The 71026-nt window shown below is 48.6% G+C and overlaps 1 protein-coding gene across 2 annotated transcripts; it reads left to right on the top strand.

Moving 5' to 3' along the window:
• Positions 1 to 11751: 11751 nt before the first annotated feature.
• CDCP1 (CUB domain containing protein 1) lies at positions 11752 to 69797 on the top strand. Of its 2 annotated transcripts, XM_032412570.1 has the most exons (9): positions 11752 to 11960; positions 41341 to 41550; positions 45755 to 46117; positions 47042 to 47410; positions 58662 to 58883; positions 59881 to 60261; positions 62459 to 62824; positions 64356 to 64443; positions 66453 to 69797. In XM_032412570.1, the coding sequence occupies exons 1-9, from the start codon at positions 11879 to 11881 to the stop codon at positions 66868 to 66870; spliced, it is 2499 nt and encodes an 832-aa protein (XP_032268461.1). In that variant the 5' UTR covers positions 11752 to 11878; the 3' UTR covers positions 66871 to 69797. The 2 variants fall into 2 exon arrangements, with proteins under 2 accessions (XP_032268461.1, XP_032268462.1); XM_032412571.1 differs by lacking the exon at positions 64356 to 64443 and having other exon boundaries at positions 66453 to 66571.
• Positions 69798 to 71026: the final 1229 nt, after the last annotated feature.

Below are 71026 nucleotides of genomic sequence, written 5' to 3'. Positions count from 1 at the left end.
AAAAAAAAAATCACATCCTAGGGGTGCTCTGGATGGCTCCATCATTTAAGCGTCTGACTCTCTTGATCTCAGTTCAGGTCTCCATCTCAGGGTCGTGAGTTCAAGCCCCACATTGGGTTCCACACTGGGTGTGGAGCCTACTTAAAAAATAAAATAAAATAAAGTAAAATAAAATAAAATAACATCCAAAAAATCACCCCTTGATTCAGTACGGAAACAAAAAGTTGGTTATAAGCACAGAAAGGCATGGAAACAAGGCAGTGGGCCACAAGTTAAACAGCAGAGTAGCAAATATTTGTCTTTACAGGAATGACCACAATTCCTAATTTTCTTGTGGTGCTATTTTCTAAGTGCTATGAGTCTTAAGAAACAGACCTAGAAGAAACAGAATGAGATTAGGCTGTTTTGTCACCAAAAAGTGTGCAAACGGAGAGCAGAACACACACCAACAAGGCAAGGGTGGGCAGAGGGATGACTGACTCTGCTGGGTTGGTGAAGGAACCATCAACTGAACACAACGAAGGCGGGAGCGAGTGATGCCCCTGCAGCTCAGGTCACGTCAGATGATAAGCACAGCAGACGTCCAGCTGTCGGAGGCCACCCGCTGACTTCGACCGAACTCCCAGCAAATGCAAGCTCAACTGAGCACAGAGGAAATCTCTGGGTCCGTAAAAATGAAAATGCTAACTTGACCTTGGTATTCTTCCGCTTGCCTCAAAATTACACTGACGATGGAGAAGTTCCGAGTGGTAAGAAGCACAGTGCCGTAGATTACTTCGCAGTGGTTTTGTCTTAGTTGTGCGTAAGATAGTGGTGTTTCCGGCCATGGATGGTGCCTTTGATTTGCTGAGATCTGCGATGTGTGATGGGGCGGAAAACAAGCTGTCTTCATTTAGGAAATACCTTGATAGGGTAAGTCCTGAGAATCTAAAGGCGTTGGCGCAAGGTAACACAGTGAGCACTGACAGCAGATAACGCCACAAAAAGGAGACAACTGGTGGCTCCTGACAGAAGTCCTATCCCCACCTGTGAGTCCCCATCCCCACCCCATCCTGCTGAGAAAACCAGCGGTGAATCAGGTCAGGCCCCTAGATCCAAATACCCATTTACAGCAGCTATCCGAAGCACAGGAACATGCTAAGACCCTGAGAAATGTTACTGGAGAAAGACCTGGTTTCTTCAAAAATAAATTTTGAGGAAAAAAAAAAACAAGAAAGATGAGGGAATCGATTGACTAAAATGGATTTGTTTTTTGTTTTGTTTTGTTTTGTTTTTAAGATTTTATTTATGGGGCGCCTGGGTGGCTCAGTCATTAAGCGTCTGCCTTCGGCTTGGGTCGTGATCCCAGGGTCCTGGGATGGAGCCTTGCATCAGGCTCCCTGCTCAGCGGGAAGTGGGCTTCTCCCTCTCCCACTCCCCCTGCTGACAAAGAGAGACACAGCAAGAGAGGGAACACAAGCAGGGGGAGTGGGAGAGGGAGAAGCAGGCCTCCCGCTGAGCAGAGAGAGGGATGCGATGCAAGGCTCCATCCCGGGACCCTGGGATCACGACCTGAGCTGAAGGCAGGTGCTTAACGACAGAGCCACCCAGGCGCCCCCAAAATGGATTTAAAAGACACATCATGGACTTAGTGATTTGCTTTCAAGGAACAGAGCAGGGAAAGGGGAAGATAGTAACTTTTTGGTGGAGGAGTCTAGAGATGCCGTGTAGCCAAGCGATGAAGGGAAGCACCACCGGTGATGTCGTGTGGATGCCACCACCACCCCCCCATAGGGAATGATGAGAAGGGGGTTCCACCTCTGTGGTGTTCTTACCAAACATCCACATCCCCTGTCTAATCCTGAGACAGTCGTCAATCTCAGATTGGGGGACATTCTGCAAGATGCCTGGCCAGCACTCAAGGTTGCCAAGGCATGAAGAATGAGCAAAGACTCAAAACCACTCACAGATCAGAGGAGACTAAGGAGATGTGAGGACTAAATGCAATGTGGGATCCAAGATGGAATCTTGGGACAGAAAAAGGATATTAGTGGAAAACCTGGTTGAAATCCAAATAAAGTCAAGAGTTTAGCTAATTGTAAAGTACTGGTGTTAATTTCTCAGTTTTGACGAAAGTATCATGGTTTGCAAGATGTTCACATGAGAAGAATCTGGGTGAAGAGTACATGGCATTTCTCTGTGCGATTTTGGCAACTTTTCTGTAAATATAAAATTATTCCAAAATAAACAGTTTATTTAAAAAAACATACCAACCAACTGCAATACCAAAAAAGTGGGTTGTTGGGTGAAAACTGGGCAGAACTGGGCAGGAGTTGGAGACTTGAAGTTGGATGATGAGTACATGGGGGTTCATAGTCCTGTTTTCCCTATTTTTGCATATTTTTAAAGTTCTACATAAGACAAAAAATTATAGTGACAAAGACAATGAGGCCAGTCTCAGTTTCCCCACTGGCAGATCAAAGAGGGACAGAGCCCATGTGTGCATGAGATGGAGTAGAAGAGTCTTCCCAGGGGAGTGCATATGGATTGGATTCTTAGCCCATTCAGTGGCTGGGGGGGCGCGGAGGGGATTGCAGGCCAGGACGTTGACTAATGGCTTCTGTGTTGTTTGGTTAACCCTGTCCTAGCCTGTTCTAGCCCAATTAGCCCAGTCTTAGCCCCTCGCAGCTCCTGAACTAGTCCTGGACGGGGCAGCAGGAACCTCAGAGCCTCAGCCACAACCCTTCCCCACCCCCTCCTCCTTCTGAAGCCATCTTCCTATCCCCAGACCCGGCAGGACCAGGGGGAGGGGCTTGGGCCATTCTGGGGAGGAAAGTTTCCGAAGAGCAGTAGGGGATGGAAGCCAAGCTGAGAGGGGCTGAGTGTCAGGGGCAGGGGGCACCACGGTGAGCGCAGGCAGAGAGCAGAGGGACGCTGGCCAGCCCCAAGTGCTGGCAGAGCTGGACCAGGATTATTTAGGAAGAACTCACGGGCTCCTGGATGGACATCTGGCTTCTCTGCTGGGAAGGTCACTTGCCGGGTGACTTGTGGCATACCCCTCTCTGAGACTCCAGCCAGCAGGAGGTGAGAACCAGATGAGCTCCAAGGCCTCCAGCTCAGGGATTACATGACTCAGTCCCCTCTCCAAGGGTTTCAGAAAATCCCGGAAAGCATTTAGAAGGGCCCTTCCCCTCTGAAACTCCAAGCAGAAACGTAGAAAAGAAAGAAGCAAACCTGGCAAGCACAGGCTTGACGGGGGTATGGGTCATATCCGAGGGTGGTGCTGTCCAATGAAGGGCAGGGTGCCTTCTTGGCCCTGCAGGCAAGTGACTTATAAGGAACCACTTGCACAAGCTTGAAGAAGGGAGTAGAGGGGAGCACAGGCTCCAGGTCCACACTCCTCTCTTTCTGCCACCTGACATTCATCTTGACCTCCTAGGTGCTACAATGGGGGGAGGTGATAGAATTATGTATCCCCGGGCTTCAGGTACCTCCAGGGTGAGTGCAACAGTGCTCCTCGCTGCCTGCTTGTGAGTCCCTGAGTCACGGCCCCCTGGTCCACAGCCCCGTGACTACCTGCTCCTGCTCGAGGATTTTTCCTTCTTTGTCTGACTCATCCCAGGACTGAAATTGTACCACGTGGTTACCCTCAGGCAAATTACTTGGCTGGCTAAGTCATCTCCCCACCCCCCACCCACCCTGCCCACGAAACACCCATCTCATCCCAAGACCACAGCAGACTCCTCTGTTTCAAGACTCACAAAGGGGCTTCTGCCCAAACTGTGCCTGGACGGTTTTCTCCCTGAAACAGTAGTCGGTGTTGCAATGATAGTTAAGGGCCGTTTGTGCCCCGGAAGAATCTCCACTTTGTTAACTGGCTTCATCGCCTGGAAAGCAAAGTCTCAGAGAAACTGCGTGATTCAGACAGATGTTCCTCCCACCCTCTGTTCACACCAGATGAAGTCCTGGCACACCAGACCCTGGCCAATCCCACAAGGCCAGACACCTGGCGTGAGCCACAATGGCCTCATTCTGGAAGCCAGGGGCCCTGCCCCTTTTCCCCATGAACGGTGCATTCATCCTTTCAGGGTCCCAGTTTCCAGGAGCTCCCCAGGCTCAGCTGGCTGGGTTCCCGGGGCAATCCATGCATTCATTGGCTTGACGAATCCATTCATTCCTCAGCTATTTGTTGAGCACTGATTAGGTACCAAGCGCTGTTTTGGGGGGGGCACCGGGAACATCCAGATGAGTAAAGCAGAGACACCTTCCTGCCTTGGGGAGCTGACACTTTCATGCTTGAATAAGACCGTGAAGATGTTTGTCTCCAGACCTCTCTTTCCAGAACTCTCTCTTCCACCCCCATAGCTTCCACTACCACCAAGCAGAAACTCACTTTCCTGCCAAACCCCAAAGCAAAGGCAATCTCAGCCAGCTTCTTTATGCATTTACCACGTGCCAAAGACTGTGCTGGACGCATATTACATGCACTGTCTCACAAATCCTTACAACACCCTAGGAAGGACGCCCCCTCATAGCCCCAGTGTACGGATAAGGAAACTGAGGCACACAGAGCGTGGCACATGCCGGTGAGGAGCAGAGCCTGTATTTGAACCCAGGACACCTGACTGCAGAATCCACACTGGTAGTCGCTGAGTCATTGAACTTCACCGGCTTAGGTCAGGCTCTTTTTTGGAGTGAATCACTTGGGTCTGCTCTCCCTTAAACATGCCACAGCACCAGAAAAATCTGCTATGCTTGCCTTAGGATGAAGTTCAGTTACAAGAGACTGGAAGCCCAAACTCATAGAAACTTTAAAAAGAAAAGTTGATTCCTCTCTTGTGTAAAAACCCTGCTCAGTGTCCAGGGCTGGTGGGTCACTCCGTGGTACTGACTCCTTGTCTCTTGTTGCTCAGTTGTCTGTGGATCGGATGCCCCTGGAAAGCACAGGTACGCCGAGATGTGAGGTGCACGCGTCTCGGCCAAACACCATTAGTATTTGAGGATCTCATCCATTAAAGTAATGCTCCATTTGACTCCATTCTGTCCATCTGTTCCCTTGGGAGGGACCCCCACTATCCTTGGCCATGCATTTTACAACCTGACTCAGTCTGGACTCAACTCTGGGCTCTCTAAGCCTGGGTCACATCACCCTATGGATTTCTTGCCTCTCCTTCCCGCTGGATCTTGTGCTTCCTGTGTCCACAGGCAAATAGACCACAAAGCGAAGACAGCTCAAAGGTCACTGCGCAGCCCCTTCCAAGGGCCTGTGAATCTGGTCAGAGATTTCTTGTACAATTTGCAAAGGCACAGATCTCAACCGCAAAAAAAGTTCTCCCCCACCTCCCCTTCATCACACTTCCCCTGATGCAATGCAGCACTGAGTAGCTGTGGACATTTGGGGATCTGGCTAAGGAGAAGTTGAATCAGAAATACATTTAATTGGGGCTTGGTGAGATATAATGTAACTGATTCAAAGTTACTTCCCTGTACAGTAAAATCATTACTTACCCTCATGTAGCAGTGACTTCCAGGAATACTCCCACCTACTTGGCTGACTCAACAGGTGAGGTGACCAAAAGGAGTAAGGTCGGAGGTGGTGTCCCACGATGAACCTGGCCTACAGTGCCCAACAGGAAGTATGTGGATGGGGAGGAGGAGTCAAGTTTGACAAGTACAGAGCTGGAAGCCTGTCTGTGGAAAATTCTTCCAATTATCAAAACCAAAATTTTAAGCAGAATATTCAATTCTCATTATGCCTTATCAAAAAATTAAAAAGGGGGGGCACCTGAGTGGCTCAGTCGTTAAGCGTCTGCCTTCAGCTCAGGTCATGGTCCCAGGGTCCTGGGATTGAGCCCCACATCGGGCTCCCTGCTCCTTGGGAAGTCTGCTTCTCCCTCTCCCACTCCCCCTGCTTGTGTTCCCTCTCTCGCTGTGTCTCTCTCTGTCAAATAAATAAAATCTTTAAAAAAAATGAAAAGGTTTTTTTTTTTTCTGTCAAGAAAAAATGGTTTCTGCAGCAGGTAAACTTATAAATGCACCATACTACTTTGTTCTTTATATTTAATAGGAATCACACAAATAGAATTTGTAAGAATTCCTGTATTTGTAGGGCACCACAGTGTAGAGTTTCTATGAACAGCGAGCGTTTCTGTGTGAATTCAACACAATACATCAAGATGGTATCTTAGCTTAGCTGATGCATCTTGTCGTGATGAGGTCTGGCAGTTCCGGAAGAAAGAGCACAAGTATCACATCGAGGAAGCAAAAGGACTTGAAGAAACGAATGATATCAGGCTGTACCTGTGAGTTCATTGTAAAGACACCAGGTTATTTTGCTTGATTTTGTGATGTTGGTGGTATTTTTCCATTTTTTTTTTCAAGTTTGTAATTTGTGGTGATTTCTTCCCTCGTTCTAAATAAATAGTCATTTTTCACCCCTGATTTGCTGGTAACTCTGTATTCTCTTTCTTAAGGTGATTAAGCTCAGCCCACAAACCTAGATCTACTCATCTATTTTATGCATTTCTTTTCTTTAAAAAAAAAAGATTTTATTTATTTATTTGAGAGAGAGTGAGCAAGAGAGAGCACAAGCAGGGGCAGAGGGAGAGGGAGGGAGAAGCAGACTCCCCTGCTGAGCAGGGCGACCAACAAAGGGCTCAACCCCAGGACCCTGGGATCATGACCTGAGCCAAAGGTAGACGCTTAACCAACTGAGCCACCCAGGGGCACCTGTGTTTCTTCTTTTAATGGAACACAGCCTCCAGTATTCTCCTGACAAAAGGTGTGTGGGAGGGGTACCTGGCTGGCTCAGTCAGGGGAGCATGTGACTCTTGATCTTGGGGTTGTGAATTCGAGCCCCACATTGGTTGTAGAGATTACTTAAGAATAATAGAATCTTTTTTTTTTTTTTAAAGGTATGTGGGAGTTTGATGTTTGGGGTTGTTTGTTTATTTTGTTTGTCTTAGATCTTGGATATCTAAAAGTGTCCTTTTTCTACCTTATGCTTAATTGGGAACATAGCTGGGTATAGAATTATTGACTGGAATTTATTAAACCTTCAGCATTTGGAAGGTATTGCTTCATTATCTTCTAGCTTCCAGGGCTGCTGTTAAGAAATCCAAACCCATTTTGATTTCTGTTCCTTTGCATGAGACCCATATCTTGCCTCTGGAAGCTATAGAATCTTCTCTTTGTTCATAGGTTTCTGTGCCTTGATGTGAGCCTATTTTATCCATTGTGCTGGATACTCCATAATCTTTAAATCTAGAAACTCAAGTCATGCAGGCTTGGGGGATTTCTTGAATTATATCACTGATGATGTCTTCTCTGTTTCATTTGCTCTCTCTTCTTAGAGCATTATCATTATCGGAGAAATTACTCAGATGTTGGGTCTCCTAAGCTGGATCTCTAATTTCTTAATCTTTCTCTTCTATTTTTTTCTTTTTGTCCTTTTGTTTTACTTTCTGGGAAATCTTCCAACCCTTCTATTTATTTGTTAATATCAAATATCATTTTGGGGGGTAATTTCCAAGAACTCTTTTGTGAATCCCTGAATCTTCATGTTTCATAACATCCTGTTACAGCTTCATAGATATAATGTTGTCTGCTATCTCTCTAAGGAAGTTAGTAATTGTTTTTGTTTTGCTTTGTTTTGTTTTCTTCTCCTTATATAGTTGCTTTCCTCTAAGTTGCTTCTTTTGTGTTTGGCTAGTTGGTTGACTTTGACTCTATCATATTAGAAGCTTTCCTCAGATGTCTGGAAATCCTAATTGGTCATATTTGAAAGAGAGTTTAAAAAGCTGAGTTGGTGGGGGTTATCAACTGGGAGCCTCATACCTGTGCTCTGGTTATCCTGCTGATGGGGACAAATGTCCCCATATTTAGCTCTCTCCTCTTGGGCTGGTCAGTCTCCAGGAGAAGACTCCATCTCCAGTATGGATGATAAAGCCCTCTATGCTGCATTCTGGGAGGCAAGTTGGGGCCACGCAGCTGGGGAGTTCAGCATTCAGAATGCATATGCTCCTTTTATCTACCTGTTTTTCAGAACGATTCCTAGGCCTTCAGCTATGCCTGGCACTCTTGACCCAGATCCCTTGGTTTTTAACCTCTCCAGAAAACAGCACTTCAGACTTCTGCTGGTACAGAGGGCCAGTGGCCCAGCCAGGAGGAATGGAGGGAAGGTTCCAATGGTCGAACTATAGCACTTCTCAGATAGTTTTCTCCCAGTTTTCCTTGCTTTAGCCCTTCCTTTATAGTCCCATTCCATACCTTGTGCTACCAGTTCCTAAGTTGTTGTTTTTTTTAATGGGTTTTTGTGGGTTTTTTAGGTGTTTTGCTTTGTTTTATTTTTTAGTTTTGAGAATTCCATGGTATAAATCATGCTTTCTCACTCCCCATCCCCCCAGCCCCCTGGGTTAGTGTTCTCCTGCCTCTAGGCTCCTAAGGCAGTTAGTGCTTGTCTCGCCTTCCAGCTTCCGAGAGGATCTTGCTGTTGTCTTCTCTCTGTTCTCCCTATCTTTGTGCACTTATGTCTTTTTTAAAAGCTCTATATCGTAGCTTTTGTAGGGTTTCCAGAGGGTCAAAATTAGATGGAATAGTTTGTTTTAAAATTCACCCTTCCATCTGTCATTTGTCTCCGGCAACAGACTGTGACTGCCTGCATTTCTTTCCAGCTCAGAAATAACCTTTTAAAACTGACTCCTTCCATTCAGCCACGTTCATAAGACAAAACATATCCATACCTTGACACTGCTTTGCTCACATTCCACTCCAAGAACCAAGACATCACCTCAAGGCATCTTGACTTCAACTATGTAGTTGGGTTGTCACACAGAGGATGGAGGAATGCCTCCCTGCTTTGCTCACCTCTTTCCCTTTGCTGCCACTGCTGCTGCTATCTGGGACCACTGCCAGCTCTTCACATCTGAAAATTACTGACTTGTACATCATTTACAGAAAGTTGGTGTCACTATCCCAGGGAAGGCAGGTAAGCAAACTTCAGAGAAATAAGACCGTAATGAAATAACTTGTTCCTTAGGCTTAAACTTGTCAAGCAGTAATTCTGATATTTTGAATTCAACACACTGCCATTCTATTATTATTATTATTATCATTATCATTATTATTACTATTATATGTGGGAAACAATGGTGCTATGGATGCTAGGAAAAGATGCTGGGGTATATATCCTCACTTAGAATTAGAAAAACAGACGAAATCTGCTTTTACTCTCTGGGTCAGCATAAACATTTTTTTTTAAGATTTTATTCATTTATTTGACAGAAAGAGAGACACAGCGAGAGAGGGAACACAAGCAGGGGGAGTGGGAGAGGGAGAAGCAGGCTTCCCGCAGAGCAGGGAGCCCGATGTGGAGCTGGATCCCAGGACCCTGGGATCATGACACGAGCCAAAGGCAGACGCCCAATGACTGAGCCACCCAGGCACCCCCAACATAAACATTTTAAAAGGGTGTTGGGGCACCTGGGTGGCTCAGTCAGTTGAGTGTCAGACTCTTGGTTACAGCTCAGGTTATGATCTCACGGTTGTGATATCAAGCCCTCTGTGCGGCTCCACACTCAATACAGAGTCCCCTTCAGATTCTCCCCCCCCACCCCTCCCTGTTTGTGCCCACACATGCATGCATGCACTCTCTCTCTCTCTCAAATAAATAAAATCTTTAAAAAACAAACTAGGGGCACCTGGGTGGCTCAGTTGGTTAAGTGGCTGCCTTCGGCTCAGGTCATGGTCCCAGGATCCTGGGATCGAGCCCTGCATTGGGCTTTCTGCTCAGCGGGAAGCCTGCTTCTCCCTCTCCCACTCCCTCTGCTTGTGTTCCCTCTATCGCTGTCTCTCTCTCTCAAATAAATAATCTTTTTTAATAAAATAAAATAAAAAACAAACTAAAGTTACGCCTGGGTGGCTCAGTCAGTTAAGCATCTGCCTTCGGCTCAGGTCATGATCCCAGGGTCCTGGGATCGAGCCCCGCATCAGGCTCCTTGCTCAGCAGGGAGCCTGCTTCTCCCTCTCCCTCTGCTGCTCCCCCTGCTTGTGCTCTCTCTCTCTCACACACACACAAATAAATAAAATCTTTTAAAAAATAAATAAAAAATAAAAAAACTAAAAGGATGTTTAGATTTTTCTCAAGATTTCTTTCTCTTGATGAGCTTGGCCTCAGTTCAGTGGGGAGAACCAAGAGGCTCCCTAATTTTCTCATCTTCCTCCTTCTCTCTAGGCCTCAGTTTCCCCATCTATCTGCCTGATGAGGAAAGTGGAGCAGAAGATGAGCTCACAGTTCAGGTCTTTCTAAGGCCTTCTAGGGAAAGGGTGGGTCCTGCCCTCAGTCTGGACATCTCTGCCTCCCTCGTGGACCGTGGTCTCCCAAGGGCAGAGTTTGCTTTATTCTCATCAGGGAAGACACAAAGAAGGAAGGGCAGGAAGCTCCTAAGAGATGACTTCTCACCCAGTGCACAAGGAGCACAGGGGCTGCTGGGAGATGTTCTATGCCCCCCAAGAATTAGACAGAAGTTGGGGCTGGACAGTAGGCTGATGTTTGTGCATGTGCTCCGGTTCCTGTCCCAGCCCTCCTAGGCAGCTCTGGGTGACCCTGGCCTAGCCTCTGGCTGCCCACAGGCACAGGTAGACCCAGGGGGCCCCATGGAATCATTCTGGCAGACCCCTAGTCTGCCAGCTGAATCCCTGAGCCATCTACTGCCTTTCCCTGTGGCCCTGTGGCCCTAGGCTTGGTGTGTGGCCTATAGGGTGGAAGGAGAACCCACAGGAGCCCCTAAGCCAGACACACAAAGCACACAGGCAGCTGGGAGGAGGCAAAGAGCCCAGGCCGTGGATTTTTACAGCCCCAGACTGGCTTGGATGCTACATGCCCAGACCACACATACTACTCCACACATAAGGAAGGCGCCCTTGTGGACACGTTTGGATTTCCAAGCTCTTGGTTCATTCACTCATTCATGCAGTCTTCAAAGCAACTCTGCTGGAGGAAAACCCTTCCTGCGCTGTGAAACCCTGCCTCTGTAAATTCCTAACTGGCCTTGGGCAGTGTGTCTCCTCTGTAATGTGGAAGGGATGCCGTGAGCATTAGAAATGCTGCAGGTAGGGGCGCCTGGGTGGCTCAGTCGTTAAGGGTCTGCCTTCGGTTCAGGTCATGATCCCAGGGTCCTGGGATGGAGCCCCGCATCGAGCCCCGCATCGTGCCGGGCATCCAGCCCCATACCGAGCCCCATACCGAGCCCCGCATCCAGCTCTCCGCTCGGCAGAAAGCCTGCTTCTCCCTCTCCCACTCCCCCTGCTTGTGTTCCCTCTCTCACTGTGTCTCTCTCTGTCAAATAAATAAATATTTTTTTAAAAAAAAAGAAAGAAAGAAATGCGGCAGGTAAAGTGCCTGAGGCTGCAGACACACAGTCCCCGCGGCCAAATCAGGTAGGAGACGAGCGAGCCCACGAGAAATCAGGGCTTGGGTGATCCACAAATATGATTCCCTTGCAAAATAGGGCTCACAAGGGCTTTCTTGTCGCCCGGACAGTGAAGTGAAAGCTGATCGGCTTCCCCAAGGGCGACCGTCGCGCCTGTAGGCAAAAAGGTTTGATCACTGTCCGGCTGGAGAGGGAAGACTAGCCCGGGAGAGTGGCGACAAGTCCCAGCACCCTGGGAGGGAGGGGCGGGCGCTGCGGCAGGAAGGGAGGTGGAGACAAAGGAGGGGTCAGGCCGGGCCAGCTCGGGCTCCCGGGCGCAGGGCGGAGTCCGGGCCGGCCCGCACGCACGCAGGTGAGCTGGCCGGGGCGGAGCGCAGCGCAGCCGGTGCCAGGCTCGGGCGCCCGCGGCCGCCGCTCGGAGCCACCGGCCACAGCCGATTTCCCCAGCGAGGCCGAGGCGCCCCGGAGCCATGGCCGGCCAGAACTGCGGGGTCACAATCGCGCTGCTCGGGGTCCTGCTGCTCGGTGCCGTGCGCCTGCTGCGCGGAGCGGGTGAGTGCGGTGCGGCGGTAGCGGGTGGCGCGGAGTGGTGTTGGTGGCCCGCGATCAGGGTCCCGGCGAAGGGTGCGGAGGAGCCGAGGGACACCGGTGCGGTGAATGCTGAGTCGGGATGCACCAACGGCGCGGGGTCCCCGGGACCGCCCGGCTCCAGGGCGCGCGGCGTTGGGCGAGGTGGCCGTGCCCTCCTGGGTTCCGAGCGACCTCGTCCTGGGCGCAGGCCGCGGCACCTAGGAGTGTCCCCGGAGCGGGGGTGCCCGGCAGTCGGGGGATGAGCCCCGCGCCGACGGCGCAGGAGGAAATAAGAGCGCGCCCCGACCAATTCCCGGGGACCTGCGGCGCCCTGGGGGCCTCCCGCGGGTGCTTGGGGGCGCCGGGGCTGGGCGTGGGGAAGGAGCTATGCCCTCCTGGCCCACCCTCTACCTCCTCGCCTGGGCCAGGGAGAAGGCGCAAGAGTACAGTGGCTTGGCGCCCGACAGCTCACCGGATCACCCTTGTCCCGGTCCGCACGCTGCATTCTAGCTGTCCCGAAGTTCGGGAACATTAATTTGAAAATGAAAGCGCCGGGCTGGAGAAGGCCGCCAGGCATCCGCGGCGCCGCCAGGCATCCGCGCCGCGGAGGCGCTGCAGTCCCGCTCCTCGCGCCTCTGGGTAGAGTCTGCACTGGGGCCGCCGAAGGGGGTCGGCGAGGGGGCGTTCCAGAGAGGTGTGTGAATTTCCAGTAGTTCCGGTTGTGGGGAGGGACCGCCACCTCCCCGCTGCCTCTGCGCTGCGGGTGCCTGCGGGGAGGTGCCCTGCGGGTCCTGCAACTAGCAAAACACAGAAATAAGCAGGTGTACGAACTTGACTGGAGGCCTTTCCCGAAACTAGCACAGGTTTTGTGATTTTTTAAAGAGCTATCCAGGAAGCAATTTGGGTCTTTGATTATTCTTTGCTGCAGCTGGAGGGCGGGGGTTGTATTTGGCAGGTAGGTAGAATGTGTGAATTAAGTTAAGGAATAAAGCCAAGCGGGTGCGTTGAACTTTGGCGTTGTGGCAAACGCCACCATTACAAACCCACAGGAAAGCTTCCTTGTTCCTTCCTCCAGCGGTATCCGGTAATGTTGCTGCAGGGTTCATAGAACATTTTAAGACTTCATTTAAAACCTTGTCCACGTATGCATATTTACTGTAGAACTCATTCACTGTCAGACTGAATTTTCCAGATTTCCTTTGGGGAAGAAAAAAGTTTAAGAATAGAGTGATTTCGTGAGTGAAAATGTGTGTAAATGTGTGTGAGAAAAATGCGTGTCCAATCACACTTGGGAGCTGTATGGAAATTGGAATTGAGATGTTTTGCATTGTCTGTGATACCCAGAACTCCTCCAGTAAGAATACAGCGTAAATCAAGGCATTAGTCATGACAAGGATGACAGGCTGGCCCGAACTGGCCTCTGGTAATGCATCTGATTTCACCCGGTGGCTGCCATTTTGGTTCCCGGTAGCTCCAGCAGAGTCCCTTCCTTCCCGGAAGTGCCTGACTCTCGGAGCCGTGTCTCATGGTTCAGGTATAAGTATGGGGAAGCCTAGCAACTTCCCATCTCACTTTCTTAAATCCTTCCTGTGGTCCTCAGAACTGGCTCTGTCCGGCCACATCTCTGGCCTGAACTGAGGACTGTGTCTCGGAGGTTAGAGCTGTTGCAGAATACAGCTGCTTTGCCTGAAGTCTTGGGGGTGGCCTAATGGGTATGGGCCTTTGAAGAGTTACTGGAGTCTGTCCAGAAAAGATGGAGACACAGTGAACTTGTTTTTTAAATCTCTGAACTCGGGGGCTGGGACGCCCGGGTGGCTCAGTCGTTAAGCGTCTGCTTTCGGCTCAGGTCATGATCCCAGGGTTGTGAGATCGAGCCCCACATCGGGCTCCCTGCTCAGTGGGGAGCCAGCTTCTCCCTCTCCCTCTGCCCCTCCCCCTGCTCATGCTCACTCTCTCTCTGTCAAATAAATAAAATCTTTTAAAAAATAAATCTCTGAACTCTGTTAACAAAGACTCGGTAGAGTGAAGGTGAGGTTGGCATCTCTGCAGAACTGAACTGTAAAGGGAAGTTTGTGTCTCAGTGTGGTGTGTTGGGTGGGTTTGATGTAACCACCCGCCCTCCCACTTCCAAGAGTGAGGGACTAGTTAAGTTGGAATCATAACTTTGTTAAAACCTCAACTTGGTGACTTTTTAAGAACTGCTGAGATACCAGAGTCTGGGTCAGTGACCCCATTCTTGCCGCCATTGTTTTTTGCCAGAACTGTGAGCAGTCATCAAACAATGTGTTCACTCACCCTCGATGAGTATGTGTGTTAATCATTCTTCAGATTCAAATGAGGAGCTGGCGGCTGTTGTCTGGAATGTGTAACTGGCAGGACTGAGGATTCTTCCTCACCCCCACAGATCTTCATGACTTAGGGTCAGAGAGGGGTGCTCTGCTGACTGTAGGGAGGTGCTCTGGTGCCGGCCCGTCAGCCTCAGCGTTCACCTCAGATGCTGCCATTTTGTCTGTGAAGTCTGTACCTGCCTACACACACGCTCTTCTGGGGGTTCTCCCAGGCTCTCAAGGGAGGGGAAGGAAGTGGAAAACATCAATTAAAGTGTTTCAAGTAATATATAGTTATTGTAGAAAAATTGGTAATAAATATAACCAACATAAAAAAATTAATCTGTGAGCAAAGCACCTTGGTCATTTTGGTGCAGTCTTATCTTTGTGTGTGTGTGTGTGTGTGTGTGTGTGTGTGTGTGTAAAACCAAATATGGGACCATCCATTGTATGGCTTTCACCAGTCCCATTGGACATTTAAGTTGCTTTCCACTTTTCCTGCTAAAAAACAGAACATGTCTGACAATAGGGGACTGCTTATATCAATTCTGATAGGTCCGTTCAGTGAAAAGACATTAAAAATTACATAGCGCAGGGACACCTGGGTGGCTCAGTCGGTTAAGCATCTGCCTTCGGCTCGGGTAGTGATCCCAGGGTCCTGGGATCAAGTCCCGAGTCGGGCTCTCTGCTTAGCGGCAAGTCGCTTCTCCCTCTCACTCTCCCTCTGTACTCTCCCTCCCTCTCTCTTTCTCCCTTTCTCTCTCTCAAATAAATAAATAAAATCTTTTTAAAAAAATCTTTAAAAATATTACATAGCACAGATTCTATACTGACATACAATGATGTTATCTTTGTGTTGTCGAGGTTATAAAATAGTATAAGCTGGATTAGCTCATTTGGATATATCTGAGAATGTGTTCTTGTTCACTGTATTGTTCTGCACTTTCTTGACGATTCTGTCTGACTAAAACTCTGGAAATAGAATTGCTGGCATGAAGAATAGAGAAAATGTTCGGGCGGTGGATCCGTCCTCCCCGTGGCCCTGTGGAGGGCTCGTCCTGTGGTCCTGGTGTACATTCCAACCAGCATGTGCAAGCAGCTGGTTCCCACACTCGCAGGCTGTCCTCACTGTTTCAGTAACATCTAGGGAAGAAGTTTTTTCCTCCCTCTAGTTCAGCAAGTAGGGTCTGAACAGTGTTCTAAGAATCTTAGGAGCACCCCAGCTAGATGGTACTAATAGTCCAACAATGATTTTTTTCTTTTTTTTTTTTGGCCAAAAACCAACCAACCAAAAAAAAAAAAAACAACAACCCGGGGGGCGCCTGGGTGGCTCAGTCAGTTAAGCATCCTCCTTCGGCTCAGGTCATGATCTCAGGGTCTGGAATCTAACCCCGCAGTAGCGGGCTCCCTGCTCAGTGGGGGTCTGCTTCTCCCTCTCCCTCTGCCCCTCGCCCCAACTTGTGCATGCTCTCTCTCTCTAATAAATAAATAAAATCTTAAAAAAAAACAAAAACAAAAACCCAGAACTGAATCCCTTTGCTTATAACACAAGCCTCACCTGGGATTCTGCACAGCAGTGCTGACTTGGGTTTGGATAGGGGAGGGGGTGGAGTTTGCTGGTTGGAGGGCTTCATGATTGAGCTCAAGGTGGGTGGGGCAGTGGGGGATGACAAAACCCCTGCTATAGGAGACCCATGGCTAAGGCTCTCCACCTGACTGATTAAGAAAAGTTCATACCCTTTAATTATGATTCTAAATTATAAAAATTATCCCACAATCAAATTATTTCAAACCACTTCCGACAGCCTTGTAATTAGCCCTTCACCTTCTCCCAGGCAGCTGGCAACGTTCTTGACAACCAGGCCAGGAGAGCCAAGTTTCCTACCTCACCCGCTTGTAGCCTTGAATTTGTATTCAGTACATCATTTTTTAAAAACACTAACTACTTCTTGTCATAGCTAACACATATGGAGCATCTGCTCTGGACCAGCCACTCTTCTGAGTATTTTATATGTAAGCATGTCTCACCATCAGTAATTCATTCTTTAAATTTTTTTTAAGATTTTATTTATTTATTCATGAGAGACAGAAAGAGAGAAAGGGAGGCAGAGACAGAGGGAAAAGCAGGCTCCCTGTGGAGCAGGGAGCCTGACGCAGGGCTCGATCCCAGGACTCTGGGATCATGACCTGAGCCAAAGGCAGATGCCTAACGACTGAGCCACCCAGGTGCCCCTAATTCATTCTTTAAAACCAGACATTCTGCATGAAACAAAAACTGATGCGGTACGTCTCATTATTTCATATGGGAAAAACTGTAACAACCCAAAGCCCCAACTGTTTCCAAAAGCATAAACACAGAAAGACACTCATCTGTAATTAACCGATTCTATTCAGTGTAAAATACATAAGACGTCACTTCCAGATTGCCAAACCGTTTATGTGGTTCTTGGCGGACAGCTGCTTTGTGTGTAGTAACTTGCTGAACCCCCACTTGTTGACACTCGGGGCATCTCCATCAGATCCTGACACTCCACCTATTTGTATTTGCAATGTAAGTCGAGACCTTCTGAGTATTATTTTGTTTAAAATGTTGTGTTATGTTTGGAGCTGTAAATATTCCTGTTTCCTCCCTTTCCTCCGGAAAGAACTATGATAGATGAAACAAGGTTTGAGTCATAAAAACTAAGCTAGGGGCGCCTGGGTGGCTCAGTAGGTTGGGCAGCTGCCTTCGGCTCAAGTCATGATCCCAGGGTCCTGGGATTGAGCCCCACATCGGGCTCCCTGCTCAGCGGAGAGCCTGCTTCTCCCTCTCCCTCTGCTGCACCTCCTGCTTGTGCTCTCTCTCTCTCTGTCAAATAATAAAATCCTTTTAAAAATAAAATAAAATAAATAAAAACTAAGCTGCTTTCTCCTAAGAAAATGTAAATTGAGGAGGTGTCCTTGCGGAAACCTGCTAGCCTTTTACCTGTCCATCCTTAAGCAAGTACCCCCGAAGACCCCTGTGTTGAGGGGCACAGAGAGGTGAAGTCACTTGCCCAGGGTTACCCAGCTGGTAGGGAGTGATGCTAAGATGGCGGCCCAGGTAGCCTGACCACAGAGCCCAGCTCCTGTCACCAGTGCCCAGTAATAACCCCTGTGCACAGTGGGACTCCTGAAGACTGCGTTTGCTAGTCCTCTCAGAGACAATGTCTGTGCTCCAAACATGTCCTTTCATTTAAAACAAAACAAGCAACGCTTACTGAGTGCTGTGCTCATATTTGTTCTGGGGATGTGTATGTGCTTTTTTTTTTTTTTTTTTAAAGATTTTATTTATTTATTTGACAGAGAGAGACACAGTGAGAGAGGGAACACAAGCAGCGGGAGTGGTAGAGGGAGAAGCAGGCTTCCCGCCGAGCAGGGAGCCCGATGCGGGACTCGATCCCAGGACCCTGGGATCATGACCTGAGCCGAAGGCAGACGCTTAACGACTGAGCCACCCAGGTGCCCCGTGTATGTGCTTTTAATAGTCAAAGTATTTCAAGACTGTGCTTCGAAAACACCTGGACGCGGTAACAAAAATTCAAAGAGTAGGAAAGGGTGTGTGGGAGGAAGCATGCCCCCATCCACCTCTGACCCTAGGTTTTCTCCCAGAGGCAGCCATGGTTTCTTGTGCATTGTTCCTGAGCTGTTCTACACATGTACAAGTTTATAAATGTATGTACCTTCCTTCTTTACACAGCAGGAGCATAACCATAGTATACAGGATAGGATGTTTCTCACACGTGTCTTGATTTTGTTCACTTTTTGTGATTTTGTCCATCTTGTGCTCATTCCAGATTGGAACATATGGGGGCTGTCATTCTTTTTGACAGCTGCATAATATTCCTTGCTGTGGGCACAACATGTTACATTTCACCAGCCCCTTACCAGACTGGATTGTTTCCAGTCTTTTGTCTTTATTTATTTTATTTTATTTTTATAAGATTTTACTGATTTATTTGAGAGTGAGAGAGAGAGCATGAGCAGGAGGAGGGGCAGAGGGAGAGGGAGAAGCAAGCTCCCCTCTGAGCAAGGAGCCTAATGCAGGGCTCGATTCCAGGACCCTGAGATCGTGACCTGAGCCAAAGTCAGACCCTTAACCCACTGAGCCAGCCAGGCACCCTGGTCTTTTATTTTTATAAACAGAGCCTCAGTGACCATATTTGCAGTTGACTTCATTAGGCATATAGGCAAGTTTACCTGTGGGTGAAAATTCCTGGAGGAGGGAATTACTGGGTCAAAGGATTTGTACAGAAAGTAACAAAGAACAAATGGAGCAAAGTGAGTGACAGAAGTGAGACAACTTGCCCAAGGTCACAGCTAATGAGTGGTGGCGCTTATCTGTGAATCCGGGCAGACCCGTTTCAGAGTGCAGGCTCTGCACCTCCCCACACTGCGGTTTACTCCTTCCTTTCATCTTTCCAGTTGAAACTAACCATACATTTTAGGCGAGAGAAACGTTTCGAATTTCCTTTTAAATATTTACTTTTGGCTAAGTGCTCAGTGTGCCCAGAGTCCTGGGGGTCAGGAAGACTGAGGCCAGGCATGGTTCTGGTAGCACCTCACGTTGACATTGAGGAGTCATTTGTTCTTACTGACTTTTTACATAGGTGAGTCTCATGGTTAAGGTGTAACACACTCTAAGCTGCTATAACACACAGACTCAAATGTGGGTCATGGCTCAAACACAACAGATGCATATTTCATGCTTATATAAGCTCCCAAACAGGGGATCCCCTCCAAGCAGTGATGAGGACCCAGGCTCCTTCCGCCTTCTTGCTCTGCCATCTTCAATGTGTGGTCACCCACATCAAACTGACAGAAGACAGAAGAACACAAAGGGGCTCACATGGGAGGTTTTTATGGCCCGAGCATAGGAGTCATTTCAAATCATTTGTGCTGCCATTCTCTTGGCTAAAACTCAGTGGCATGGCCCCATCCCACTGAAAGGGAGACTGAAATGTAGTCTAGATGTAACCCTGGAAGAAGTTAGTATTGTCCAGTTGGCAAGGCACTGGGCGTAGTGGGCAGAGCACCAGACTTAACAGTCAAGACACGTGGTGGTAACCTCAAGTCTTGTCAACCATGAGCTTTAGGACGTGGGAAAGTTGCCTTGCCTCTCTGGGCCTCGGTTTTTCCAATCTTTAATGTAGGGGCTTGGACCATGCAGAGGAAGCACCAGCCCTCATGTTTTATGAGCTGATTTTAAACCAAAGCTGATCTGTGGGCCTCCTGGAGACCCCTGAGCTAGGGGAACAGCTCAGGCAGATTCATATCCAATGCCCGTGAGCTTAGTGGCTGGTGTGCATGTTCAAGTGTGCAGCGCGACTCTTGTCATCTTGCTCTCTTTCTGTCTGTATCTCACATGAGCTCAGGAAAAGAGGCTAGAAGGAAGGAAGTCCCACCGCAAGCACGTGGCCTTGCAGGGTGGCTCAGCAGAGCCCCCTGTGTGGAGGACAGTTTCTTGGTGGCAGGAATGATCATGACAAGGACTCTGTATTGTCCTGCGTGATCTCCCCCACTTGAGCCACATTGCCCCGCAGCATCCTGACCGGGTTGGCATGGTTTGGTTTGGTTTTCTCTAAATAGTGATGCTGAATCTGTGAGAGAACACGATAGAAAATCAGATTTTGCCTTACAGACATTCGCTTTACAACTTGTATGAAATGAAAAGTTCTTTCTTCAACTACTGGACTTAAAAAAATAATCGGCGCTTCTCAAGTCTCTCCTGAGCAGAGGAGCCCAAGACCAGGGCACCAGTGAGAGCCTGGCTGGTCTGACTTTGCTGGGGAGGGGCTGTCCTCTCGGACCAGCTGTCCATGCTGCCCGATGCCAACACAACTCAGCAATATGACTCCAACACCAGTAAACGCCTCACTTCAGAGTGGGAGCATCTTTAAGTAATGAGTTGGGAAATATCTCGAAAGAACAAATTAAAACTGTTCCATAAGCACAGACAATGTAGCTTTCTTTAAGTTTTAAGTGAAATGCCGATACTTCTGACCCTCCATGACAGAAGACCAGAAGATTCTGGGTAAAATGTACCATTTCTGCAAAAACATGAAGTACCGATCTGCTGCCTCTGGGATGATAAAAGTCTCCAGAAATGAGTTTCATCAAAGTCTAATGAGGCCCCAAATTACGTGGAGTTTAAGTTAAACTGTCGTTTTGGGGGTGGGGTCCACCACGTGGCCACGCACGATGCCACACAATGCTTGGAGCCCTGAGGAGCTTTCTGTAGCCCTTGACGATATGTGGTCCAGCTGGGAGCCGGGCAAGGATGGTGTCCGTCCTGCACACGCCGATCCATCCAAACAGATGCCTTATCTTCCACTACTGATCTGGGGGCAGGAACATCAGGCTGTTTCAAACAAAAATGTTTGGCTAAAGCAGCGTTGAGCCTGAAAACAACTCGCAGATGTTTAGTGAGAGGTCCGGGGACGCCATAAGGGCTGCAGAGATAAAGCCCCTGAGTGTGAAGGGCTCGGGGCATCTCCTGGACCCAGACAGACGTCTGGCTCTTACGCAGAGTGGCACGCCACGGTGGGGGAGAGGCCAAGAGCCAGCAGCATGGAGGGAGGCACAGCGGTATGCCTCTGCTCCCGCTGGAGGCCTCGGGCAGCTGGGAACACTGTCTTCGGGAAGATTCAGCAGTGGTGATGGGCTATCCTCCCTGCTGAGTGCCAGGGAGGGGGGGAGCAGAGAAATGGAAGGAGTTGAGCCAGAGGTCTAACTGGGCTCACGGTTACCTGCTAGCTTTTTGGAAGCAATCTCATTCAGACAAGCATTGGGATAGGGCAGCGCTTGGTTCAAGTCCTGACTCCCCCACCTCTTAACTAGGCGGCTTGGGCTAGTTACTTAGCCTCCCGAGGACTCAGTGTCCTCAGTTCCAAATGGGGACGTGGTAGCACCTCATGGGTAGCTGGAGGTCTGTATGAAATCACGTCTGTAAACCACTCAGCACCCGGTCTGGCCGAGAACAGATTCCTCAGTTAATGAGAATTGCTATTTCTTTGATTATTTGAGTTGAGCCCACGAAGAACTTGGAGATTTTCAAGAGCAGACAGTCTGGATGGAGCTGCCAGGCCATGGTCTGCATAACCAGGCTGCTCGTGGAGACAGAGGTTGTTCTCCGGCCTCTGCTACCACACGCTGTGCTTCAGTTACTGTCCCCGTGCAGGTGTGAGGACATCTCGTGGGAAGTTCCTAGAAATGAAGCTGCTGGATTAAAAATGGCAAGGGGGCGCCTGGGTGGCTCAGTCGTTAAGCGTCTGCCTTCGGCTCAGGTCATGATCCCGGGGTCCTGGGATGGAGCCCTGCATCCTTCTCCCTGCTCAGCGGGAAGCCTGCTTCTCCCTCTCCCACTCCCCCTGCTTGTGTTCCTGCTCTCGCTATCTCTCTCTCTGTAAAATAAATAAAAAAATCTTTAAAAAAAATAAAAAATAAAAAAAAATAAATAAAAAAAATAAAAAATAAAAATGGCAAGAAGTCGGGGTGCCTGGGTGGCTCAGTCGGTTAAGCGTCTACCTTCAGTTCAGGTCATGATCCCAGGGTCCTGGGATTGAGCCCCATGTCAGGCTCCCTGCTCAGCGGGGAGTCTGCTTCTCCCTCTGCATCCCCCCACCCCACTCGTGCTCTCTCATGTTCTCTCTCTCGCTCTCTCTCAAGTAAGTGAATAAAATCTTTTTAAAAATGGCAAGAAGTCATTCTCAATGACACTAGAACAAGTTTTTAAAAATTGTTTGCAAGTGAGTACCTACACACACACACACACACACACACACACACACACGTTTTCTGTTAGCCAAGAAACTGACGAGACCAGTTTTATGTAACTTTAATGCCATGCCCAATTTCTCTGCGAAATGAATGAGAACACCCCAGTAGGCTTCTGAGGGTTATAGTATTCTTGTGAGCAGGTATCATACACCGACCCTAAGCTGGAATGTGCCAAGCCGTGGAAACAGAGCTGGACCCCTGCCTTTAATCCTACCCCCCCACTCCCCGCCCTGAGAGACAAAGAAGGATTACCCAACCGGCCTAGAAGTTGCTGACAATCTTATCAGGCACTTCAGCCTTGGGCTAAATCTGTGGCGAGCAAGTTCTCAACTTGTCAGAACACAGAAGACGTTTTTCAAATTATAAACAGTGCTTGGGTCATCTTACAGAAGCCCATCACCACCCAATGCAGCCGAACACTGCCATCCAAATCTTCCAGCCTCCCAGGTCTGTGCCTGTGTGGGGAATACAATACAAGTTCTAGCCAGGGACCTGGGGCCCAAGGAAGGTGTGTCCCACTGGCACCTGGAAGCTCTAGATAAGCATCTTCTGCTCCTTGTCCTGGTAGTTGGAGACTGGAAACAACCCAAATGTCCTTCATTAAAAGCCTGGTTAAGTAGATGATGATACATCCCAACAGCAGAATGCTACATAGCCATTTAAGGCAATTGGGTGTCTTTCAGTGTACTGATGTGGAGTGACCCCCAAGATATATTACAGACGGGAAAGCGTAAAGTTCAGAACAGTGAGTATAGCGCGTTGCCTATTGGCAAAAGGAACTGAAATAAAGTCAGGGTGGCGTATAGATATATACTTACATATTCAGAGAGTACCTGTGTGAGGACACACAAGAAGCAGACATCACTGGTTGCCCCTGACAAAACCCCCAGATGCAAGATAAAAGCAAGACTTTTTACTGATCAAAACTCTTTTTTTTTTTTTACTTTGTGCTTCATTTATTTATCTAAGTATAAAATATATTTTTCAGCTCTATTACACTAAAATATACAGAGCACAAGGTTCACCAATCTCAATGGCACTATTCAATGAGTCTTGTCAAATGCATGATTCAACAGTCCCACCACCCTGCAAAGTTCCTCCAGACCCCTTTGCAGTCAATCCCCAGGCAACCATTGATTTGCCTTTTGCCTTCTAGCACCAAAGTTTTGCCTTAAAAATAGTCTTAAATTAAAAAAAAAAAAAAAAATTCAAAGCCAGGTTTAAAGATAGCAATCAATACTTTTGTTAAAAAACAGATTTTGTGAATGTAAATACTGTCTTCAAAAAGTCTACAGTTGCTTCCTGCAAGAATTTGGTTGTGTAGAAGGGACGGAGTAGAAGGATCAAGTCAGTAGGAATTGGGGAACTCATGACCAAAGCTGCCTTCTCCACGTGGAGTAATTTTCTTGAAGAGCAAATTGCTGCATTTCTCCCCCCTATCCACTCTTAGAGCCTAGCACTGAGCAGGCCTAGAGAATTTGATTTTTGGCTAGGAAGTCTTTGAAAGATCTAGCGCAGTCTTAAGCCATTAGGTAATAAATCCCATCCATTCCACAGATCTTGGAGGCCCTCTGTGCTAGACGGTCAACATACAGAGGTAGGAAACCCCAGTCCCTTGCTCTCCAGGGACTCACCATCCAGAAGGGATTCAAACATGTATACTGAGGGCTACAAATTAGAGGCATAGAGGCCTCGACCCAGTTCTGTTTGGTGTGTTTTGAAAAAAAAAGCTGAATTACAAAGTATTTAGTAAAGTATGCACTTCTGATTCAGCAAATACCCTATGTTGGCCTTTCTCGTTTACATTGCCTGCTTGGGCCCCAAAAGCATGAGTTTGAGACACTGTCCAATGTGATAAATACACTTAAAAGATATATGTATAAAAACTGCAGTAAAGGTTGGGGATGATGGAGACTAGCTTTTTCGTAGGCAGGAAAAGAGAAGGAGGAGGACAAGGTGTTCTCCTGGTGTCTGATGTCTGTGGGACATTGTAACAAACCATGAGGTTGACTCTGGGGTGGAAATGTGGCTCTGTCATTCATTACCAATAATCCCACAGTGTTGTTCTGATATTTCCAGAGCATTTTCCCACCATCTCTGAAAAGACAACTTGCTAAGTGATCCACTATCTGGAAAAATGTAATTAAAGATGATCCTTCAACTCCAGATGGCCAACACAAAAAGATGCTCAGCATCCCTCATCATCAGGGAAATGCAAATCAAAACCACAATGAGATATCACCTCACACCTGTCAGAATGGCTAAAATCAACAACACAAGAAACAAAAGGTGTTGGCGAGGTTGTGAAGAAAGGGGAGCCCTCTTGCACTGCTGGGAATGCAAACTGGTGCAGCTGCTCTGGAAAACAGTATGGAGGTTCCTCAAAATGTTAAAAATAGAACTACCCTAGGATCCAGCAATCATACTACTAGGTATTTACCCAAAGAATACAAAAGTACTAATTCAAAGGGATACATGCACCTTGATGTTTATAGCAGCATAATCTACAACAGCCAAATTATGGAAGCAGCTCAAGTATCCATCGATTGATGAATGGGTAAAGAAGATGTGGTATATACATATACACATATACATATTTATACTACATCTTATTTATCGATATATGATACATAGATATCATACACACACATGCACACGCACACAATGGAATATTAGTCATAAAAATGAATGAAATCTTGCCATTTGCAACAACATTGATGGAGCTAGAGAATACTATGCTGAGTGAAATAAGTCAATCAGAGAAAGACAAATACCATATGATTGCACTCATATGTGGAATTTAAGAAACAAAACAAGCAAGCCAAAGGCAGGGGGAGAGAGAGATAAACCAAGAGAGAGAATAAACTGCTGGTTACCAGAGGGGAGGTGGATGGGGGATGGGGGAAATAGGTGATGGGGATTAAGGAGTGCACTTGTGATGAGCACGGGGTATCGTATGAAAGTGTTGAATCACTATATTGTACACCTGAAACTAATATTACACTGTATGTTAACTAACCGGAATTTAAATAAAAACTTTTAAAAAATAATGATCCTTCAATATATGATTTATAACTGGAGACCCAGCTATAGGAGCAAAACAGAACGTAGTTGAATGAGGATTAAATGCCTCATTGCTCTGGGATTTTCTAGCTGGTTTTGTTCCCATCCTCCTCTTCTTTTCCTTGTTAATAGCACTTGGCAGTAGGACCAACTCCTGCTGTAAGGAAGGAATGTGGTTCATGAAAAGGAAAGTGCTCTGAACTACAGTCTCTTCTGTCCCTTTCAGGAATAACCATCTGCTGTTTTCTTCCACCTGCCAACACGATGTGCTTTGGGGCGAGGCTCCTCAAAACCCTCATCTCAGCATTCTTGGTCCCTCAACCTTGTTTTTTATCTCCCTGAATTTTTAGCCTAATGACCTTGAGATCACTGGCTAGTCCCAATACTGGCACCGTCCAGGTGCCAATATGACCATCCTTGTTGATGGAATTTGTTCCATGATGGTTGAACCCCTATAATATCCATTCTTGTTGATTTAAGACCTTCCATGTCAATATCTTCTGCAACATCCATCCTCATGGACATAACACCTTCCGTAACAACCGTTCTTCTCTAGTGGCCCTCCTCAGTGATGAGACATCTTCCATAATGGTTGATCTTGTTGACATAACACCTCCCATAATCACCATGCTCTAATGTAACGTATTCTATAATGGCCCTCCTCATTGACATAACACCTCTTGGGAACTGTCCTAGCCCCTGTGGGTGAGGAAAGCATGTGTCTGTCTGGCCCCAAAGATTTCCTGAAGTGTGCAGCCTTCCTTTGCTGACCTGTTTTACCCTGGGTTTGCCAGAGAAATCACTTTGTTGACCTGGCCTGTGGTCATTTGAGAGAGCTTCATTCGGAGACTTATTGTCCGAGCCAGGCTGTGTGGGTTGACACCCCCTGCCCTTTAAGAATGCTGGAAACATCGATAACAGCAAGAGGTACTGATCCCTAATCCCTAAAACAAGAGATTCAAACAGTTGGCTGTCTTGGCTCCTGCGAAGGTGATACACCCACCCTCCCCGGTTATGTCCCCCCGAGTAACCAAGAGTTTGGGTCTTTGCAGTTAAGAAACTGGCAGCCCTAAGGCCCCCCAAAGGCCCATTTCACCCCTCTCTCAGCTGCCACTTGGTGAAGGCTGATCCCCTGGCTGCAAATGCTGCCGTCTGTCCTTCTGGTTGTGGCAAGTCTGGAGTGAGGGGTGAGTCAGCCGGTGGTCATCCTCCAGACAGAGTATCAGGAACGAAGGTAGGGAAGGAGCGGGGGGAGACGTCAGAGATGACAGCAGGAGCGGACATTATCCCTTGCCCAGGACTTGTCGTTCATGAGGAGAGTTGGGATCAGGGCTCTGAGGGGGGCAAGATGACAGGCCAAGAGAGGGGCTCAAACTAGGCAAACAGGCTTGTTTTGGACAGCTAGGCTCCTGCCTCCCTACCGAACATAGTGTACCATCACAGGGGCCTCTGTCTGCACTAGGGCAAAGGGCAGCGTTGGTATTCAGAGTGGGTGTTGGAAAAGCAAACAGGATCCTTCTCTCTGCGTTGGTGTTGAGTGCTACACACTGAAGCGGGTCCCTCCCTAGCTGCGGTTGGGGCAAACGCTTGGGCCCCGGCTGCCCAGCAGCCCGTGACCTTGAGGGTGGACATCTTGGAGCAGCAACCATGTGTGGGCTTTGGAGTCAGGCAGTCCTGGGTTTGGATCTCAGCCGTGCATCTTCCAGCTGTGAATGTGAACAGTTTACCTAAAGGATATGTATAGGAAGTACCTGGCACGTGGCAGATGCCGAACACGTCGGGGTGGTAGGTTATGGCCATCATTCCCAGAGGCCACCTCCCACCAGCCCCCAGCTTTGGCCAGCCCCTACACAGCCTAGCACTTCTGGACTCTTGGGGTGTTAAGGCCAGGTTTCCCACTGGCTCTCTCCCTGATGTCTGGTTTTCATCTGAGGACCCTCTTTTTGCTCTCGCTCTGCCCAGAGGGCCAGGTGAGATGACCAGCCATGAGCTCTCTCGACCACGGCATGAGCTTCCCTCTGATGCACTTCTCCACCCCTCTCCCCGTCACCTTCCAGCATGTGGACACTCAAGTTTTACAGTAAATACAATGAGGTTAGACATCCTCGTGGATGTACACTTCCAGAAAAGCTGTCCACTTGACATAACACCATAATGGTAACTCAGCTCAGAAGGGAAGGCTCCAGAGCGCCTGGGTGGCTCAGTCAGTTAAGCATCCGGCTCTTGATTTCCACTTAAGTCATGATCTCAGGGTTGTGAGATCAAGCCCCACGTTGGGCTCCGCACTTAGCAGAGTCTGCTTCTCTCCCTCTGCCCCTCCCTGCACACTGTCTCTCTCTCTCTCTGTTAAATAAATAAATCTCTAAAAACGAAGAAGGGAAGGATCCATGTCCTAGACAATACCATATATTCATCCAAACCCCTTTCCTTGAGCAGCTCAGCAGGTCCTGCCTGGAACCCCATCTGGTTACAAGTTCTATACTAGTTTTCTACTGCTGCATTACAAATCATCACAAATTTAGTGGCTTACAACAGCACCCATTAATTAGCTCATAGTTCTGTAGGTCAGGAGTCCAGATATGATGTGGATGGGTTTCTGCTCAGTCTCCCTAGGCTAAAATCAAGACGTTGGCCAGGCTGTGTTCTTATCTAGAGCTCGGGTCCTCCTCTAAGCTCACATGGTTGTAGCAGAATTCAGTTCTTTGTGGCCGTACGTCTGGGGTCCCCCTTTCCTCAATAGCTGAAAGCTGAGCCTGCTCACAGCAATTAGCTTCCCACACCCACACTCCCTGCCACGTGGCCCCCTCTATCTTCAAAACCAGCTACAGAGAATCCACCTCTACCAGTCGAATTCCTTTCACACTTCAATTCTCTTTCTCCAGGAAAAGCCCAGACTTTTTTAGGTTGCTCGACTGATTAGGTCAGGCCCACCAGGATAGTGTTGACCTGGCCCTACAACACCATCTAATCACATGAGTGATATCCCATAATATTCAGAGTCCCTCCCACACTCAAGGGGAAGAGAACATACACAGCGCACATCTTTGGGGCCATCTTGAAATTCTGCCCACCAGAGGGTTCAGAGGCTCGGGGGCTTTGTCCCCTCTGGGGGGGATGGAGGTGATGGCGGCCATCTCTAGATGAGGGCCTACCAACAGCGCGGCCTTGTTCTTTCCACTTCACACATATAGGGTCACTGCAGTACTTGTAGAAGTCCCGCATAGTCAATGTTTGGGGCCAAATTGTACAGATGAGAACCCTACAGTTTAAAGAAGTCAGATGGCTTTTCCCAAGCAGCGCAGCCAAGCACGGGCCCAGGGATGACTGGAGAGACTTGGCTCATGAGGCAGGGAGTGTTACGCGCATCGGGCTGAGTGATGGAGGCAAGACTCAAGTGGCCCCCAGCACAGGTCAGGCCTTAATAGAACCTTCTCTCCTGCTGCCCCTCCCTGCTCCCCCAGGAGCGGCTCTTCAAAGCTGCAGGCTGAACTAAATCAAAGGTAGATGTTTTAATAACGAAGCATTTCCCCGTTGCCCTCCCAACCCCATCTCTTAACATTAGCTTTGAGGGACGGTGAATAATGAGGTGGAAATGGGCTCATATAACCTTCTGGAAAAACCCATTTGAAACTAAACTTATTTTTAGTTTAACCAATTCATGGTTTATGTTCAGACAAGTAAGAGAGTCTTCTTGTCTATTGCTCCTAATCGCCAAGGAATGCAGGCCTGTTAGAACGCTGGTCATGGTAGCCCATCGTTGGGTCTGCAGCACCGAGAAGGTCAAGGTCGCTGAGCGCTGATGGCTAGCAGGCTGAGTGACGTTCTGACCAGCTGCTCACTTTGCAGAGAAATGCCCCTGCTTCTTTTTCATACCCTCTGCCATGTTTTGAGTTTTCTAGTTTTTGACATCATTTTTCGCTTAAAGAAAAATTTCTCCCCCTTCTCAAAAGCGAATATTGTGTGTATGTATGAATTGGAGCCTATGTGTCATTTTGCTCAATTTTTGCTTGTTATTCAAATCAGTGGTTAGCAATTCTCGGGTTTAGAAGTGAAGCACACCGACGTGATGCTCCGTGAAATAAGCAAGACACAAAAGAACAAATACTGAATACTTTATATGAGGTCCCCAGAGGAGGCGGATACATAGAGACAGAATGGTGGGCACCAGGGGCTGAGGGAGGGAAACGGGGAGCTGGTGTTTAATGGGGACAGAGTTTGGGAAGATGGGAAAGTTCTGGAGATGGATGATGGCAGTGGTCACAGAATAACATAATTATACTTAATGTCACTGAACTGTACACTTAAAAATGGTTACTGTGGTAAAGTTTCTGTTATGTATACTTTACCACAATTTTTAAAATGGGAAAAAAATATTTGTGGGGTTTATTTGTGGGTAGTGGAAGGATGAGTAGTCTCTTCTCTTTTTTCTTTTTTACCACAATTAAGAAAAAAAAAAAATCAGGGGCGCCTGGGCGGCTCAGTCGTTAAGCGTCTGCTTTCGGCTCAGGTCATGATCCCAGGATCGGGCTCCCTGCTCCGCAGGAAGCCTGTTTCTCCCTCTCCCACTCCCCCTGCTTGTGTTCCCTCTCTGGCTGTGTCTCTCTCTGTCAAATAAATAAATAAATAAAATCTTAAAAAAAAAAAAAAGAAAGAAAAAAGAAAAAAAATCAGTGAAGCACCTTTCGATCCCGAGGCTTGCTTTGTAAATGTCCTTACCGGTGGATCTGCTTCTAACCCTATCCTCAGAGGAAGCCTTGCCACACCCCACAGGGTCCCTCTGGCGGGGTCCCACAAGCCTAACTCACCACATGCCTGATTCAGATCCCTCAGGCTTCAATCCGAGGCCAACAGGCTTTTGTCTGGGCAAACAACAGTTGGTTGTAGCCAGAAGTGTGAGGCTCTGCAAGAGTCTAGGACCTGGAGGGCAGAGATTTTTGAATCATTTGTGAATGAGACCCTGTGCCCAGCACTCTGCAGGCACAAAGTGGGGCTCAGGCTGGGTTCGGTACATGCCCAGAAGGACAGAGAAGGGGGGTTGAGCCTCTCATCAGGGCAAGTTTCAAATAACCTTTTTTTTTTTTTTTGAGTTTTAAAAATTGTTTTATTGAGGCATACAAGAAAATACATAAATGTTAAGTATACAGCTTGATACATTTTCCGTATGTATGTACGTACACATATATACGTGTGCATGTGTATGTATCCTTCTAGTACCCCGGAGTTGTTCCTCTTACCCCTTCCTAGTTAATACCTGTCTCCCTATTACTGTTCTGACATGTAAGCACAGATTGGTTTTGTCTTCTGGAACCTGATACAAATGGAATCCTACAACATGTAGTCTTTTGTGTATGGATTCTTGTGCAACCATCTCCCTGCTAACTTTGTATCCAAAGGACCTGAACAGCTAATCTCTACTGGCAAGGCCATTGGAACAAAGTGCTCTAGGGCTGAAACACTGAAGAAATTGGAGATCCAGCAGCTTCTAAACGTGAGCATGCATACAGATGGGTTTTTCGATCTGCTCCTCTGATTCTTTCCCCATCCATCCTTGTGATCTTTAGTGACTTTCACGGCCTGGTAACTCACACTTCAGAGTCTGACAAAATGAATCTTTTTAACATTTCATAAAATGTAAATGTGATTTAAGCCGGCCTTATAGCATGTTAGCATATCATGAATTATTCACAGCGGTCATCAGCTGAGTTATGTTTGTTGTTTAATTCTGCAGTTCCCACGTTCAGTCCGTTATGATGCAACTTTTTGTCCCTCTGTGGCCCTCTTTGAAATCATTCCTTCATCCGGTGCAGTTTGATTCAATCTGAAGTGAAATGTGAAAGTCCACATTTTGGGTTGGCCACAGTCCCAAAGTTTTATACAACAATGTATCCATTTGCTCCAGACTCTGGCCCTGATGGTCGGCAGCCTGGTTGTGGGTCTCTAAAGTGCATCTCTAATAGGGTGTGTTTTCTTTGATCATAAAAGGGAAGGATACAGCAGAAAGGTTTGGATTTGCACATGCATCACCACTTTAGAGAAATAATTCAAAACACAAGCCCTGCAGACAGTTGCTTGCTAGTGTCCCCTTCAGAGGATCGTTCAGTTACTTTAGAAAATAAACAACTTGCATCAGTGAGCATCAATTTCTTTCCTAAAGAGTTTGGGGATTAAGAGTAGGAAGTGAATGGGTGGACCTAACAGTCCCCTGTTTTGATAAACCGTTCCAGCAAGTTGGATTGACTAGGAAGACCCACGGGGTTGCTTTTAACATTGCCCTTTGAACTTTAGGTTACCATGTCCTCTAGGATTGCTCTCAGAGCCATGGAAATGGTAAACTATTTTAAAGAGAACTATGGGGTCTCTTTCACCCAGGGGGTGGGAACGTGACATCCTTGGAACCCTGAAATCCCCGGATGTGACTCAGGAAGGCAGGCCCAGCCTTGTTCTTCTTCGTAGGCTGGCACCTGCTGGACAGCAGCTCATCATTTGTGTCCTGTGGCTGGAATCCACTTTCTTCCCTGCCCTGACCTCCCCGGTGCGGTCCTGTGTCACGGTTCCACCCTTTCCCTGGTGGGAAGTGGCAGGTATTCATCCCTAGGCCTTTTATTTTTAACTGCGGTCAATGTCCAAGTAGGCTAGCTGATCACTGCAGTGTTTAGCGCATGAGGTTAAAGTGTGACCCTTACCTTTGGAGAACCCATAAGCTCTAATGGGAGCATGGTGGGCGAGTTCTTGTGGCCACCCGTGGCCCAGCATCCTCAGTTGGGAGGTGCCCGTGCTATTTGGAGCTGGAGAATGGTCACCTGTCCCGTTACCTACCTCTTCCTCCAGACTTCCCACAGTAGCCTGAAGCATCCTCCCAGCCCGGCCCCGACCACCACCCTTGCCCCAGCGTCTTCGTGGGGCTGCCTGGTGGGCGGCCATCATTCCACATCCCTTTGTCCTGCAGCAGGCTGCTTTGTCCCAGCCAGGCTGCGGGGGGAGGCTGGTGGCGTGGAAAAGGAGACGAGGTGGTGGTGGGCGGTGGTGGTGTGCCTCATCAGGTCCTGCTTGATTTCCACACCACTGAAGAATGGGCGAGAGTCTCTACCCAGGAGCATTCATTCCCTGCCACGCCAAACTGGAGGCCCGGGTTGAGATTCATCCACTCCAACTAAACGAGAAGGAAATTCAGTAGATGGGGATTTGGGAGCTTCTCCTCAACTGAGGTCTGATTTTTGCCTCTTGAGTCTCGCTGACAGTGGTCTCAGGAAGTGAGCCCACGGGTCAGGACTTCCACAGGTGCTTTCCCTAAAGACCTGGCACTAGCCCTTTATTCCCGGTGTTCTCTACCTGAATCATGGCCACTTTTCCTTTGCCACCAGCTTGGCCACATGCCTCCCATCCCACAAGCCCCAAGCAGACTGCCCCCAAAGCTGCAGAGGAACCGTTAGCACCTAAACATGCCAATTTCCCTTCCTCGCATCCTTGCGCTGGGACCTGTCCAAAAAGATGCACAAAAAAGGAACCACATCCCAAACATTTCAAGTTCCAGGGAACTTTAAATCTTAAGTTTAAATTCAGGCGACAGTTGCCAATTATTTTGACATGACGAATGATTTCAGTTACTGCAGGGTGCCTATTTAGCCATTTTAAACAAACATCTTTGCCTCTTGATATCCCGGAGATCCCTGGAGAGCCAGTATCTGGGACATGCTTTATTCCGTCCTGACGGACCGGCGGTGAGAACAAACCAGTCTCATCACGAAGTTCCTGGCTGAGTGTGGAACTCCTCGGACAGGGCCAGCTCTGCGGAGCGGTCATCTGTCCGACTGCTCGGACACAGGACCGGGCCCCGCCTCTTACTAACCAATACGCCTGGACAGATGGCTTAAGCTCTCAGCCTCAGCTCCTTCGTTTGCAAAATGGGCATTGATATTAGAACCCAGTCTGTGGCGTGGTGCTGGGATTTAGAAATACTTTTACTGAATACAAGCATGGAGGCTGCACATGAGGATCACTCGTTGGGTGTTCATTTTAATTATGATGGAGGCATGCCCGGTGCCTAGACTCCAGAGGCTTCTCAGCCAAGGGAGATGGATTAGTTCCTGAAACAGCAACTTGTGTCTTGTTCTGTTTTGTGTGAATGTGAGCAATTAATTCTTCCCAGGGAGGCAGATGGGCGACTCCCTGCCATTGTAAGACTTTCCCTTCAGTTCACCAGGATGTAAATAGACCCGGCCAAGTTGATGCCATATGGACTTAGGGTGTCTAAACCAGGTGTCCTGCCTCTGCCCGCAGGCTTCACTGCCCCAGGCCCACGGGATGAGTAAGACTCTGAATTTGGTGGTGTGACAGTCTGGCACCCCATCCCCACTGCAGACCCCATTGAATGGGTTGTGTTGGTGGTGATGCCCGGGTGTCAGTGTCCTAAAAACAGTGGCACTTCCTCCCCACCTGCTGGCTCACTTGACCTGTGAGGGCAGCCCAGTGTGGGACCTAGGAGAGTGGGCAGCGCAGGGATGCTGGGGTCAAACCAGAATGTCCCCTCTGCTTCCTGTGCTCAGCAAACATGGGGAAGTGAGGTCACATCTCTGAGCTGCAAAGGGTTGCTGGAGTCCCATGAGTCAACACAAATAGAAAGGCTTTGATAAGCAGTGAATAGGGCCGGGCCAGGGCAGGGAAGCCGTGAAGAGCTAAGGAGACCTTCACGCTTGCACAACCGGAGACTAAATGCCTCCTTCAAGTTTGCCCCAGGGGGAGCCTTACCTGCCTCCCCCTCGTCCCTGCCCAGCCCTGGGCTTTACACGATCAACAATAATAACAGCTAACCTTGATCACTACCTGGCACCGTTCTAAGCAACTTCATAGGTGTTAACTCTTTTAGTCCTTAAAACAACAATGCCAGTATTATCCCCATTTGCAGATGAGGAAAGTGAGGCACAGAGAAGCTAAGGAATTTGCCCAAGGAGACATAGCTGGTGAGTGGTCCAGCCAGAATTTGATCCCAAACAGTCAAGATTCTAGAATCTAAGCTCTTAACCATTATGCAAAGCTGCTAAGTTATGCTGGTTCCCCGGGGAGGGGGGCCAACTCCAGGGCCGCGACCACGCCTCTTCCCAGCCGGTCCCCTGCCCCTGTCTCCCCCCCTCTTCTACTGCATGTTCCTTGCCCTCCAGCCAAAACAACTCCATGGAGTGGCTCCGAGGGAGCCATGTTCTTCATACCTCTGTGTCTTTACACTTGCTGTTCCCTCCACCTAACCTTCCTGAAATCCATCTCACTAGCCCTGGCTGGCAAACTCCTATTTATTTTTCGAGACCCATCTTAAGTTAGGCCTCCTACGCGAAGCCTTCCTTGACCACCACAGTGAATAGCGGACCCTCAGTGTCTTCAGAGTACCTTGACTCTCCTTGGTGCCTTCAAGTTGCTGACTCTCAGGTGGGGTCTGGTGGGGCAGACAGCCAAATGTATACTGAGCTTACATGAATTCAGCAACTGCTTTCTGCAAAGACTAAAAGCAGGGGAGATCATATAAGCGGCATGAGTGTCCCCCCAGGGTGGATGTGACTTGGACAGATGAAGCGCCGTCCCTTCTCGTGTCACTTCCTCAGGCTCTCATGGTCTGAGCATGCCATGCTCTGAGGGATCACCCCCAATTTAACAAAATGTACTTTGCAAACCTGGCGCCTAAAATTGAATCACTGCTTTGGTGCTCAACCCGAGAAGCAGAGCTCCGCTCCACGGATGAGCAAACAACAGCTATAGCCAGTCGACTTGAGAGGGAGATGTTGACGTGCAGTGAGACGTCTTCCTAAGAGAGGAAGGGGGTGTTCTGGCCAGAAGGACTCTTCCCCTTAAAGATGTGCTTTGGAATCTGACTCCCATGCAGGCAGTGACTGATCAGCCACGCTGATTCACGATTATACCACTTGACTTCTTTTTTTTTTTTTTTTTTTAGATTTTATTTATTTATTTATTTGACAGAGAGAGAGAGATAACGAGAGCAGGAACACAAGCAGGGCGAGTGGGAGAGGGAGAAGCAGGCTTCCTGCTGAGCAGGGAGCCCGATGCGGGGCTCGATCCCAGGACCCTGGGATCACGACCCGAGCTGAAGGCAGACGCTTAACGACTGAGCCACCCAGGCGCCCCTATACCACTTGACTTCTGCGTTCTGTCTCCCTCGACATCCTGGGCCCTCCTGCAGGGCATCATCTGTCTTAATAGGTGTCTCCAGGTGCCCAGGCTGGGCCCAGGCCCTGCTGGGAACTGTTTGGTCCATTTTTGGTGGATGGAGAGTGCCTGGAAGCCAAGCCCCCCAGGGAACCACACCCAGAATTGAGGCAGCTGGTTCTGACCCATCTAAAAATGTTTAAATCATGGGTGTCGGTCTTTTAAACTGTACTTGACAAATCTGAGAGCAAATAACTTCCCCAGTGTGTATCTGGTGGAATCCCCTTCTTTGAGTTTCTTTTCCTTGCATGTGCTTCCCTTGCAAAGAAATAGGATGGCAGGGAGAAGAAATAACAGGGCTATTTGTATAATATCCTGTGCTATGGTGATTAATGAATGGTGAATAATGAATGGTGATTAAAACAATTGGAAATTCCCACCTGAGAAGCCACTGGTGAGGCAGAAACTACAAAGTTGTCCTAATAAGGAGAGGTCGGAAGGCAGGAGAGTGAAGAAGAGAGGTGTGATTCATGAGCACCAGCTCGGTGCCTGGGAGCCTGCCCAAACGCTCAGAGCCTGGGAGCCCACACACTGCTTCCGCGAGGCTTGGCTTGGATTTCTTTCCACCTGGAAGACCTCAAAATCATGCCAGAATCTGGAGCTTTGTCTGAGTTTCTGGGAACCTGGGTAATAGATCTTCCAAAATACGACACCAGAGAAATACCAAGTTCCTGGGGAGGCAAAAGCAAGAGATGCTAAAAGAGAAAACACCTAACCACTTTCTTTAAATTACAGTGCATTTGTCAAGCACTCACCTGCGCTGACCCGGTGGGGGGTGGCTGTGGTGGGCAACTGAGATTTATTCCAGCGTTGGGATTTCCAGTTTCAAGGTGTGATTAATGATGGTGAGTGTACGAGAGGGAGATGTGCAAGCAACATGTTCGTTCTCAACCTCGGAACATCTGCGATGAGTTACAAGTTATTTTACTCAAGCAGTGAGGGTCTCTCTGCTACTGAGTGGTAGAGCTGGGGGGAGGTGGGGAAGGGGAGTCCAGAATTCAAGCATGTCCATGGTTGGGTCATTAGCCTCTCACCCCCCATCCGCCCGCTCTGCTAGTATATACATCATTGAGGATGAGAGGGGCAGTCCTGTGGGTGATGTGTCCTTGGCTGTGACCCCAGGAAACAGCCCGTCATGTAAATCATCCCCTTCTGCTGCAAAGGTGGGTGGGCTTGGGCTTTACTGTGCATGTGTCTCCTCTGGACGATGAGCCTGGAAGCTGGGTGGGGATTCTCTGGTGCGGGGTACCGAAGGAGAGCTGTGAACCATGGCTGGGCAGTGGAATGTGCTGGGTTGGCTACCTGGGAGCAGAACAAAGGAACATGGTGAGATGATAAAAGTATGCTCACCTGAAGTGAGCCATCGCCCCCTTTCAAATATTCGTTTTCTTGGTTTGCAAAATGAGTTAGAATGAAAATCTCGGTTATTTTGACCCAAAATAAAAAATATAAGTAACAGGTAGCATTAGCGATGTGTGAAGGAAGGATTGGTATGTTCAATCACCAGAGTTGGGACAGTTGGCTTTCCATATGGGAAAAAATAGTAAAGTGAATCCCTACCTCCCACCACAGACGAAACAAAGTGTTTCCAATACAGATTCCCATGTCTCATGGTGGGCGTACTGGACCTTGGGACCTCATCATTCCTGAAGCCCTCCAGAGACCATTTAGAAACCCCTTGCCTTGGGGCACGTGGGTTGCTCAGTCAGTTGAACATCTGACTCTTGGTTTTGGCTCAGGTCATGATCTCAGGGTCATGGGATCGAGCCCCTATTCGGGCTCCGCGCTCAGCGGAGAATCTGCTTGAGATTCTGTCTCTGTCCCTCTGCCCCTCCCCCTGCTCTCTCTCTCTCTGTCTCTCTCTCTTAAGTAAATAAATAAATCTTTAAAAAACAAAAAAAACAAGAAGAAACCCCTCGTCTGGACTATTAACTCCCTGGGGGCTGGGACTCCAGCGATTTTTGTCGTTAAATCATTTGCACCAGGTATGGTCCCCTAGAACATATTATGAACCCTGACAATGTTTATGAAATGAATACACGATTTCAAAAATTCTAAAAGAAAAAAAATATTCTAAAAAAGGTCATCCATTTTTTCTTTGACTGTCATCAAGAATAGAATAGATTGTCATACACCCAGAATTAGTTGGGGTTACCGACCTGCCTGCAAGCAGGAGGCAAAGCTGAGCAGAGGCATTGTGGTGAGATCAGCCTTGTTCCCGAAATCTAATTTAAAGATATCTGAAAATATTACACACACCATGAGAGAAACAAGGCCCACCCCAAAATATTAAACCATATTTTAACTATGGTCGTGACTACTCCTTGTTTCATTTATTAAGTGCCTGCTTTGTGTAGAAACACAATCTTCCTAACACGAGTTCTTCCCTCTGTTTTGTTTATTAAGGCATAACTTACATATAATCAACTTCACCAATTTTAAGTGTACAGTTTGATAAATTGCGGCATCTGTGTACAATGTGTAATCACCTCCACGGTCAAGATACAGAAGGTCCTCTGGTCCTACAAAGGCTCCTCCCCGCGCCCCCCCCCCCCCCCGCCTCCATCCCCTGCCCCCACAGGCAACCGCTGATCTGCTTAGGGTCTAACACTTAATTAAAATAACAATAATCGGGGTGCCTGTGTGGCTCAGATGGTTAAGCGGCTGCCTTCGGCTCAGGTCCTGATCCCAGGGTCCTGGGATCGAGTGCCCGCATCGGGCTCCCTGCTCGGCAGGGAGCCTGCTTCTCCCTCTCCCTCTCTCTCTCTCTCTCTCTTATGAATAAATAAATAAAATCTTTAAAAAAAATAAAATAACAATAATCATCATTGTAGAGTCAGGAATTTTTTAATTTTTTTATTTTGAGAGAGAGAGCGCGTTTATGCGCACGGGGGAGAATGGGGGGAAGGGGCAGAGGGAGAGGGAGAGAGAGAATCCCAAGCAAAATCCCCGCTCACATGGAGCCCAATGCGGGCTCGATCTCAAGACTCTGAGATCATGACCCGAGCGGAAATCAAGAGTCTGACGCTTAATTGACTGAGCCCACCCAGGTGCCCCCGAGTCAGGAATTTTGAAAAAATGCTGTGGCCAACGGGTGTAAACACAGAGGAGCAATAAGAATGGGGAAGAAATTGATAATCTAGCTAGCCGGGCTGCAGCCCTGAGACTGGACGCAGCTTCCCTTGACCATGAATTAGCCTCGCTGGAGCCCCAGGGTCGGAGGCCACGAGGGAGCGTGCCACGAGGGAGCGTGCCACACTTTCCGAGACTGGGTGTTCCAAGAATTTTTTGCAAATAGCATGCTAAGACATTTTGACGATTGCAGAAAAAAGAACACAAGGTTGACATACACTGCTTGGCTAGCAGTCTGACAACTGGGTTTCTGAACACGGAGCTAGATTCTTTTTAATCTGATGTCTTCAAGAACCCCTGGGCCTCCAGCTCTCTCTCTCTCTCTCTCAAGATTTTAAATGGCTACACTGCTTGAAGATGAAGCACTGGAATATATAAGCTTCTGCCTCGGAGAGTGTTTTCTCTCTCTGAAGCTGTTAATTAAGAAGCTCGGAGCCCCTGGTTCCCACCAAGATTGATTAGCCCAAACTGAAATCTGGGGGTGGGGGTATGTCTGTGAGATATATCCAAAGGCAGCCGAGGCAAGAATATGGAGAGGAGAGTTTTCCCTGGAGCCACTGAGAGGCTTGTAACTTCTGCCTCCACACAGGCACCAGGCACTGTCTAGATCCCGAGGCTACCACTGAAAAAGGCAAGCAAATTCCTGCTGCCTTACGGTAGGAAGGAGCTCACATTCTGATCATGGGCACCAAGAACAAATGAACAAGGAAGACGGTGCTCTCAGGCAAGGACTAAAGCAGGGAGGGACACAAAGCGGGAAGATTGGGGGTGGGAGGTGAGGGGAACACTTTAGGGGGCTGCTCAGGGAAGGCCGCTCTGAGGAGATGACCTTTGAGCTGAGACTGGAATGACAAAAAGGACTCAGCTCTTGCTAGAGAAAGAGCGTTTTTAGAATCAGGACCAGCATGTGCAAAGGCCCTGGGGATGGGAAGGAGGTTAGTGTGTTCAAGAAAGAAGGCAAAGGAGGCCTGAGCACAGTGACCAAAGCAGAGAGGGGTACAAGCCAAAGTTGGAGAGATTAGGACATTTTGCTCCAAAAATGCAAACTTAAGCCAGCTTGAAAGCCAAATTGGGAAGGCAACTGAGCAGGTATCCCGGTGGGTCGCTGCCGGGCAGTAGTCGGGAATGCTGATAGCGGCACAGTCACTTCTTCCTCAGTCAGGTACTGATCATAGACTGGGAGCTGGCAGGAAATGTAGAATTATTCTAGCCCAAGCCCCTCATTTTACAAACGATGGAACAGAGGCCCAAAGAGGGTAAAGGTCTCACTGATAAAATGGAGAAAATATTTGCAGTTCATTATCACAGACTGAGGGATCAATTTCCACTACTATATAAAGAGCTGCTGGCTGGTCAGCCTAGAGCAGAGCGAACAAGGAGGGAGAGAGGTTCAAGAAGAAGTTGACAAAAATCCCAACATATGATCACACACAGCTGCTGGCCCGGGGAACGCAGGTGCACTCATACCTTCCCATGGGGGCGGGTGGGGGAATGCACAGAACTTTCATGCCAGCCAGCAGTTTTGATAAAATTAAAGCACATGGCTGGTCAAAAACTAGAAAGCACTCAGATGTCACTCAACAGGTGCATGGATAAATAAACTGGAGTTTATACGGACAATGGAATACTACTTAGCAGTAAAAAGAAACACATTACTAATCCCTGCAGGAACATGGATTAAACTCACAAACATGCTGAGCAAAGAAACCAGGTACAGGGCGCCTGGGTGGCTCAGTTGGTTAAGCAACTGCCTTTGGCTCGGGTCATGATCCTGGAGTCCCGGGATCGAGTCCCGCATCGGGCTCCCTGCTCAGCGGGGAGTCTGCTTCTCCCTCTGACCCTCCCCCCTCTCACGTGCTCTCTCTCAAATAAATAAAAATAAAATCTAAAAAAAAAAAGAAAGAAAGAAACCGGGTACAAAAGAGAATATGCTGTAGGATTCTGTTTATGTGAAGTTCTGGATCAGGCAACAGATAGTTTTCTGGGACCAGAAGCCGAGGTTGACTCTAAAGGGACATTAAAGGAATATTCAAGGGTGATGAAAATTTCTTATATCTTGACTGTTGTGGTGGTCACGTGTATATCTTAAAAGGAGTGGGCCCTTTTTAATGTATGTAAATTATCTCAATAAAGTTGATTTTAAAAAATAAATTGTTAGGGGTGCCTGGGTGGCCCAGTCAGTTAAGCGTCTGCCTTCGGCTCAGGTCGTGATCCCAGGGTCCTGGGATCCAGCCCCACGTGGGGCTCCCTGCTCAGCGGGGAGCCTGCTTCTCCCTCTCCCTCTGCCCCTCCCCCCTGCTCGTGCACTCTCTGTCTCTCTCAAATAAAATCTTTAAAAAAAATTTTTTTTTTCCTAGCCTCCACTATTGTATATATATATATACTGGGCATGTGAAGCGCTCAGGGGAGGAGACAGCAGCTCTTTGCAAACAAATACGTCCCTGTAGAGAGAGACAGTTTCTGTACGTGGACTTTTGTCTACAGTCATATTGAAAAGGTGTGGCAGTTTCTCTGATTGCTATTTAATGCTGCACAGGTGGGGTATGAACATAGACTGCTCAAAGCATCTAGGCTGTGGTCTAGTGGTTTTAAGTTTTAGAAAAATTAATAAAGCAAACGAGACACTTGTCAACACCCATCAGCAATAGGCTGCTTCTTTCCCATTGGTAAGGACAACACTGTCATGTTACATCAGACCACCCCCCCCCAGACCAGGAGGGAGGGAACAAAGGTGTCAAAGAGGGCGTCCTTCCTAGACCAGCAGAGGGGACGGCAGCAAGTTTGGAGACCTAAATAAATCATCCTGCTCACTCTGTTTTTCCTCCTTCCTCCAGAAGCTTCTGAGATTGCCCTGCCACACGGAAGTGGCATTATGGTTTTCATAAAGCCTGGGACCCCACCTCTGCCAGTGAAGCCCTGTTACATCATCAGTTCTAAAAGACATAAAACCTCGTTGACCATCAAACCTGGAGAAAAAGAGGTTTTTTCCTTCAGCTGCCACGACCCAGAGAATCACTTTGTCGTTGAGATCCAGAAGAATATTGGTAAGTACACACTCACGAATGCTTGGCCTCCCTGCTTCTCTTTCCAGTCCTAAACCAGCCTGTAATGCCGAAACTCCACACTCTGTTTAGCTGTGATGTGGCTGTTCGTGGTTCTCAACGCTTTACACAGGTTACATTGTTGAATCTCCAAAACAGCCCTATGAGAAACTCGCAAAGACAGTGACTTGCCTAAGATAGCGTAGCTAATAAGCAGCAGCAGGACGAGAACCCAGGTGCTCAGCCTCCACTGCCTGCCAGCCACTGTGCCACACTGTTTCTTGACGGAGCTACAGAGCTTCCTTCAGGTCTGGGATGCTCCAGCTCATGTGCTAAGTTTTTAAACTGAAGTTTAAAGTTTTTTTAAATTAAAACTTTAAAGCTAATTTAATTCAAATGTAAACTAATTAAATTTTAAGCTAAAATTTTGCTGACGAGGAGCAAAAAGGAAGGGAGTCGGAAGACAAAGAAATTGGAGGAGCACCTAGGTGGCTCAGTCGGTGGAGTGCGCGACTCTTGACCTCGGGGTTGTACGGTCGAGTCTCACATTGGGTATAGAGATTACTTAAAAAAAATCTGGAAGGAAGGGAGGAAGGGAAGGAAGGGGAGGAAGGAAGGGAAGGAAGGGAGGGAGGGAGGGAGGGAGGAAGGAAGGGAGGGAGGAAAGAAGGAAGGAAGGAAGGAAGGAAATTGGATGGTTGACGACATAATGGTAGGGAGGTGGGTCCAGGAGGCATAGTGGGGAAAGCAGCAGCTTTGAGGCTGAGGGAGCTGGGTCTGGCTTCCAGCTTCAGGCTCCTGATTGTGTAAGCTCATCATGTGGCTTTAAATGAGTCACTTAACTGCTTTGTGACTTGGTTTTTTCTTCTGTAAAATAAGAATCATTGTACCAACCAACAGGGCTCTCTTGAGGGTGATATAAACTAATGGACTAAAAATGTTTGACACACAAGGTAACAAACTATGGTTGTTCAAATTTTCAAAATTCAATTTCTTTGTGGGCACACCAACTAGTAGCCTGGATGTAGTAACAACAAGGAGAACATGATCTGGGATCCAATCAAAGCCGTACCCAGAAAATTTCTTTTGCCTTTCATTGAAAATAAATGAATCAGGCAATAGATAAGCAAGAAAAGGGAGTAAAATGAACCTTAGGAAGAAGTTCAGAAAAACAAAAGGAGGGCGCCTGGGTGGCTCAGTCGGTTAAGTGTCTGCCTTTGGCTCAGGTCATGATCCCGGGGTCCTGGGATCGAGTCCCGCATCGGGCTCCCTGCTCAGCGGGAAGCCTGCTTCTCCCTCTGCCACTCCCCCTGCTTGTTCTCTCTCTCTCTCTTTTGCTCTCACTGTCTCTCAAATAAATACATAAATAAAATCTTCAAAAAAAGAGAAATTAAAGTACTTATCAGCAGCTTTAAAACTACATCTGATAACTAAAGCTAAGGCATGGTTCTCTGTAAAGACTAATTAAATAGACAAATCTCTGACTAGTCCCCTGGAAAAAAAGAAAGAAAACATACCGATATACAGCATTGAAAGCATAAATGTTGATTGAATGACATTTACAGAGGCAATTTCTTTTTTTAAAAAAAAGATTTTATTTATTTGACAGAGAGAGAGAAAGAGAGAGCAGAAACACAAGCAGGGGGAGTGGGAGAGGGAGAAGCAGGCTCCTGGGAGCCCATTGTGGGGCTCCATCCCAGGACCCTGGGATCATGACCTGAGCCAAAGGCAGACGCTTAACGACTGAGCCACCCAGGCGCCCCTTACAGAGGCAATTTCTAAAATAGACTATGTACAATATTATGATAATAAGTGTGAAAATCTGAATAAAAGGAATAATTTTCAGGGAAAATGTAATGAGCCAGATTGACTCCTAGAAAGTTAGGAGACCTGAATAAATAACCAAGGAGGAGATTGGAAACCATGTCCAAGGTGGAGGAAAACAGGGTTTGGGTTAGTTAGACATGGTTTGATAGAGGATCCTATAAAACTTCAAGGAGAAGATAAGTTCTTATATTTAAACCATTCCAGAGGAGGGTTGGGAAACCTTTTCCGTAAAAGTCTGGGTAGTAAATATCTCAGATTGTCTCTTTCCCAACCACTGAGCTCTGCTGTTACAGGATGAAATCAGCCACAGATAGTAGGGAGACATCTGGGCAGTGATGTCCCACATGTTTATGCTTGGTGGCAGGGATTGGGCTGGACTGGGCCCATTTGTTGTGATTTGCTGACCCCTGTTCTAGAGCACCGAAGGAGGTGGATTTTCATAGTTCATATAATAAGGCTCTTACAACCCTAAAATCAAAATGTGCCAGAACATTAAAAAAAAAAAAAAACACAAAAAACCCACTGTCTAAAGAGGGTTAAGAGATCCCACGAGAGCCCAGCAAGAGCTAATCCATATGGCCCTGGGCACATTGGAGGTGTGGCTAGAAAGCCCTGGCAGGGGTGGCTTTTTCTTTTTTTTTTTTTAAGATTTTATTCATTTGAGAGGGAGAGGAACACTGGGAGAGGGAGAAGCAGAGTCCCCAACTGAGCAGGGAGCCCGATGCGGGACTCATCCCAGGATCCTGGGATCATGACCTGAGCCAAAGGCAGACGCTTAACCGACTGAGCCACCCAGGCGCCCCAGAGGTGGCTTGATATAATGAAGTTTCCGTGAGCTCCTAAAAATAGGTCCTATCTTTACCCACCCGCAAAATCTAACTTTAACCACCTTCGTCACCTTATCGTCTGACCCCATTTCATGGATCAGTCAGCACGACGTGTTGGCAAGAACTCTGGTGGACCAAACACAGCCTGGGCTTTCGTCCTGGGATCGTAGGCACTGCAAACACACTTGTCACCCAGACTCCAGGACCGCCTTGCAAAATTGAGAGCTCGGGTGGGAATGACCTCGGAGGTCCTAGCCAGCTCTGAAATTCTCCCGTGATCCCACTTTGCGTCGGTGGTCCTTTCAGACCCCCCACTGGAGCAGCACTAGGGGTGGGAAGGTTTCCTGTTCCAGTGGCCAGAAGCCACTGCACATTCGGATTCCCTGCCTGGATACAACAAAGTGGCCCTGTTCTGTCTGCCTTCTATCACTTCTTCCACGGGCTCATTTCCTCCTTGAGAGCAACGTTTTGTGCTTTGTTTTAAAAGGCTTAGGAGGGGCGCCTGGGTGGCTCAGTCGTTGGGCGTCTGCCTTCGGCTCAGGTCATGATCCCAGGGTCCTGGGATCGAGCCCCGCATCGGGCTCCCTGCTCGGCGGGAAGCCTGCTTCTCGCTCTCCCACTCCCCCTGCTTGTGTTCCTGCTGTCGCTCTCTCTCTCTCTGTCAAATAAATAAATAAAATCTTTAAAAAAAATAAATAAATAAAAGGCTTAGGAAACAAAACACATCAAAGGATGTCATTAGCGGTTTGCCTTTAAAAAAAAAAAAAAAATTTAACTGCACTGGTCATAAAACAGCAGCATTACAGCCCCGAGGCTGAACGATAACTGTGCCTCCGGGTTCCAGCCATGAAGGGGGTTGTAAGTTCAGAGTACTAGGTATGTTGATGGGTACGTTGATGGGAAAACCAGTCGTGAAAGGCGAAGCTGGGCACCGTGCCTTTGCAGCTGTGAAACCGTGACTGTCTCAGACCCGGGGGGGGGGGGGGGGGACGTGGAGTATCCTACAGCCCGGGTTCCATTGCAAAGGGCCTCCGTCTGGCTTACTCCAGTCCTGAAAACACAGTAGTTAGGAGGTGTCTTGTGTCTGGTTCCCTGGAAGCAGAGCCTGACATGGGGATTTTTCAGTCATTTGTCCAGACGGTGCCCTCAGAACGAGGAAGCAGTGAAAAAATAAAGCCAAGGGAGGAAGTAAGCGAAGGTGTGGTTTTAGCTGAAGTGTAGCCACTGGCCGATGCGGGCATATGAGCGGCCTCACCAGGTTGTGTCCCTTGAAACAAGGAGGTCAGGCTTGTTCACCCCTGCCTTGGGGAGCAGTGATTGGCTGTGGGCTGCTACCCACCCTGGGAGGGGAAGAGGTGCAGTTGGACCCTTCAGGCTCTCTGGGCCAAGGGGGCTCCCCCTAGCCCCCCAGTTCCCCCCAAACACCCACACTGCCAGGAGATCGTGCCTCTGCCTGGGGAGGGGGCGGCCAGCATCTCCTCCAGGGGTCAAGAGAGGCCCTGAGTGGCCTGGTGGCATCCGTGACCAAGCTTGCTTTTGTGACTGTGTTTCAGACTGCATGTCAGGCCCCTGTCCGTTTGGGGAGGTCCAGCTTCAGCCCTCCACATCGGCGCTGCCCACCCTCAACAGAACCTTCATCTGGGACGTCAAAGCTCACAAGAGCATTGGTCTAGAGCTGCAGTTCGCCATCCCTCGCCTGAGGCAGATCGGGCCAGGGGAGCGCTGTCCGGACGGAGTCACCCACTCCATCAGCGGCCGCATTGATGCCACTGCGGTCAAGATCGGGACCTTCTGCAGCAATGGCACTGTGTCCCGCATCAAAATGCAAGAAGGGGTGAAAGTGGCATCACACTTGCCCTGGTTCCACAACCGAAACGTCTCCGGCTTCAGCATCGCAAACCGATCTTCTATAAAACGTGAGCACGCCCCTCCATCCCCACTGTTGGCCGAGGCTGAAACCTACAAACCCCACCCCCTGCTCTAGGTCGGAAATGGGCAGATGTCCGCACTATCGTATGATTCGACCTGAATACCTCGAAGGAAGATCCCGCTCTTCCGGGGGTGGTGCGGATCTCCTGGTGTGAACCCACCCTTCTCTATTAAACAAACTGTGTGGCCACTCTCTTTCCTCGGTCCTCTGTGCCCATGAGGTTTGTTTTCAGAACACGAAGTGGGATTGGCTCTACAGACCTCCCTTGATTACCCCGTTGCTGACTTCTTTGTCCCATCTTCTAGCCCTTTCACATTTCTAGTAATTGTATCCTTGGTGTGCCGAAGCCAGTTCACACCCGTTCATAACAGCTGATGGTTGATGTTCCGGAATTCTGGGCTGACGCTAAACATTCATAGAAATAAAATGATGTAAACTTACAGTTAAAATAAATTCATTTAGAAACAAAGGTAATAGACACTCAAAACTCATCACTTCCTAATTATTGCGCTACGTTTTACTGTTATCTGTGCTCTTGAGGTTATTGATGTCGGTCGTAACTCTGTGGTGGGAAATGCCATACAACGGGGGGCTGCTGCCCATCTGCTCCAAACCCCACATTCCTATCATGTTGGTGGCCTGAAATCAGCCATGGTGCGAGTATTTACAGCAAGGAAATGGGCAGACACTACAAATTGGGGCTTTGTTTTCCCCCCGCTGGGTCGGTCATTCAACATTTAGTCACCCACCACTGATGTATCCTTCTCGGGAATAAGACCACACCCAGAGCTCGGGACCTGAGCATTGCTCTCATGGTTCCTCCCTAAGCCTGCTGCCTCTCAGCCATGGACAGCGGGGGCAGGGTCTAATCACCTCCTCTTCTTTCTCTTTCGGGTCCTACTACCGACAGGACTGTGCATCATCGAATCTGTGTTTGAGGGTGAAGGCTTGGCAACTCTAATGTCTGCCAACTACCCAGATGGCTTCCCGGAGGACGAGCTCATGACGTGGCAGTTTGTCATTCCTGCGCACCTGCGGGCGAGCGTCTCCTTCCTTCACTTCAATGTGTCCAACTGCGAGAAGAAGGAGGAGCGGGTTGAGTACTACATCCCGGGATCCACCACCAACCCCGAGGTGTTCAGGCTGGAGGACAAGCAGCCCGGGAACATGGCTGGGAACTTCAACCTCTCTCTGCAAGGCTGTGACCAAGATGCCCAAAATCCAGGGATCCTCCGGCTGCAATTTCAAGTTTTGGTCCAACATCCACAAAATGAAAGCAGTAAGTGAACCCCACTTTCCTTTCCCCTCCTCCTCCAGCTCCTTCTTTCCTTCCTGGATAGTCGGCTTGGCGTGAGGTTCCCGTCCTATTTCTCATCTGTGGCTTCGGGAACACTTGGACTCTGGACTCTCTAAGAGTTTCAGGAAGTGCGTTGAGAGTAAGACAGGCTCATTGGTGAACGCATGGCATGCCGCTCCATTTCAACACAGTAAGAAGCAAATGGGAACTTGCATTCAGGCTGTTGTTTTTAACAAAGGTATTGGAAGTTTACTTTTTTTTGAGAGAGAGAGAGAGAGAGAGAGCATGAGCAGAGGGGGCGGGTGGTGCACAGAGGGAAAGAGAGACAATCTTAAGCAGGTTCCACGCCCAGCACAGAGCCATCTCACCACCCTGAGATCATGCCCTGAGCCAAAATCAAGAGTTGGATGCTTAACTGACTGAGCCACCCAGGCATCCCCAGAAGGTTACTTTCTAGATCACGTGTCTTGACCCTCAGTGTGAATCAGAATGGCACCAGCACCGTCAGCAATGATAATGACAATGAACCCTGTTTAATTGGCCGAGTGCCCCACACCATGCACACACAGTCCGTGCCAAGTCCTGACCTAAGCACGCCACTTAGCTTCAGCTAATCCTTATTACAACCCCATAGGGGAGGCAGGAATTATCCTCAATTACTGGTGAAAAACCAGGAGGTTCAGAGAGCGTTTAGAACTAGCCCAACATCACATAGCTTGTCAGGAGCAGAGCAAGCTCAGAACCCAGAGCCTGTGCTCTGGACCATTCTGAACCCCGGGTGGGTTGATGAGAATGAGGTTGCATGCACATCACTCTACACACATTTACTGAGATGCCATGAACCCAGAAAAGGTGAGTCAAGGCCAGGACTAGGGCAAAGTGCCCAGCATGCAACATTGAAGGAGGCAACCCTCTGAGGCGCTTGCTCTTCTGGAGGTGCTCACCCTCAGGGTCGTGTGAGTACAAGGTCAGCCCCTGAGGGCGAGTGCCTCCTTGAACTTTGCTCTGTGGGGAGCGGTGTGGATCTTGAAATCAAAGGTATGAGATGAGTTCAGAGTGGCTGTTCCTGGGGCCCATCTGTAAACTGGAGTGTGTGAAGGAGCAAGTGTGTGTGACTAGTGGTCTTGAACCTGTGACATGGGCTCAGGATGAGTTCTGTCCCGAGGACTGATTCTCAGCCTTGGTTTGGTTAGTATTGACTTCCAGGAAGTAAGTGGAGCCAGGCAGAAATGGTTAAGTGGAAACACGATGTTTATTTAAGTAGAGCTGATAAACATCTAGACAGCAACAGTGTGGGACCCGCCCCAGGGGTTGCCGGGCTGGTGCTGCCTCGGGAATACTTTCTGGGTTTTTCCAGAAGCTGCAGCCCCAGCATAACCAGACTAAGACGCCTTTTGATTTACAATAACCCTGTAGAAGGCATCAGTGTGTGTGTGTGTGTGTGTGTGTGTGTGTGTGTGTGTGTGTGTGTGTGTGTGTGTATGTGTGTGTCCGCTGACACATTTTTGTGATTCTGCTGTCACAATTGCATCATCACAATGTTGAAAACAGCCACGCAAGCATCTGGAGATGGTGTGGGTTTGAGTTTAGGAGACCGAGGGATTTGTTTCTCGTCTCCCCTATGGTGAGTGCTGCCGATGTATTGCATTTCCTGGAATAAGAGCTGAGTTCATTTCCGCAACTCATCAAATTGTTAAACAGGCTTTAACCAGCGTCAAGAAGGGTCTGGCCTTAGGTGCCAGGTAAGTAAAGAGCAGTTAACTGCGTTTAACGCTGTTCAGTGGTATCACGGCTTCACACAAAGTATAGGGTCTGCCCACGGGGATTTGAATCCCGGTTCCCCTACTTACCAAGTGACTGTGGGCAAGGCACTTAACCTTTGTGTGACTCGGTTCCTCATCTTAAAATAGAGAGGATAGGCCCACCCTCATAGGGGTGTTTTAAGGAAGAAATGAGGTACACGGTGCCTGGCAGGTAGTAAGCGCTCTTTGAGTGTTATCCAGCAGGGTTCTAGATCAAGGAAGGGATACGGGGTTGAAAATGACACAGCGCTTGTCCTTCGAGATGGACTACAACCCAGAGAGAGATGCAGGAGGTCACTCCCCAAGAGTTTCACTGGTGTGGCGTGGGGCTTCAAGGCAGGGAAGGCACAGCAGGCTGACAGGAATTCCAGGGGCAGACTCGTGGCAGAGTCTGGCACTTTCCAACCTACCGGGAGGCCCGGATGGTTGATGCCCCTCATTGCCACAGTCAGGGGCTATGTGTCCTGTTTCTGCTCTTTCTTGCCTTGGAAATGAGAAAGAAGAAGCTTTGGAGCAGGAGGGAGGTGCTTTAAGAGTCTGAGTCCCTCGGGTAGGAGCCTCTGCCCTTCCTTCCCCCAGGAGTGTGGAGGCAAACTCCTGCAGCTGGTCCCCCATGGAGGCCTCCCTCTGCTGCGCCTCCCTGAGCCCGGGCCAGGGCCTCTTGCCCCTCACTTATCCCCCTTTGCCCCAAGTAGAGGAACAACTGCCCAAACCAAAGCCACTACCCCGAGAGCACTCGTGGGGACGGGGTTTGCATTCATCACACACCATTTTGTATTTATCCGTCTGCAGGTCTGTGTCCCACCAAATTCCTCCCAATCAGGAATCTGTCTTATTCCTCTCTCTTCCCACACCCACCACAGTTTCTGGCACATTTCAGCCTTTTGTAAATCCTTATCCTAATCTCAGGAGGCAGCCTCTTGCCCAAAGTGGCTCAAGAACCAGATGCACCATCCAATGGCACAGCCCATCGGAAGGGGCAGGTGGATACGCCTCGGTGGGGGCACCCAGGAGAGGGGCTGTTCCAAGAAGTCAGATGAGGGGAAGAGCATGAGAAAGAAGAGCAGGAGACCTTCTCAAGCCTAGAGATTGGCTGTCAACAGCAACCATGCAAAGCCAAAGCCTCAGCAAGGGCGGAGGCAGCCATCAGAGCCCCAGCAAGCACCCAACACCCTCATCATCCACAGCAGGACCTGACCACAGTGGGCCCACACTGCAAAAAAAAACAAAATAAAAACAATCTCTGAAGGTGGGAAAGAGTCAGGTGTTACCTTGAACCTAATTGTCTGTTCCCAAAAACCCTACTATCAACCTTCTCTCTACTTTGCTCAAGAATATCAGATAGGCTCAAACTAGACCCGGAGTAGACCCAGAGGAGTCCTCCAGGGGTGTCTTTCCATGACTTGACACAGACATCCTATGTCGTGGGATGAGGAATGAGGGCTGCCCTGGGCCTGAGGAGTAACCCATCCGGCCTGCTGTAACCGTGTTTGTGAGCACTGACAACTTAGGCTGTCCAGAGCACAGCAGCTCAGCCGGGTTCGAGAGCTCGATTCACGTTCATCTCTACCAAACAGATCTTGTTTTTCAGTGTTCCATTCTGCACGCTCTTTCTTATTCTTTATTTTTTGATAGTACAATACGGTTGACCCTTGAACAACACGGTTTGAACTGCACGGGTCCACTTATACACAGACTTTTTTTCCCAATAAATACGATATAATACCTTAAAAGTATTTTCTTTCCCTTACGATTTTCTTTTCTCTTTTTTTTCTAAGATTTTATTTATTTATTTGACAGAGAGAGACACAGCGAGAGAGGGAACACAAGCAGGGGGAGTGGGAGAGGGAGAAGCAGGCTTCCCGCTGAGCAGGGAGCCCGATGCAGGGCTCGATCCCAGACCCTGGGATCATGACCTGAGCCGAAGGCAGACACTTAACGACTGAGCCACCCAGGCGCCGCTCTTTTCTTTTTTTTTTTAAGATTTTATTTATTTGACAGAGAGAGAGCAAGCATGAGCAGGGGGAGGAGCAGAGGGAGAGAGAGAAGCAGGCTCCGCGCTGAGCAGAGAGCCGCCTAACCGACTGAGCCACCCAGGCACCCCCCCTTATGATTTTCTTAATAACAATTTCTTTTCTCTAGCTGACTTTATTGTAAGAAACAGTACGTCATACACATGACATACAAAATATATGTTAATCGACTATGTTATTGATAAGGCTTCTGGTCAACAGTGGGCTATCAGTAGCTAAGTTTTGGGGGGAGTCAAAAGTTATATGAATATTTTCAACTGTGGGAGGGGGTCAGCACCCTTACCCCCTCATTGTTCAAGGGTCAACGGTACTACCCTGTCATACCTGTTATTAGTGTCCCATCATTTCCTGGAAATATACAAAATAATTTTGTCCCCCTTGGAGTTTCATCCTGATAGTCACGGTAGAGAAACAATGTCTCTGTTGTCTCCTGCACCCTGTTCCTCTTTTTATATCATTTCTGCAAGTGGCCCTGCGGATACTGATCACACAAATTAATAGTAGTCTGCCCAAATATATGGTTCCCTTTAGCCAGGGCAGACCGCTAGCCTGCTGCTTTCTGCATCCTCCTCCAGCTTTTCGAAGGTATGTTCACTTGCTCTGAAAATACCAGACAGACGAGTATCTTCTGGGTTATCAACCAAGGTAGATGAACAGGAGTTTCCAGCTTGTTACACCGTGTGCTTCCGTTAACCAGTCTGAGTAAATGCTGGTTGGGGAAGCAGTCGTACTGCTTCTTTTTCAGCTTCTGTAGACCCCCAGAAGCCACCTGGAGCCCTTAACGAAATGTTGACTTGGTTTTTGTTTTTGTTTTTTGTTGGGTAACTCAAGCTCGGTGAGTCTTATGTTTGTCCTGGCAGAGTTGACACGTATTGTGGCCTCTGACTTATTCCCATGGAGCCTGTTTTTATTTTAAAGTAAGAAATCTGGGGCTCCTGGGTGGCTCAGTCGTTAAGCATCTGCCTTTAGCTCAGGTCATGATCCCAGGGTCCTGGGATCGAGCCCCACATCGGGCTCCCTGCTCCATGGGGAGCCTGCTTCTCCCTCTCGCACTCCCCTTGCTTGTGTTCCCTCTCTCACTGTGTCTCTCTCTGTCAAATAAATAAATAAAATTTTTTAAAAAAATAAGTAAGAAATCTCGGGGATGCCTGGGTGGCATAGTCGGTTAAGCATCCAACTCTTGATTTCGACTCACGTCATGATGTCAGCGTAGTTAGATCAAGCCCTGTATCCGGTTCTGCGCTTAAGTCTCTCTCTCTCAGGGCGCCTGGGTGGCTCAGTCAGTTGGGCATCTGCCTTCGGCTCAGGTTGTGATCCTGGAGTCCTGGGATTGAGTCCCACATCGGGCTCCCTGCTGGGCAGGGAGTCTGCTTCTCCCTCTGCTTCTGCTTCTCCCCCTGCTCCTTCTCTCTCTCTCTCTCTCTCAAATAAATAAATAAATGAAATCTTTTAAAAAAAAAGATTCTCTCTCTCCCTCTGCCCCTCCCCACCCCGCTCGAACACACACACACTCACTCTCTCAAAAATATAAATAAATAGGGCGCCTGGGTGGCTCAGTTGGTTAAGCGACTGCCTTCGGCTCAGGTCATGATCCTGGAGTCCCAGGATCGAGTCCCGCATCGGGCTCCCTGCTCAGCAGGGAGTCTGCTTCTCCCTCTGACCCTCCCCCCTCTCATGTGCTCTTTCTCTCAAATAAATAAATAAAATCTTTAAAATATATATATATATATATATATATATATATATATATATATAAATAAATAGGGGCGCCTGGGTGGCTCAGTCGTTAAGCGTCTGCCTTCGGCTCAGGTCATGATCCCAGAGTCCTGGGATCGAGCCCCGCATCAGGCTCCCTGCTCAGCGGGAAGCCTGCTTCTCCCTCTCCCACTCTCCCTGTTTGTGTTCCCTGTCTCGCTGTGTCTCTCTGTCAAAAAATAAATAAAATCTTTAAAAATAAATTAAATAAATAAATAAATAAATAAGAAATCTCTACAGATTCCACAAAAATCATTAGGGGTCTTTTGGAAACTTCAATCAATAAGCTAATCCCATCAAGGGTTTCCAGTGTCAGTAAGTAGCAAATAGTGAAAGGTTGTCTTTTGGGGGGGGGTGGATGTCTTTTCAAATCTCCGGCTCAAGTGTTTATTACAGGAAGGAAACACGTGCGGTGTTGTAGAAAGAATATGGGATTCTCTTGCGGTAGGAAACTATCAATTAGGTTCCTAGCCTTGAGCAAATACTTGGAGCCTAAGGTCTCTTTCAGCTGTAAATTGGTAACTGTCACACCTACCCCTCCTCCTCCTCCTGGTGAGGGTAGGATGAAGCCACTTGTCAGAGCACACAGGAGACACTGAGTAAAATCTGCCTTATCTTTCCATAGATTCACGAATGTAGATAGTGACATTTCCCTTTAAAGCACCCCACGTGTGACAGGTGAGGGCTGCATACTTCCCTCTTACCCGGACAGCTAAAGCCTTAGGCATCATGGGAATTTACCGTGTCTACCCTGAGAGCCAACCAAAACTGTGGAAAGAAGCCACATCAAACGACTAACGGATGGGATGTGTCTGCGGAACTGGGAAGCCGGACACATGGGGTGTGTGAACACGGAGTCCAGGGTCCTCCTGACGTTCCCCGCAGAGCAAGGTCCGTCTTGCCTCAGAATCAGGATCATTTTCCTCAACAAACTCCACTCTGTTTTGGCTCAAGTGCGGGGTGTCTCATCACTGTCCCTTGATCGTTCTACAGTGACCTTCAAAGGAAATGTGAACTGTAAAACCACAGTACCATTCGACACCCACCAGAATGGCTAAAATGAGAAAGGCTGGCAACAGCAAATGTTGGTGAGAACGTGGGGCACTGGAACCCGGACACACGGCTGGCAGGAGGGTACAAAGGCTCAATCACTTGAGAGCATCATCTGGCAGAAATTTTCCTCCTAGGTAATTGCCCTAGAGAAATGAAACCGTAAGTCTACTCAAAGATCGATAAAAGAATATGTATATAGCAGTTTTATTCATCATTGGAAACAAGCTAAATCTCCTTCAATCTAGGAACAAACAAATGTGGGATATTCATCCTGTGGAACACCACTCTGTGATGATAAGGAAAAAGCGACTGATATCCACAACAACATGGATGAGCCTTAAATACATTTTCCTGAGGGGACAAAGCCAGACAGGAGAGTACATACCATATGATTCCATTTATAGGAAGTTCTAGAACAGGTGAAACCTGCAGTGATAAAAATCAGAAAGTCATGACCTTCGCGGGGCATGACTGGAAGTCAAGGGGAATTGATGAGAAAGGGGCACAAAGGACCTTTCTGGGATAATAGGAATGTTCTAGATCTTGCTCTGGGTGATAGATACGATGGATATATAAAGTTGACAAAACTCATCACACTGAACACTTAAGATCTCTGCATTTTATTATATATAAATTTCACGACCAAAACGTCAAGGGAAGCGATAGCCAGCGGTTAGCGGGTTTGGGAGCCGGACTTGGCTACTAGCAAGCTGTGTGACTTGGGACAAGTTACTACCTTTCTAAGCTTCAAATTTGTAGTTTATAAAAATCGACATGATGAAAGCAGTATTACCTTAAACACATCTAAACTTTGAACTTTCCAAAGGAAAGTTCCATTTATGGTTGCAGACCATCGCTGGAGTACAGTGTGGGTGGTAAAAGCAGGTCCTCCATCAATATTTGAAGAACTGTCCTTGAACTAAAGCAAGTCTGACAAATTCAGTGCATATCTAATGCACATCGAGGGACAACTTCGCTCTCATCTTGGGATCAGATGGCTGTTGGTGGTTTTTTTCAGAGGGAGCATCATCCCTATACGAGCTTCGGGAAGCCAGGCCCAGGGTTCCCACGGTTTCTTATCTCCTCTGCACCGCCACCGGCTAGAGAAGAGGAAGCTGGGGTCCACAGAGGCCACGAGCATTACAGAAACAGCATAGGCTTTGTAATCCATAAGATGTGGACTTGAATCCTAGTCCCACCACCATCTCCTGGCCTTAGGTTCCCTGTCTGTCAAATGCGGGTGAGGAAGCCTACTATGCTGGATTGTATATTCTAAAATCTTCACCACCCCTTTTGGGGGAGGATTAGATTCGTTACCACATTGGCTACAGGCTTGGCCACGTGAATTTGCTTCTCCAGTGAAATATGAGCAGAAGTGAGTGTGTGCCCCTTCTAAGCAGAACTTCAGCACCCATCCTGTGGTTCTCCTTTCAAACTCTGTCACAGAGCCTTCTCCTTCAGCCCGGATCTCAATTAAAAAGACATGGGGCCCCTGAGTGGCTCAGTCGGTTAAGTGTCTTCGGCTCAGGTCCTGATCCTGGGGTCCTGGAAGGGAGCCCTTTGTCAGGCTCCTTACTCAGAGGGGAGCCTGCCTCTCCCTCTGCCCCTCCCCCCACACCCCATCCCCCACTCGTGCTCTCTCTCTCAAATAAATAAAATCTTAAAAAAAAAAAAAGAGTTAAAAAGACATGCCCCAGTGCTACAGCCAACTCACAATGGATGTGTAAGGTGAATGAAGAATGAATCTTGGTTATTCTAAACCTTCAGATTTGGGGGACCATTTGTTACTGTAGCATAATTTAGCCTGAGCTGACTGACACACTCCCTCTCAAGGATGTATGAGGATTAACAACCCAACACATCATGGACTCTTGACCATGTGCCAGATAAGCAGGTTATGGAGATCCTTGAAGTTCACTTTCTGATGAGAAAAACACAACTAATTGGAAAATGAGGGCTTCCCATTAAAGAGACATTTGCTTCCTTCTTAAACCACACTGTAATGTCATTTAAAACATTTCTAAAAGCATAAATTCCAAGGGAAATGATAAATGGAAAGGAGACAATATTCTAACATTTCCCAGCATGGACATACAGGGGTAACTGATTCAGCAGACCCAAAAGTGCAGAATCTAATCCCACAGTGGGAAACACCAAGAAGAAACTTTCAAAGGCAGGAATTGGCAACACGTCACTTTCAGAACGAGGGCTAAAAGTGGGAGAAGCCACTCCAGCCCCAGACCCACCAAGCAGCCCGGGGACGCTCCTCCCGCGGGCAACAGAAGATAGGAGTTCCTTCCCTGGAAAGGGAAGTTTTTGAACCAAAGATCCCAGTTGCCCTGAAGGTGAAGGCGCTAAGCTGAACACAGGCAGTTTGAGTAAGTTTGATGTGCTGACTCTCGAGGCCCCATCCTGCTTCCTTCGTGGGAAGCCCCAAGTGTGTTTCCTCCATTTGGTGAATGGCGGGCTCTTCTCTGAGGGAATCCAACCAACCCAAGAGAAAAGGTTGAACATGAAGATGTTACGGGTTCCGCAGGAAGCAGTCTGGTCAGAGCACCCTCCAGAGAAGCTCGGTCAACAAGCAGAGGCATTCTAAATAGTGTGTGGTGCCCCACTCTTGGCTCCTCTCCTGGGGTAACCACAGTTATGGATTTGTTGTATTTCTCTCCAGATCTTGTTTCTCTTCATTTACATACCTAAGTATATACACATAGAAAGAGCGATTACATTTGATTCAGAGATCGTGTAATCGGACGGTGTCATAGTCTACATTTGTTCTACACTTGCTGTTTTAGTCAACACTGTATCTTGGAAGTTCTTAGATCAGTATATTTAGATCTCCCTCTTTTTTTTTAAGATTTTATTTATTTGAGAAAGAGAGCCCTTGCATGTGCACATGCACATAAGCAGGAGGGAGGGGCAGAGGGAGAGGGAGAAGCAGGCTCCCCGCTGAGCAGGGAAGCCCATCCTGGCGCTTGATCCCAGGACCCTGAGATCATGACCTGAGCTGAAGGCAGACACTTAACCAACTGAGCCACCCAGGTCCCACCCCTAGATCTCCCTCTTTCTTTCTAACTGCTAAATAATATTCCACAGAGGCCACGAGCATTACAGAAACAGCATAGGCTTTGAATGTTCATGAATGTTCATGAATGTTCCACAGAGCATTTAACCCTTCCCGTATTACGTGGTGTCTGGTTTTCTACAGTTCCAGAGCTGCGGTACAAACATGGGTGTATATTCCCCGGTCACACCTCTGGGGTCCCAAGGGGGCAGGCTTTCATCTTCACCCTCTACACTTTGTTTTAATTTGCTTTTCTGTGATGACAAGTGATACTGCAAGTGATACTAAGAACTCCTTATATTTTGAATATGTGAACATTTCCGTTTCCCTTTCTGTGAACTGCTCAATCCATCTTTCTTACAAATATTTTCTTCCGATGTGTCCCTTGTCCTTCAACATTTCAGTACCTATTAGCAGACAGATACCTAAATTTTTTTTTCTTTTATAATTTGCACTCCACATTTATAAGGATATTCTCTTTGCTTTGAAATACCAGTCTAATTTTATTCTTTTACAAATGGGAGAGATAGTCCTAGCCGAGCCAGGAGTGGTTCGTCTTTTCCTCACTTATTTGAAATATAGCATTTATTAGAGACTAAATTATAATATCGATGGATATATCTGTGAATAATAATAATATCTATGAAGAAATGTAATATCTACGAATCTTCTATCCCCACGCTAATACCACACTGTTGCTAATTACTATTCATAGCAGGAGAATACTTAAATAAACAATGGTAAATCTCACTTGTTAACTATCACACAGCCACTAAATTACTGAATATTTTCAAAGACTCGTGAATATGAAAACTGTATGGAAAAATAAGTAAACCTGTGTAAAGTAATAAAGTAAAAGCTGAGTATAAAATTTTATATATACTATACTTTTAGGCAGTTGAAAATATGCATGCATACGAACAAGGACTAAAATGAATTTGAAGAAGTAAAAGCGGTTAAATATGGGTGGTAGAAATTCAGTCCATTATTTTTCCTTTTAAATTTCTCCTAGAGTTCTTGTATGTTCTTATTTTATTATTTGAGGGGCACCTAGGTGGCTCAGTTGGTTAAGCGTCTGCCTTCAGCTCAGGTCATGATTTCAGGGTCCTGGGATCGAGCCCCACATCGGGCTCCCTGCTTGGCGGGAAGCCTGCTTCTCCCTCTCCCTCCCCCTGCTTGTTCTCTCTCTCTCTCAAATAAATAAATAAAATCTTTAAAAAAAAAAAAAGATTTTATTATTTGAGACAGAAAGAGAGCAAGCACAAATGGGGGAAGGGGCAAAGGGAGAAGCAGACTTCCTGAGCTTCCCGACGTGAGGCTCGATCCCAGGACCCTGAGATCATGACCTGAGCCAAAGGCAGATGCCTAACTGACTGAGCCACCCAGGCACCCGCTTGCATATTCTCGTAATAATAAAACATATTTCCAATGCTCCCCAGCCATGAGACTTTTTATGCTAATTTTTGCCCCTTCACAGGGTGGCTGCTAATCCGTGCTTCAGACCTGTTTTCTCTTCGTGGTTTCAGATAAAATCTACCTGGTCGACTTGAGTAACGAGCAAGCCATGTCGCTCACCATCGAGCCGCGGCCCATCAAGCTTAGCCGCAAGTTTGTCCCTGGCTGCTTCGTGTGTCTGGATTCTCGGACCTGCAGCACCAACCTCACCCTGACGTCCGGCTCCAAACACAAGATCTCCTTCCTTTGTGATAATCTGACTCGCCTGTGGATGAACGCCGAGAAAACCATAAGTACGCCCCCTTGGTTAGCACAATCCTCTGGGGCCGTGGGCAGGTCTCGCTGCCCCACCCTATCTTCTTAGTGGGGTCCACTGGGTAGGCTGTAAATCATATGATCAGAGCTGTCCCCCGCCGTGCAGGGTGAGCAAGGGCAGGCAGCGGACAGTGAGGTGGAGACGTGCCCCTCTAGGACCAGAGCCTCGGTGAGAACGGGCGTCCTTCAGAAGTGCATTGCACTCCCAAGCTCATTCCTGCGTCCTCTGCCCAGCCTTCCAGCATCTCTCCTGAGATCCTCTCCTCTGTGTAGCCTCCCCACCCCCAAACCCCCCGAACCCCCGCCTCCAGGCTCACCGCACACTTGTCTCCTCTTGCATGAGACTGAGAGTCTTGAGGTCAAGAACTGCGGCTTGTTCCATTTTTTTGGTCCCTTTAGCCCCTGGGGGTGCTGACATGTATTAGTCACATACTAAATGTTTGATGAATGGAGGGCAGCAAAACCCCTAGTCCCCTCCCCGCTGGGCCGCCATGACCTCCGACATGGATGCTCTTAGAGTTTCCACAGATGTAACAGCTCAGGCCACAAGACTTGAGGCAGCCTGCCCACTAGGAGGTGGCAGATACCTCCCCAGCTCCATCCCTGCTCTGACCGCTGCACCAAGCTACTTCCCCAGTCGGGGATGCTGGCAAGCAGGGCAAAGGAAAAACCTATGCCCTGCCCATACTTAGCATTTGAGACTCAGAGCCACAGAAGAGAGGCTGACACACAGGAAGAGGACATTTCAACCCTAAGTACTCCCCCAGAAGTTGGTCTGCCAATTTAGGGTGGAGTAAGAACGTGAGAGAGCAAGAGGGGTGGCTAGAAAAGAAGCATCAGGGAGCCCGGAGTGGGGGACGGAGTGGGAGAGGAGAGACCAAAGGGAAAAGCAAGAAAGCCTGGGTGGTCTCTCCAGCTGGGGGGGACACACGGCCGGTCCCCTCCTGCCCGGTACCATGAGCTCCTCTTTTCCAGGCTGCATGGACCACCGGTACTGCCACAGGAGATCCCACTCCCTCCAGGTGCCTGGGGACATCCTCCAGCTGCCCGTGCAGCTGCATGACTTCTCCTGGAAGCTGCTGGTGCCCAAGGACAGGCTGAGCCTGGCACTGGTGCCTGCCCAGAAGCTGCAACAGCACACACAAGAGAAGGTCTGCAACACGAGCTTCAGCTACCTGGTGGCCAGTGCCGTCCCCGGCCAGGAACTTTACTTCGGCTTCTTCTGCCCTGGAGGCTCCATCGAGCAGATCCAGGTGAAGCAGAACATCTCAGTGACCCTCCGCACCTTTGCCCCCAGCTTCCGACAAGAGGCCACCAGGCAGGGCCTGACCGTGTCCTTTATACCATTCTTCAAAGGTAAGGAGGTCTCCCTCTCTCTCCCCAACTCCCTGCCCCTTTCTTGGTTGGACATCCCTCTTATTTTGCTTCTGGGATCGTCTTCATTAAGTTGTCAACTTGAAGAGTAGGGAGAGCTGAGTGGGCTGGTCTTCTCACAAGAAATCTGAAAGATGGTGCGTCCTCATCCAGATTCCACCATTCACCTAGTGTGGAAAATCCCGGGAGTTAGAAATAAGACTCTGGGGGCACCTGGGTGGCTCAGACAGTTAAGCGTCTGCCTTCGGCTCAGGACATGATCCCGGGGTCCTGGGATCGAGCCCCACATCGGGCTCCCTGCTCAGCAGGAAGCCTGCTTCTTCTCCCTCTCCCTCTACCTGCCGCTCCCCCTGATTGTACTCTCTCTCTCTCTAATAAAAAATTAAAAAATCTTAAAAAAAAAAAAAGAAAGAAAGAAATAAGACTCTGACAGTGGGAGGTGACAGTTGGCAGGCAGCAGGACAAAGAATCAGGTTCAAGCCTCTTTTGGAAGCAGGCAGGGGCTTCAATGAGAGCTAACCAAATATTCCCGAGTCCCAGATATTTAAGGTGGTAGCATGAAAATCCTTATGCAGGCATTTGTGAGTCGGCTTTGACAATTTAGAACGTGGCGTGGAGTGCACAGGGGAAGGTGGACCGGGGAGGGTCTCCAGAGCACTCGGGTCCTGTTCTCAGCACAGGGACTCAGCCCCTCCCGCAAGTCTAGTGTTTGATCTTCAGGGTGCCAGGCAGTGAGCGGGGTCTGAATCCCTCCCAACGGTGAGCTCTCCGTGGTTGGTTTTCAAAGTCACAGTCACCATTACAAGTGGCTCAAAGTCAGAGGCCATTTAAAAATTGACCAAGACTTTTATCTGAGGTTTACTTTGTACTTTGTTCCCAGAGACCTGAGTGGGGAGGGAGAAGAATCTTTGGCCATAAGATTAAGGTCAGTCCAAGCTGCCTGATATCCCCACAGCTCCCCAAGAAACTCCTCTGGGGAGTCTTGGAAAACAAGACATACCCTCCTCAATGTGGAACGTTGGAGTTTCATCTCACCTGAAGGTCAGGTGACGTGTCTATCGGAGGTCTTCAGCTTTGCATTTCTACCATTCTTCCCAGAAACGGAAGCGGTTTAACCTCGGAAACAGAAATTGCTCTGTACCAGTCCTACCGTGGGGCAGAGCGTCAGGTGAATCTTAGCTATGTCGAGGGTGTTTCTGAAAGCAAGCTTTCAGAGATAACCAGTGGTTTGGTGAACTAGCCTGGGTTTTTTTGTCGTTGTTTGGTTGATTGGTTTTGTTCAAAAGACCTGAGCACCTAACCTGAGACTCTAATCTTTGTGCTGACCAACAGCCACTGGCCATGTGCGGCAATTTATACTTAAATTAATAACAAAATTTAAAATTCAGCTCCTCAGTCACATTCGAGCACATTTTGGGTCTTCCACAGACACGCGTGGTGATGGCTACATGCTTGGGCAGTGCAGATATGGGCACCCAGGAGATATTGCAGGTTCGGTTCCAGACCACTGCAATAAAACAAGTGAAGTGAGTTTTTTTGTTTCCCGGTGCATATAAAAGTTCTCTTTACACCATACTGTAGTCTAGTAAGTGTGCAATAGCACTGTGTCTAAAAAAAAACAATGTACATGCCTTAATTTTAAATTCTTTATTGCCAGGGTGCGTGGCTCACTTAGTTGGTAGAGCATGCGACTCTTGATCTCGGGCTTGTAAGGTCGGGCCCCACATTGGATGTAGAGATTACTTAAAAATAAAATCTTTGTAAGCAAAAAACAAAAACAAAAAAAGCCCCAAAGAACAAAACAAAAAACTTCCTTGCTAAAAAATGCTAACCATCATCTGAGCTTTCAGCAAGTTGCAATCACTGATCACAGATCACCATAACAAATACAATAATGAAAAATTTGAAATGTTGGGAGAATCACCAAAATGTGACACAGAGACACACAAAAAAATGGCAAATGCTATTGGAAAAATGGTGCCAGAGACTTGTTCAATGCAGGGTTGCCACAAACCTTCAATTCTTAAAAATTCACAGAATCTGCAAAGTGTAATAAAATGGGGTGAGCCCGTGGAGAACTTTTCTGTCATCGCAGAAAACTCTAGAAAAGTCTAGACAGGTTAACATCCATTTTGATTCAGTGAAACATCTTGTGTGGATTCTCTCCCCTTTCCTGCAGAGGAAGGTGTTTTCACGGTGACCCCAGACACAAAAAACAAGGTCTACCTGAGGAGCCCTAACTGGGACCGGGGCCTGCCGTCCCTCACCTCAGTGTCCTGGAACATCAGTGTGCCCAGCAACCAGGTGGCCTACCTGACCTTCCTCAAGGAGCGGACCGGCGTTGTCTGCCAGACGGGGCGTGCGTTCATGATCATCCAGGAGCAGCGGAGCAAGGCAGAGGAGATCTTCAGCCTGGAGGATGAGGTGCTCCCCAAGCCAAGCTTCCACCACCACAGCTTCTGGGTCAACATCTCCAACTGCAGCCCTGTGAGTGGCAAGCAGCTGGACCTGTTCTTCTGGGTATTGCTTACCCCAAGGACTATGGGTAAGGGCCTGCAAGGTCTTGTGGGGGCGGGGGGTTGGACAGCAAATTGGCAGCTGAAGGGTAGGGGGCAAAACTGGGAGGCGAAAAAAGTCCAGAAAACATGGATTTGAGTCCTGGCTGTCCATGTATCAGTCAGCATTTGCATCAGTAATGTTGCATAACAAACCACCCCAGAACTCTGGCTTAAAGACAGCCATTTATTATTGCTTACATGTTGACTAGGCAATTCTGGTGTGAGCTGGACTTATCCGGGTTCACTCACTCATGCACCTGTGGGTAGCTGCAGGCAGCTAGAGGACGCTGGTGGTCTTAGCCGTGCACTCTCACACGTCTGGGCCCAGCCGCAATCAGCTGGGATAACTAGGTTCCTTGGCTCTCCTCCCCACGCTCCCTGACACTCCAGCCTGGGCCTTGTTCTCATGGCAGAGGCAGAGAAATCCAAGAGAGTCTGGAAGAAGCATACAAGGTCTCTTGATGCTTCGCTTGTGCTCTTGCTCTATCAAATAAATTTTAAAAAAAAATTTTTTTAAGATTTTATTTATTTATTTGACAGAGAGAGACACAGCGAGAGAGGGAACACATGCAGGGAGAGCAGGAGAGGGAGAAGCAGGCTTCCCGCCGAGCAGGGAGCCTGATGTGGGGCTCGATCCCAGGACCCCGGGATCATGACCTGAGCCGTTAACAACTGAACCACCCAGGTGCCCCAAACAAGCAAGAACTTCTAAATCCCTGTTTGGTGCAGGGCTCCCTGTCTGGTTTATTTCCTTTGTCCTTTGTACAACTATAGGAAAAGGACAGCACAGATGAAACAACCCTGTCCTTAGTGCCCTCACTTCTGACTTTGCCGCCCTGCTTTCCCCTATAGCCCTCTGCCCCTTTCTCCCATGTAGCCACGGTGCCTGGGTGGACACACCCCACGGTGGGCTCAGAGTAGCCTTTGGAGGGGATCTGGTAGGGCCTGCAGTTTGTTTCACTTCTCTGTCACCGCCTAACAAATAGCCCCAAGATTCAGTAGTTTAGACAACAACGATTTTGTTTGCTCACAATTCCGTCGGTCAGGTATTTGGATAGGACACAGCCACGTGGTTCTTCTCTGCTCTTAGATATCTGGGGCTGCCGCCAGATGCCTCAAACAGCTAGGGGGTGGCAGGGATGGGTCATCTGCAGCCTTGGTACTTTCAGCCGGGTTCCTAGGTCCGTTTTCCTCATGGAGTCTCCACATGGTTGGCTTGGGCTTCCTCACAGCATGGCGGCCTCAGCATGGGCAACCTTCTTACACGCTGACTGACTCGCTGCCCCTCAGACAGAAAGTACAAGAAGTTACCAGGCCTCTAAAAGGCCCCAGTACCGGCAAGTCAAGAAGAGTGAAGAAGAAGGGAAATAGGCTCCTCTTGATGTGAGGAGCAGCATGTGTGTCTGGGGAGGGAAGGGAGGGATGGCGGCCATCTCTGGAGACTGTCTGCCCCAGTTCATCGTCCGCCTGGCCACCCCCATGTCTCCTCATCCCTCTCCCTCGTGTCTCTGCTCACAGACCTGACTGTCATCATCATCGTGGTCGTGGGAGGTGGCGCCTTACTGCTGTTTGCCCTCGGACTCATCATTTGCTTTGTGAAAAAGAAGTAGGTGGAATTTCTCAAACTGTCTTCCGCCGATCTGACGCCTCCTTAGATCACACAGACCAGAGCTGTCGTTAATTACTGACTTCTTTTCTTGCTTCCCATTCCTCTCCCGGGGATGGGTATTAAATAATATTGCCAGATGTGAGTTATGCTGGGGGGGAGGGGGGGACAGAAGACACAGCTGGTGACATGTTCGCCTGTGGTTCTTACGCAGCTGTCTCAGCACGAGTCCCCTGGCAGTCATTTACTGTCTGCCCATCAGATGGTGGTCATCCCGGGGATGATCTCAGCAGGAAAATGCTCACATCAGAACCCCCCCACCCCCACCCCAGGCCAGGGCTCTGAGCCTGCATCCTCTGTCACTTGGAGAGCGAACGCATGCCACCCCAGCTGGTTCTCCGGTTTCTTAAATTTTTGCGCTTGTTCATTGGACTCCAGACAGGCACCAAAAAGCGAGCCCTGTGGGCGAAAGGAAGGAAGACCCGGTTACCTGACTCATCTCACCTTCCACCCCTTCAGGATGAGAGCTGCTGTTTTATGAAGGCAGAGCATTGACCTTTTGAGACAGAATAGGGGCGCCACCAGATTTTATCAATTCTGCGCGTATTTCTGATTAAAGCCATGAGGGAGAAGGAAATTGCTTTCCTTAGCGCCATTCAACCTTACGACAAGCTAAAGAGAATTTTTTCTTTTTTATTATTAACTGGGGCCGTGAGCAAACAACCAAAATTCCCGACCCACAGTGAGACTGTCTAGAAATGTCTCCACTGATGAGGAAGGGGCTGCCCGAGGCAGGTCCAGGGAAAACCTCTTCTCCGTGAAATGGAATTGTATACATACCACACAGGGGGGAAAGGACTTCTTTCAACAAATTATCATTTTATGGTTTCTCTAGGAAACTTTCTTGTCTGGGGTGCAGTCTCTGCCACCCAGATCAGAAAGCACAGTGTTAACACCGGGTCCCTTCTTCCTCATCGGCAGGGAACCGGGCAAGGGGAGGGTCCACTTCTTGCCTCCATCTCTAAACTGCCCCGGTTCTGGCCTGAGAAGAACACTGGTGATGACAATCAAGGCTCCATGGAGCACAAAGGAGGGGCATCCATCTCAGGTCTTCAGGCAGGAGCTTTGGAACCCATCACCCCAGCCAGAGACTCAGTGTTACAAGCTAAATGTACTACATTATTTTTATCTCAGAAAAGGACAGGAAGCCTGCCACAATTAGTGAGCTGTCAGCCTGTGCAATATAGGGTCCATTATGTTAATTGAACTAATGTCCTCCATTTGAATCACTGGTCAGCTAAAAAGCCAGCATCCCCTGCTTTTGGCTCATGGAGATGGAGGGCGAACCTTTCTTTTCCTCGGCGGAGAGTGCTAATGCCCATCCACACCCAAGTACCAAAGAACATTACAAAGCAAAGGTTAATGGTGTTATTGAGGAGCTCTGGCGTGCCCCAGCCTGGATGCTGTCTTCTTTTGAGCTCTGTCCCTTTATGCAGGCTGTTCCCCTTATGCAGGCTACTGCTTGAAGGGACTGGATACCTCCACTAATACTGAGTCCCACTGTCCCCAACTCCAAACTAAGATATAGCCTCTCATCCCGAGTCTCCTCTGTTACATCACTTAGAATCCAGATGGCCAGAGCTTCTACCCATGCAAAAGAGGGATGAAGCATTAGCTACGGGAAAGACCGCGTCCTAGAGCATTGGTGGGGGATGACCACACTGGATGTGGTCGGGCTGGGGCAGCACCCTTTCTCGTAGGAAGGAGGGGCTGGTTGTCAGCTGTTCCCACCCCTGGATACCCTGCCTCCACTGTGAAGACTGGAGACAGAAGCTGGTCCCTTCTAAATGCTCCCAGAGGACAGTAGTTTCAGTTCCAAGGGCTAAGGGATTTGAGGGACTTGGAGACACGCGAGAACCCCAAAGTGCCCCAGTTCCTGTAGAGCTATGCCAATGGAGCACAGCTAAGATCCTGCTCTTCCTGACTCTGTCTTGTTCCCCTTCTCTCAGTAGGAAAAAGAAGAAAAACAAAGGCCCACCTGTAGGCATCTACAATGGCAACATCAACACCCAGATGCCGATGCAGCCAAAAAAGTGTCAGAAAGGACGAAAGGACAGTGATTCCCACGTGTACGATGTCATTGATGACACCATGGTGTATGGGCATCTGCTACAGGATTCCAACGGCTCCTTCCTGCAGCCAGAGGTGGACACCTACCGGCCCTTCCAGGGCCCCTCAGGAGACTGCCCCCCCTCCCCACCCCCCATATGCTCCAGGGCCCCGACTGCAAAGCTGACCACAGATGAGCCATCCCCTGGCTTCCCCGCTGAGTCTGAGACCGAACCATATACCTTCTCCCACCCCAACAACGGGAGCACAGACGTTCCCTTGCTGGACACCCATGAGCCAGAGGAGCCTGGGGAGTAACTTGGACCCATTCCAAAGACTTTGCCTAAAACAGGGCATGGAGACACCCTTTAGGGGTCTCAAGCAGAAATCCTAAAGAGGAATTATATGGAAGGAATGGCAGGAGGTTTTTCAGGACACCACCGACCTCTGATTTCCAAGTGGACTCATTCCAATGATGGGATGTTGAAAGTGATGAATTCTGACCTGGATACAATCATCACAGTTCATGTCCTTCTAAACTCGGGTTGGGTTGTAAACCAGCCCATAATGAGAGAGGAGGGCCATGAGTCACCACATACAAGGTTGCAACAAGCTCTGTATTTGGATTTGGATTTGGATTTGGACCTCTTCAGGGCAACAATTCCAATCCCTCGGAGCCCATCCAAGGTCCCTGCTCCCACTGGAGCCCCCTGGATGAAAATGATAATGTGCCTTATTATTATTATTATTTATTTGGTGGTTCTGTATATTTAAGGAGTCAAATGCATAACCGCGTAGCTCTTTTTACCTGACATGGTAACAACTCATGCGAACTGGTTGGATGGCTGGGTTTTGACTTCTACCGACCACTAGATAAACATGTGCCTGTCCCCTGGAAGGTGGGAATAATTTGCAGTCTGTCCAGCCAAAACAGGGTGTGTCTGTTTGAGGGCATTGATAAGCGACTTCCTGGTTCTCTTGCTCTGCATGCGGTTATCCCACTGCACAGATTTATCTTGAATCCTAGAAGTAAGAAAAATTTCCTTGAATTGCTGCGTGGCTGTCCCCGCTCCAACACTACTTTGGCATTTAACGAGAAATCTAGAGAGTATTTTCAACCTCTAGCAATGTCTAAAAATACACCAGAGAATGGCCACCGTGTTAGCTCCTTGTTGCTACTGTAACCAATTACCTCAAACATGGCGGCTCAACACAACATAGATTTCTTATCTTATGGTTCTGGAGAGCAGAAGGGCAAAGTGGGTCTCCCTGGGCTAAAATCGGGGAGTCAGCAGAGCTACGCTCCTTCTGGAGGCTCTAGGGGAGAATCGGTTTCCTTGCCTTTTCAAGCTTTTAGGGGCTGCTCACACTCCATGCCTCGGTTGGCTGGTCACACGGAGTCGCCCACGCTGCCACGTGACATTGATGCACCTCCTTTCTTTGCCTTATATGGACCTTTCGCTTATAAAGCCCACCCATTCAAATAATGCAGGAAAATCTCCCCATCTCCGGATCTGTAATTTAATCACACTGAAAAGTCCCTTTTGCCATGTAAGGTAACACAGCCTCAGGTTCTGGGGGATCAGGACATGGACATCTTTGGGGACCCATGATTCTGCCTATCACACCTCCCTGCCACTGCAAGAGAGACTGGGAAACGACCCAGCCCACAGGTGTGTTTTGTTTGGCCTGCAGAATCTTTTTGAAGAATTTGTTACTAACATTTAAAATTATACAATTTTTGCATAAAAATCCAGATCAGGAGATCTGGCCATTGCTGGGGCTCACACTGTCACCTGGCGGCAGCTGGTGGGGTGCCTGGTTCCCCAGTTCACCCCAGTCCCCACCACTCCCTCTCGCCTCCCTCACTGATGCTGAGCGTCTGTGGCTGCTGATCAGTGCCCCAGCCCCACCCCCGGGGGGTTGCTTTGTTCATAATGAAATGGAAAGTTTAGGACCCATATATGTCTCTTATCAAAGGAAAAGATGGGCCTCAAGGCTGGTGTGTGTTTCATGAAAGTTTTTTCTCATACACGGCCCACATCCCTCATTTATATTAATGACCAGCCCAGCTCCCGCGAGCGGGAGCGTTTGCCTCTGTGGGCCCTGATCTCTTCTGGGAGGAGAGGGATCCTGTTCCGGCTTGTCGGCATGGTCCAAACGTCAATGTTTCTGTGGCCAAACCTCCTTTAAAAAATAAATGCGCTTCACTGTGTTCAGTGAATTCACCTTGGAAACGCACTGCCTAGACTTGCTTGCATGTGCTACTTTGCCTCCATGAAAAGGAGTTTTGCAATCTCCTAAATGGTGTGTATTCCAAGGCCTCTTGAACTCCTTCCAGAAGGAAGGGTTTGTTGTTTGGCTGACACCCTGGGTGCGGCCCCTGGCACCTTTCCCTTGTAAAAGGCGGGCTCCTGCCCAGTTACCTTCGGAGTCTTGACCCCCTCCCCATGAAGGGCCAGAGGAGGGCTGGGGCTTCCTCCCCCCAACTGCCATTGTATCATGACTTAAAATCAACTCTGGAGCCCTGGCCTCGGTGCTCTGCCTCCCACGGCCACGGAGCGTGGCAGGCCACCCTTGGCCTGGTTGTTGTCACACGCTCCGCCCTTACTTACAAGGGCCCCATGGGGCCATTTGCTTTTAACCAAGAGCTCCAAACTCCAGGCCCAGTTGCTATCTTCCTGAGACCTCAGGCGAATTTAATGTTTTCTGAAGCTATGCCTCCTGGAGGTGCCAGCCCAACATACCTCTGACTCTTTTCTTTAAAACCCAGACCCCACTTAGGTAAAATACGTCAGGGCCACTGGAAACCACTTGGACACACTTGCTGACGCCTACTGTGTGTCCTGCCGCTGGGTCTGCGGACGCCTGGGCTGCCTCCACGCCCGTCCGCAATGCTTGTGGGGAAGCCCAGCTCATACAGGACAGGGCTTAATGCGGTAGTCACTTCACACAGGAGGGAAAAGCCTCAGGAAGAGTCGGAGGGGGGAAGCATATAAGTCCTTGGGGAATGTAACCTTGGTCAAGGTTAGAGGACTGGTTTGTGTGGATCTGCAATGCATAACTGGGAATAATTTATTTCGTTGTAGATAATTTTTAGGTACCATTTTATTCATTTCCTACACTTTTTTAAATAAACGAATGTACAGGAAAGAAAAATGGACATCGAGTTGTTTAAATGATTTGGCTATTTGTCCCCTGGTTCGGCTGAGGCCCAGATCCCTCAGTTTATCGTGACAGGCTCAGCAGGGGCTCAGTAGACGTTTGTCTTTTCTGTGTGTTTATGGTACCAGATGCCAGGCTTTGGGCTGCCAGCGGGTAACTCAGAGACCAGAGCCTGTTCTGTTCTGTCCTGTCCTTGTTGAGTCACCATGAGCCTCTCTCTGACCACTCCCGATACCCCCCTAGAGGTCTTAGGCCACCATTGCCATTGACTGACATGGAGCCCTAAGCCCCATGAGGGTCACCGACCACCAGAACAGAAGCAAAGGGAGGCTGGGGGGAGAGGGACGCTCCAAAGGGCCCCCCACCGTTCACCTTGCCCTTGGAGAAGAGACCCAAGTGCACCGAGGAGACAGGATATTGTTGCATAACAAACCACCCCACACTTTGGTAACTTAGGAACAGTCTTTATTTTGTTCACAAATCTGAGTAGAACTCATCAGGGATGGCTTACTGCTCTGGGGACCTCAACTGGACTCTCCTTTCAAGATGGTGGCATCACACAGCTGGTCAGTCAATACTAGCCGCCGGCCAGGAGCTCTGGTTCTTCCTCCCTTGGACCATTCTACAGGACTGGGGCCATTTTCACAACACGGTGGCTGTGTTCCAAGAGCGAGTGTTCTCAGAACAGAAAGTCGGACCTGCCAGTGTCTGGAGACTTGGGCCCAGAAGCCTCATGGCGTCACTTCCATTCTAGTCTCTGGGCACATTCATCACAGAGCCTGCCCACGTTTAAGGGGAGGAAGCAAAGACTCCGCGTCTCAGTGGGAGAAGGGTTAAAGAGTTCACAGCCATCTGCTTCAGTGGGGCTGGGGAGATCGGAGCCAAGTGTCTAAGCCCCTAGACAGCGCTAACCAACACCTTTTCTCTTGATCACTGCGTTCACATCTGGGCCACATCCCATCTCTCTGGCTGCCCTTTCTCCTGGATCCTGTTCTTGGACGTCAAGCTTCAGTCTTGGGGCTTCTGGCCTTTTGTCTCAGCACACTGCCCCTTGGGGTTCTAACTGTGTCCTCTGTTCTATGATGAGAATGCCCACCCCCCCTCCCAAATCCTAGCTGATACCTCCCTGGGCCCCAGACCCACATTTTCAGCAGCCTGCTGGATTCATCAGCTTATATGTCCCCGTGTTCCCCAAACCTGATCACTCCAGAGGCAGATTCCTTCCCCATCCCCTTGCACTAAACCTTTAACATGAGTTCATTTCCTGACTCGGCCCCTAACTAGTTGGGTGGCCTTGAGTTGGGTTCTG

This window comes from Phoca vitulina, unplaced genomic scaffold, assembly GCF_004348235.1.
Source record: "Phoca vitulina isolate PV1807 unplaced genomic scaffold, GSC_HSeal_1.0 scaffold13, whole genome shotgun sequence".
NCBI classification, from domain to species: domain Eukaryota; kingdom Metazoa; phylum Chordata; class Mammalia; order Carnivora; family Phocidae; genus Phoca; species Phoca vitulina.
The sequence above is the reverse complement of the archived record's forward strand: the minus strand, read 5'-3'. Positions and strand labels throughout refer to the sequence as shown.

Excerpts from the sequence above, each read along its gene's own strand:
- CDCP1 (XM_032412570.1), top strand. The coding sequence starts at position 11,879 with ATGGCCGGCCAGAACTGCGGGGTCACAATCGCGCTGCTCGGGGTCCTG. Across the intron at positions 46,118-47,041 it reads AAACCGATCTTCTATAAAAC|GACTGTGCATCATCGAATCT; the intron begins GTGAGCACGCCC and ends TACTACCGACAG. Across the intron at positions 60,262-62,458 it reads CTTTATACCATTCTTCAAAG|AGGAAGGTGTTTTCACGGTG; the intron begins GTAAGGAGGTCT and ends CCTTTCCTGCAG.